Below are 72,089 nucleotides of genomic sequence, written 5' to 3'. Positions count from 1 at the left end.
TAAATCTCAGCTTGCACTTCAGTTCCGTCTCTGTGTCGGTGGTCAGGATGAGCAGAGCCAGCCTCAGATGAGGGCACAGTGATTACCTGTGTGGCCATTTTACAGGAAAGTGGTTAGGAGCCCAAACCCCGGAGTTGGACTGCTTGGGTTCAAATCCCACATCCCTTAACACTGAGAACCTCCCTTAACCTTTCCAAGCCTCGTTTTGTGGGAATGATCATAAGCTGATAACCGGGGATGTGCAGCAGGGTGGCTCTGAACTTCGATGTCGGCCACACTCCTCACCATCCATTTCACACCACTCCACCCCTCTACCTCCATTGCACAAGAGCCTGTTCCAAGGGGAAGAATTACGGATCTAAGCCAGTGGTTTTCAACTGGGAGCAACTTTGACATCCAAGGGACATTTAGTTGTCACACTGGGCAAAAGAGGGGGTTGCTAACTGATACCTCTCAGATGGAAATCAGTGAAGCTGTTAAACATCTAACAATGCACAGGACAGCCCCCCCCCCCCCCAGCAAAGACTTACCCAGGCCAGAATGTCAGTAGTGCCAGGCCTGAGAAACGGTGGTCTAAGTCAATCGTGGCAATCTTGTCTTTTTGCCAGTGATTCGATTGAGCACTGAGACCACCTTAGGTGAAGAACGCTCCGTGTGCAGGGGTGGAAAGTAAAGAGAGGGTGGAGCGCCATGTGAGAGCCAACGTGGGGAGACCCACTTCTCCAAAGTTAACTGACCTCACTGTTATCAGTTAGTCCACCCACACTCCTGCCTTTGAAATTCACAGAAAACCGAAGTCCTACGTCCATTTCATCTATGTCTTAGGGGTAAGGAAGCCTCTACTCCAGTGGTCCCCAACCTTTTTTGGGCCACGGACCGGTTTAATGTCAGAAAATATTTTCACGGACCGGCCTTTAGGGTGGGACAGATAAATGTATCACGTGACCGAGACAAGCGTTAAGAGTGAGTCTTAGATGGATGTAACAGAGGGAATCTGGTCATTTTTTAAAAATAAAACATCATTCAGACTTAAATATAAATAAAACGGAAATAATGTAAGTTATTTATTCTTTCTCTGTGGACCGGTACCAAATGGCCCACGGACCAGTACCGGTCCACTGCCCGGGGGGTTAGGGACCACTGCTCTAGCTGATATTTCAGTTACATCTCTAGACTTTTTAAAAGAATATTTTATTTCTGGAGAAAAACATTTATAGATAACTCTATTGATTAAAAAAAAATGAACACTCCCTTTTCCTGAAGCCTGTAGACAATCTAGGAATATGCTTGGTTTCATTCTCTGTCTCCTGACTGTCCCGCCACTCGTCCCTCATCCGCCCCCCTCACTCCGCTCTTCTAAGCACTGGGCTAAACCACCAGCTCCCTGAAGGGAGAGCATTCCTCTTTCCCCCCACCTTTGTATTCCCCACACCAAAAACGGGCCAGGTGTGTCACACACACTCAATAAAGATTCACCAAATGACTAAATAGACAAACATATCTTTATTATATGCGGCTTAAGTATCTGTTTGTCGCCGATAGCTTATTGGTTGCTTGCGTAACTATACTAGCCAATGGAGTGAAGTTGCCACGGCTGAACACAAATTGAGCGGATCAGGGGGAAGGTGAACATTTGTTTGCATTGGCAATCATCTGTTTTACATAAAAACTACGTCTTAACGTAATTTCTTTTAAGAATGCCTCCTAGAAAATACAGCACTGAAGAGGAGAGAAAAGGAGCTAAAGCTGCACAAAAACAGCTTTCTCGACAAAAAGAAACCACTGAGCAGAGAAAGACAAGGCTTGCTTCAGTCACAGAGCAAATGCATCTTTCTCGGCAAAATGAGACTGATGAGCATAGAGAAACAAGGCTTGCCTCAGATGCAAGACAAAAAAGCCCGTCTCGACAAAATGAGTCCCTTGAACAAAGGCAGGAGAGAAATGCAAAAAAAAACGACAGAGTAATGCTGACCGAAACGCAAAAAGGATTAAAACAGTTTCAAACAGAGAAACTTTAATTTTTGAGCATTCCTCTGGTGACATGAATATTAAATGTGAACACTGTCAGTCCTTAAACTTCAAGTTAGAAACTAATCAATTTGACCGTGGCAAGAAAGGATTTTCTCAATGTTGCAAGTACGGAAACATTGTAGTTCCACTAATTGAGAATTATCCACCACTCTTGAATAAATTATTGACTAATCAGTATCCAAATAGCAAACAGTACATGGATAGCATTCAATCCATTAATAGTTCGTTTGCTTTTGCATCCATGGGAAACAAACCAATTGACTTGCCTGGACCAGGACTTTATTGCTTTCGACTTCATGGTCAAGTTTACCATCAAACTGGAACTTTACATCCTTCTGACGGGAAAAGAAAGTTTGCTCAATTATATATACTTGATCCCTCAGAAGCCAGTTCAAGGGGAAAACCCCGTGGGACACTAAGCAAAGAGGCGTCCTCGCCGCCTGCCCTAGGTAATTCAGTTTGAATTAGCAGACACCTTTGCACAAATCATTTTAATTACAATTTATAATATCTAGAACAGCGGTCATTTCGTATGACCACAGGGCTTTCTAGTAAACAAATATAACCTGGAACTCTTTTCCGATTTATTTTGCTGCTTTCCTCGTAAGAATGACTAGGCATCTTCATCACTTTTATATGTCTACTCGTAGCTGATATCAAACATGAGTTCAAAGTGTCAATTTCATATTTTTTTCCGTAGAATGTTTTCACCTCTGTCCCCACATTTCTATTTAATGTATTACCTGTGAACCTCGTGTCCATCATCATGTCCCTGAGCCTCACAACATTCACAGACGCCCTCGCCAGCATTCTGCCACCTTTGTTCTGGAGCCTGTTTCTCCCCCAGTGTTGGGGCTGCCCTGCACCCCCCCAGGAACAGAAGCCTCTCCCAGAGCCTGCTCCAGCCCCAGCCGAGCCTCTGCCTATAAGGGGCGACCCCAAACATGCCTTTCTGTCCCCGTTGGCTGCACGCTGACTTGCCCACCGCAGTCATGACTGGGCTTGGTCCCCCCACCAATTCCAGGGATCTTTCTCTCTCTCGCTTTCTTCTTGGATGACTTTTTCCATCCTGTTTAGAAACCCTTCATCTTCTCTGACAAGAGGCAGAGGGAAAGGTGTTCTCTGCATCTGCCATTTTTACCCCTATTTCGGATTGTACAACAAACCTATAGAAGAGAATGATGCCTTATGTCCTCTCTGCTTTCTTCCTAATTAACACCCCCCTCCACCTCCTCAAGTATTCTGTGAATGATATTGCTTGGAACCAAATTTATTGGTTAGCCTAAAATTGAGAGCCACTTTTAAAACTACTTAATCAGACTGCATTAATAAATATGTATTTTTGCCTGACCAGGCGGTGGCGCAGTGGATAGAGCGTCAGACTGGGATGCCGAGGACCCAGGTTCGAGACCCCGAGGTTGCCAGCTCAAGCACGGGCTCATCTGGTTTGAGCAAAAAGCTTGGACCCAAGGTCGCTGGCTCCAGCAAGGGGTTACTCGGTCTGCTGAAGGCCCACGGTCAAGGCACATATGAGGAAGCAATCAATGAACAACTAAGGTGTCGCAATGAAAAACTGATGATTGATGCTTCTCATCTCTCTCTGTTCCTGTCTGTCTGTCCCTGTCTATCCCTCTCTCTGATTCTCTCTCTGTCCCTGTAAAAAAATAAATAAATATAAATAAATAAATATGTATTTTAACATTTCTTGAACACATGGAGTGCTCAAGAATTTAAGCAATCAATAAAACATGTAGGTAAATGTTAGAGAAAGTTTAATACAATACATGATGTGACCAATAAGTAGGGAAAATGAGCCCAATTTAAAGAAGTATTGATTTCCTGCACTCTGCACATTGGCTGTGAATGGAATTTCAAAGAGTTTGTCTTTGTAAAAACAGTGATTTATTCCTTATTCTGCCCTTGTCTAAGAAGTTGGGGGTTACTCTGATAGGAGCAGAAGACACACATATATAATAAAGAGCCTGAATGTTTTTCTGATGTTTGCTGACAATTTCTAAGCATCTTCCCATTGTGTCCAACATCTGGACAAGCGGATAAGAAACCCGGGTGTACTGTCCTTTGGCTGGGCTGAAAAATTAAACTCCACAAGCTCCTGACTGCATGAGAAAATGCTCACCTAAGCCCCACCCCCTAATTACTATAAAAACTCCAAGCTAGCCTCCCTTCTTTGCTCTTGCAAGCCCTGCTTTCTCCGGAGAGCTTCCTGATGTATGTAATAAACCTTTCCTATCCTCTGTGTGTGTGTGTGTGTGTGTGTGTGTGTGTGTGTGTGTGTGTGTGTGTGAGATAATCCATCTTGACATCAAAATGAAATTTTATATAAGTGTCTATTCTGTCTCTGCTGAGTAGTAACAACACATAGTATATTGGGATAAAAGAGAGAGATTGTGAAGGAGGGGGCCCCATTCTGCAGCAGTGGGGCAAAAGAAAATAGCAGAAATTCTCCCAAACTGTTCTAGTAAGACTAGGGAAGACGCACCTTGCTCAGTGTTGACTGTGCTCTCTGCCATGCACTGTTATTACGAAATTAACAAACTTGCACTCTGACCCTAAAGACCAGTCCTGAGTCTGGCCATTTTACTTGGAGGAAAATCTAAGAAGAGCACAGGGCATCCTCATCACTGCTACACCGAACAAGAGAAATCCAGCCAGAAGTGTATAGGTAGGACACACATGCTACAGGCAGAAATCAGTTCATCAAAGCAGAAACTTTCCTCGTGTTGCCTCTAGTCTAGGGTATTTTTCTTAAAGACTCACACAAAAGTATTCATCTCTAAACAGAAGTAGGACATTGCTTACCTGCAATATTCCCAACCTATAGACAGGTTTAACAAGATGAATGCTGCAGGCCCCGAAATCAAGCGTATCAGATTAACATCCAATTTGCCAACCGATAGAGAAGTGTTCATCAATTTGGTGGATATGCAAAATAGAGAAGTCAGCTTGTCATCCCAAAATATATAGGACACTACAGTGGATAAATAAGAAACAAATGTAGCAAGATCCTTCTCTGGGGGGGAAAAAACCCTAAAAAATACATTTCATTACACTCTGAAATGCTTTAGGAGCAATGCATTGGAAAGCATACTAAGAGCACTGAAGGACTGTTTCCCTTCTTTCTTTGTCAGGGTTTAGTATTCTTATTTCCTCTGCAGCTTAGAAACTAGATGGAAGAGCTCTGAATGACAGAACTTCAGGGAATTGTCTGTGCTTTATAATTTCACAAGCCGTTCCATATCTGTTATTCATTTCCTGCTAGTGACTAAATGGATGTCTTTAATATCTCCTTCCAGATGAGAGCCCAGGAGACAGGTGAGCAAAGAGTTTGTCACCGACCACCATCAGTCAGTGATTCCAGCATTAACCATAGTCATGACAAGAGACAGACAACAAAAAACACGGAGGGCTGGCCCTGGCTGGTTGGCTCAGTGGTAGAGCGTCGGCCTGGCGTGCAGAAGTCCCAGGTTCGATTCCCAGCCAGGGCACACAGGAGAAGCACCCATCTGCTTCTCCACCCCTCCCCCTCTCCTTCCTCTCTGTCTCTCTCTTCCCCTCCCGCAGCCAAGGCTCCATTGGAGCAAAGTTGGCCCGGGCGCTGAGGATGGCTCTGTGACCTCTGCCTCAGGCACTAGAATGGCTCTGGTTGCAACAGAGTGACGCCCCAGATGGGCAGAGCATCGCCCCCTGATGGGCATGCCAGGTGGATCCCGGTCGGGTGCATGCAGGAGTCTGTCTGACTGTCTCCCCGTTTCCAACTTCAGAAAAATACAAAAAAAAATAATAATAATAATACACGGAGGGCTAATCCAGATAAAGTTACCCCCTCTGCAAAGTTGGAACTTTCCTTCTGGGACAGAAATGTCTGTAAGAGCAGAAATAGGATGATTTGAGTAATTTTTTTAAACCTACATTAATTACCAGCAGCTAACTATGTCTTATTCACCCTAGCTCTAATAAACTCCATGCTCATAGTAGACACATAATAAATATAACAGAAAATAAATGAGAACATTAGAACCATTGGGGTATTTTTGCTGACCATCAAAGTTTATACTGATAATTAAATATTGAGATGGCTAAGTCATTCTAATTTAAAAGTAATGCTGTGTGTGGTCTATATTATGCTAACAAAGAAAGCACTGCTAACTGAAAATGACTGTAAAGAAATCGTGTGTACATTCTCAGCATTGGAGGAGCTGGGTCGGGGGTTTCTTATTTTAAACTTTACTAGATGTTGCCAATTTGCTTTCCAAAATGGCTACACCACTTCAAACATCCTCAAGCCAGATAAAAAAGGTGTTCATCAATCCATGTCTCTGCCAGCACTTGGCTCATCATTTCTTACTAATTTTTACAGTGTGATAGATGTAGTCACTGTGGTTTTTATTTCATTTTCTTGATTTGTAGCAAGATGAAGCATGTTTTCTGTTTACTTAGGCTTACTCTTCTGCTATTCTGCAAGTTACCTCACAACTTTACCCCATTTTTTCCTTATTTTTAATTAATTTTTTATTTTTAATTTATTGGGATGACTTGGTTCGCCAAACCATACAGGTTTCCAGTGTACAACTCAATACAATGCCATCTACACACTCATCCTGCACCCTCCGCCCCAAGCAGAGTCTCCTCTGCCCCACGGTTCCCGCTTTGCCCTCCTCCCCCGAGCTCTACCCTCCTCATTCTGCCTATCGGCACCCTCTTGTCTGTATCTACGTGTTAGATACCTCTGTTCTTGTTGGCTAAGCCCTGGACCTAGAGGCGGGTGAGAGGACTGGATAGAACTTGCTCCCATTGTTCAGTTGAGGTTTTGCTCTTCTTCCTGTTGCTCTTCAACCTGTAAAAATTGTTATGCTTCCTGAGTATCAACCTTCTGTCGATTACATGCACTGAAGATATATTCAATGCACTGTCATTTCCCCTTCCTTAAAATACTTTGGTGTATTGTTTTTTAATATAATTAAATCCATTGATCCCTTCTTTCATGACCACAGCTGCATTATTTGCAATAATGGAAATATCTTAATAATACATCACCAGGAAAATGGAAAAATTAACTTACCCAGGTATATTCAAACAATGCGATGCTATGCAACAGTGAAGGAATTGGAGCATGATGTGTCAGCACAGGCAGACCTCACAGATAAAACACTGAGTGAGAAACACAAGGTGAAGACAATAAGTAATATAAATATACACAAACTTCAAACATCTCTAAAATGATTTGACATAAAGCTTAAAGAAATAGATGAAAAGATAAATTCCAAAGTCAGGTTTATAATGTAGTTCTTTGTATGTTTTCATATTTTTATACTTTGAAATAAGCTTATCAAACGCAGTGGCAACTCTGAGGTAGATGTTATTCTCTAATGAGCCGCATCAATCCTCCCAAAAGCGATGTTGAAAACACATGCAGGCCCTAGCTGGTGGCTCAGTGGATAGAGCATTGGCCCCAATTATGGATGTCCTGGGTTCAATTCCCGGTCAGGGCACACAGGAAAAGGAACTATCTGCTTCTCTGCCCTCCTTTTCCCTGTTCTCTTTCTCCTCCCCTACACAGCCAGTGGCTAGATTGGTTTGACTGTAGCCTGGACCCTGAGGATAGCTCAGTTGATCCAAGTGTGTCAGCCTCAGGTGCTAAAAATAGCTCAGTACTGAGCATTGGCCCAAGATGGGGTTGCTGGGTGGATCCCAGTTGGGGTGCATGTGGGAATCTGCATCACTATCTTCCTTCCTCTTGTCTAAAAAAGAAAGAAAGAAACACACAATTGGTACTGATTCTACACCATAAATCCCTAAACCAGTGTCTTCCAGAATAAGAATACTGAGATCATCACCAGGGTTCTGGGAAAGAGGATCATCTGAGCTTTTACAGATCTCAGATGATTGATCACAGATAATACAAATAATCAAGTTACAACAAACCCCACAACACAATTTTTTTATGCCAAATATAGAATTGTACATAGATTTGATTATTTAAGGCTCCAGTAAAACAAACAGGCCAAATATCTAGGTAGAGTACAAGAAGATGAAAATATTCTATTTGAGGTTTGGTTTGGGTTCTAGCCAGCTAGTTCAGTGGATAGAGAGCAACAGCCTAGTTTGCACATGTCCTGGGTTCAATCCCTGGTCATGTGAGAAGCGACTATCTGCTTCTCTTCCCATCCCTTTACCTTTCTCTCTTCCTCTCTCACAGCCAGTGGCTCAATAGATTTGAGCATCAGCCCTGGGCGCTGAGGATAGTTTGGTTGATTTGAGCATCAGCCTCAGACAGTGGTGTTGCTGGGTGGATCCCAGTTGAGGAGCATGTGGGAGTTTGTCTATCTCCTCTCCTCCAAATAAATAAGTAAATAAATAAATAAATATTTGGTTCGAAGAAGAGAACAAAATGATAGAGACTTACTTTGGAAAGACATCACATCACTACAGTAGAATTGTAGTGACTCCCAGTGCCAGGGCACAAACACTTCTAGAAACATTACTAGTCTCAGTACTGTCAGTGAGCCAACTGACACTCGTTATGGCTTGGATAGGATCATTGCTGTCAAATGAAATGTGCTGATCTTTGACAGAAAAGGTAGCGTTTTGATGTATTAATCCTCCCTTTTGAAGATGGAATCCTTGATATCTAGTCTTAAACTTGAGACTAGAGACATCTGCTTGGATAGAGAAAATGTCCTTAACACAAAGATTAACTGTTTCAATGTCAAAGTCAAGGAAAATATAATATAAATAATAGTGAGAACAAGAAGGCTATCTGATGCTTCTCTGATGCGTGTAAACATTTTAAAAGACACTGGACCATTGGTGAAAGTACTTCATAAAGTCAATGAAGACAAATAGCAGGTCCATAACCGTCTGGTTGGTGGTTCTGACTATATCCTCCAGATTCAGAAGCTTCTTCAAGATTTCCTCAGTGGTAAGAATTTAAATTGGGCCATAAACACTGACGAGGCTATTGCTTATGGCAAGGATCGGGAAACTTTTTGGCTGACAGAGCCATGAACGCCACACATTTTAAAATGTAATTTCATGAGAGCCATACAATAACCCATGTACGTCACGCATTATCCAATAAAAATTTGGTGTTGTCCCGGAGGACAGCTGTGATTGGCTCCAGCCACCCGCAACCATGAACATGAGCGGTAGGAAATGAATGAATTGTAATACATGAGAATATTTTATATATATAATCTTTTTGTATTTTTCTGAAGCTGGGAGCAGGGAGAGACAGTCAGACAGACTCCCGCATGCGCCCGACCGGGATCCACCCGGCACGCCCACCAGGGGGCCACGCTCTGCCCACCAGGGGGCAATGCTCTGCCCTTCCGGGGCGTCGCTCTGTTGTGACCAGAGCCACTCTAGCGCCTGGGGCAGAGGCCAAGGAGCCATCCCCAGTGCCCGGACCATCTTTGCTCCAATGGAGCCTCGGCTGCGGGAGGGGAAGAGAGAGACAAAGAGGAAGGAGAGGGGGAGGGCTGGAGAAGCAGATGGGCGCTTCTCCTGTGTGCCCTGGCCGGGAATCGAACCCGGGACTTCTGCACGCCAGGCTGACACTCTACCACTGAACCAACCAGCCAGGGCCTTATATTTTTAAGGTTTTATTTTTTATTAAATATTTGTCTGCGAGCCAGATGCAGCCATCAAAAGAGCCACATCTGGCTCACGAGCCATAGATTCCCAACCCCTGGCTTATGGTATAGATGCCAGGCAACCATCTCAGTTGGAGAAAAATCAGACCATAGCTAAGATTTGCTGCTCATTGTGGCTCCTCTGGTCCCTTGTTATAACTACTAATACCATCATTCTGCAAATAGGCACAAACTGTCATTACCTACTTTAATGATCAGCCTGTACACTCATTCAGGTCTATGAAGTTGAGTGTGCAGTAACCAAGAATAACAATATACTAGTCAAGTTTGAGCTCACAGATGTCTCTCAGATTGAAGAAACATTTGATATAGATGTCTCCAGCATCCTCAATTACTTTTCTATACATAAAAATAGGATGAGATTATGATAAACACCATTTGAGCAAGGAAGATATTGAGCAGATAGTCCAGGAAGTAGAAAAATACAAAATTGGAAATTAGAAGCAAAGAGACAAGTTATTTCTCCAAGAACTTCTTCAAACCCTTGCATTCATCATGAAGACCAAAATGGAAGTTGAGGAACATCAAGGCAAGATTGATAAAAGACAATTCTTGACTAATGTAATGAAAACATCAATTAGCTATACAGAAATCAAGCAGTTGAGAAGAAAGAATATTTGCATTAAAAAAAGAGAAAGTCTGAAGCTTCATCATTCTTGGTTGTATCAGAATGTAGGCAGCTTAGCAGGAAGAATGTCCTGAAGTATCCTCAGGATGAAGCTTCTCATTATATGATGATTATAAATTTCAGTTTGCCCTGAACACATAACAGGTTTATACCTGTTATCCTGAGCTAAATATTAATAGTGTCACCCTCACTTCAAAGGAGTTACAGTTTAAAGAAGTATTTACATGGTCACTAGAGAGCGGAGAATGTATTCCAAATAATCACAAAATTTGTAGGACTCAAATTTGTAATGAGAAATCCTATGGCCATTTAAAAAAATAATACAGATACTTCAGTATAAATACATCAGTGGGCATTCTGAATGCTTAGAGGTGGGAGCACAGAAAAGGTGAATGCATTGTCCTTGGTGGCTCTGAAAATAAGTTTAAAAATTCACTTCGTGTCCTGAGGAATGATGCTTTTTAAAAAATAGGTAACATATGAAATATAAATGCTTTGTAACAAATATTTTATAAAGAAGAGAAAAACAACTAAATGAAGTTCAATGTAATGCTAATAGCAGTTGTCATGGTAGAGGATAGAAGTGCTTGCTTTATTCTCTCTTTATACTTTCTGCAGTTCCTAGATGTTTTACATATTACTTTTATAATCAGCAAAAGATTCTTTTAAATGTTTGGAGTGACTCAAAAACCAGCAGAATGTAACTGTATTATACAAAATATAATTATTTCAAAAGGCTAAACAGAAAGAGATGAACAAAGGCATACTAGGAGAGTACAAACCAAAACTCGAAATCTAGGTTCTCTAATAATGTAGAACTCAGGACAAAAAATATGAAACAAGACAAAGAAGGACAAGTTTTAATGCTAAAGGCTACAATTTATAAAAAGGTGTAATATATCTATGTACCCAAATAACAAAACAGCAACCTGAAAAGCTCAGAAACCATAAGAGGGCAAAGCAAGAATATAAAATCATAGATAATACCCCATTGTTTTCCATGTGAACAAGGAACACTCATAAATATTGACTATAGTTTAACTCACAAAGAAAACTTAATAAGTCTCAACAAGTAAAGATAATCAAAACATTATCTAGTCAAATGCAGTAAATCAGAAGTTTATAATGAAATTTTTAAAGATCCCTCTACCTTGAAATTTAAAAACTCAATATTAAAAACTCAATTTTTATGTTAAAATAGAGTACAAACTGAAACTGCAGAACTTTTAAAGAGTATTGAAAATACTACATATCAGAATCTATGGGTACCATTAAAATAGTGATCAAAGAGAAACTGGGAAACTTTAAATATCAATAAATGAAATAATAAAAATTAATAATTTAACCCCAAAATTAAAAAAAGAACAAGAAAGTAACCCCCACAAAAAATATGAAGGAATAAATTAATAACAGCATAAATGAATGTTAGTAAAAAGAACAATTTAAAATGAAAAAATAAGGTTATTTAAAAAGTAAACAAACCACTAACTAACCTTACCAAGGAAAAAAGAAGACTTTAAGGCCGTACATCCAAAATAATAAATTGCCAGGAGGAAGTTAGCATCAAAAGAGAGGAAATTGCCTGACCAGGCGGTGGTGCAGTGGATAGAGCGTCGGACTGCAATGCAGAGGACCCGGGTTCGAGACCCCGAGGTCACCAGCTTGAGTGTAGGCTCATCTGGTTTGAGCAAAAAGCCCACCAGCTTGAACCCAGGGTCGCTGGCTCCAGCAAGGGGTTACTCGGTCTGCTGAAGGCCCGCGGTCAAGGCACATATGAGAAAGCAATCAATGAACAACTAAGGTGTTGCAACGCGCAATGAAAAACTGATGATTGATGCTTCTCATCTCTCCGTTCCTGTCTGTCCCTGTCTATCCCTCTCTCTGACTCACTCTCTGTCTCTGTAAATAAATAAATAAATAAATAAATAAAAAAAAATAGAAAGAGAGGAAATTAAAAATCTTAAGTGATTACTTCACAATTGTGTGCCAAACAACAAACACATAGAAAACTTAGATGCAATTGATAACTTTCTAGAAAAACTTAATTTACCAAAACTAACTTCCACAGAGTTGCTTGAAAATACGTTTAACCATGTCACTTTGCTAGAAGAAATAGCAAAAAAAAATTAAAGAACTACCCGTGTCCCCGTGAAAGCACCAGATCCTTGTAAGATCATTTTAAATGCATGAAATCATAGATAAAGAAGAAAAGGAAAACTCCTAGTTTTTTATTGATACCAAAACCTGATGAAGATTGCACAAAGACATGCGCGCATGCGTGCATATGTGTGCATACACGTGCACGCGTGCGCGCACACTCCCACGCAAACCATGGCCCACTTCCACTTATGGCAATGCAAAAATCCTAAACAGGATGTTAGCAAACAACATCCAGGCAATTTAGACTATTTTCCACTCTTTTGAGAGGATAATTTTGGGCCCAGAAAATTAATACCGCGGAGTTATACACTGTGCGGGCTGGGAGTTGAAGATACCTGGCAAGTTATCTGATCCTTGTGGCATTTCCTTCATATCACTGACTGGAAAAGCTTTGCCAGCACCTAACAATCTTAGCCATGGAAAATTTAATGAAGTTTCTTTTACTTTAAATTATATTTATTGAGAAATGTTTTAATTACCGATGGATAAAATTTAACTAGCCTGACCAGGCGGTGGTGCAGTGGATAGAGCGTCGGACTGGGATGCGGAGGACCCAGTTTCGAGACCCCTGGGAGCGCTCAGCAGGCTCATCTGGTTTGAGCAAAGCTCACCAGCTTGGACCCAAGGTCGCTGGCTCGAGCAAGGGGTCACTCAGTCTGCTAATGGCCCATGGTCAAGGCACGTATGAGAAAGCAATCAATGAACAACTAAGGCAGAGGTCCCCAAACTACGGCCCGCGGGCCACACGCAGCCCCCTGAGGCCATTTATCTGGCCCCTGCTGCACTTCCGGAAGGGGCACCTCTTTCATTGGTGGTCAGTGAGAGGAGCATAGTTCCTACTGAATTACTGGTCAGTTTGTTGATTTAAATTTCCTTGTTCTTTATTTTAAATATTGTATTTGTTCCCATTTTGTTTTGTTTTTTACTTTAAAATAAGATATGTGCAGTGTGCATAGGGATTTGTTCATAGTTTTTCTTATAGTCCAGCCCTCCAACAGTCTGAGGGACAGTGAACTGGCCCCCTGTGTAAAAAGTTTGGGGACCTCTGAACTAAGGTGTTGCAACAAAAAACTGATGATTGATGCTTCTCATCTCTCTCCATTCCTGTCTGTCTATCCCTATCTATCCTTCTCTCTGACTCTCTCTCTGTCTCTGTTAAAAAAAAAAAAAAAGTTCAACTGGCAATGAGAATCATTCCCAGGTTGAAACGGACAAGTTTGACAATCAAGTGGTAACCATGGTTGGCGCTACTGCTTTCAGAGAACACATAATCTAATTTCATCTGGAAGCCAATACATTGTGTCCCCAGGACAGTATCTTAAAACAGGGATAATCCAAGTGAATTGTAGGCTATTTCCCAAGAGAAACGGCTCTAAAGGTACCCCTAGTTCTCTAACTTTGGAAACACATATATCTTGTTGCAATTTGACCATCATTTAAGAGTTAACTTCTTCAAATTGAAAATGGATCTTTTTCTAACCCTGTAACTTTCAATCTTGACTGCACATTGGAATCACATGAACAATTTTTTCTTTTTTAAAGAAACATACTGATATCTAGCTCCCACCCCGTCCCCTGTGTTAACTTAATTGTTCTGGAATGTGGTCTGAGGAGCATGATGTTGCCTAGGCGATTCCAACATGCAGACAGTTGAGAATGTCTGCTGTTTGCTTAATAATTCTTTGAAAGCTCAGATTTTTTTTTTCTTTTTTTAAAACAATTTCCTGAGGTTATAAAAACTTTACTAGAATATACCAATAGTGTCTAAGGAGGAAAAAAATACAGGAAGGACCAAAAAAGGAGTTCTATCTATGTGGTCGGAGAGCACTTTAGGGAGAAAATTGTTACTTGGTGAAATTATTTAAAGGCTTTTAGGTGGACAAAGCAGAACCAATGACTGCCTTGTGTGGGAAATGTTTAGTCTGAAAGAGTTTGAAATTATGCAGCATAATGTGGTAAAAAGATGTTTCCGTTAGGCAGAGAAGCTAGTCCCTATTGGTTTTGTTGTTTGATTGGTTGGCCAATAGGTTTGTTTGTTTGTTTTTTAACTGAACATTTTGCTGATCTTTCTGGCAGCTGAAAAAAAGAATAGTGGTTTGGTTGGGTGACTGGCTGGTTGGTTTTGAGAGGAAAGAAAAGATTGGCAGCTGGCCTTCCATGGCCTCCTTATACATGCCAATAGGCCAGATCCTGAGAGAAAATGACCTAGTGAGTTCTCTTAAAAGATTTGGTTGCTGGAGCTTTGAAAGAGCAACATCAGAAGTATCTTTCTTTCCATGTGTCCACCTAGGTCTTCTGTAATAATTAACACCACACATCTTTTTATCTTATGTCAGCGAGGTCTTGAAAATGAAGGGAGCTGTGTTCATGTTTACAGTGAAATGGGACAACCGGCAGTAGCAGAAATGAATCAGAAGTCAGGAATTAAGCTCTGAAACAATAGGCAAGAAACAGAAATCCTATAGGAACTTAATTGTATTTTTCTGCAGTTATACTGAAAGGACTCCTGAGATGGTTTATTTAGAAATAAAAGGAGTAAATAATTTCAGAAAATTTTAGAAATTGAGAAATATATGCCTTCATTTAAGGAAGACTAGTTCCAGATAATTCTAAATTTACTACAGTAGAGAAAGCTAGTTTTGCTCAATATCTACATTTTTCTCCTCTTCCTTAGACCACTTCAAACACTTCCTGCTCTTCTTACTATTGGGCTGGGCCATACAATTGGGTTCCTGCTAATAAAAAGTGAGCAAATCGACTTCTAGAACTTCTTATATGGTCTTCCATGTTCTCTTTTTACTCACTGGGCAGCTGAAGGCAGAGTTTCCAGTGTAGAAATTTGAGAACCTCTTGAAGGATGATGGAGCCACTAAATGAAGGAGTCTAGGTACCTGAATCATCACAGGGAAAGCTGCCATCAAACACTCTTTGGGCTACGGATAAAGATAAAAACACTTGTTCTGTTAAGCCACTGAAATCTGGCGTTTGTTTGTTTCAGTAACTAGCAGCTAATTTTACTTTACTTGGCAGTATACTACATGACTATCCAAATCCAAAGAGTCTCTTTCTAGAGTCAATCACCAAAAGAAAAAGAAAAAAACTCAATAAATTTAAAAGGATTCAAATCAAAGTATGCTTTCTGACCATAATGGAATTAAATTAGGAAATGGACAACAGAAAGAAATCTGAAAAATTCCCAAATGTTTGGAAATTAAATAACACACATCTAAGAACCCACGGGTCTACGCTGATTTATTAATGTTACCCCATTAAAATTAATTTTAAAAAAAGAAACCCATGGATCAAAGAGGAAATCAAAAGAGAAATGAGAAAGTATTTTGAACAGAATGAAAATAAGAACACAATATTTAAGAATTTGTGGGATGATATTAAAACTGTACTTCAGGAAATTTATAGTCCATTATATATTTTTTCTAAGTGATAATTTTTTTTAAGTGAGAGGAGGAGAGATAGAGAGACAGACCCCCACATGTGCCCCAACCAGGATCTACTTGGCAACCCCTGTCTGGGGCCTAGAGCTGCTGCTCAAATCAACGGAGCTATCTTCAGCACCTGGGGTCGATGCTCGGACCAACTGAGCCACTGGCTGTGAGCAGGAAAAAGAGAAGGGGTAGAGGGAGGGGAAGAGAAGTATATGGTTGCTTTTTCTGTGTGCCCTGACTGGGAATTGAACCCAAGATGTCCTCATACCGGGCCAACGCTCTATCCACTGAGCCAACTGGCCAGGGTCATATTATAATTATATTTTAGTAGATCTATATCACATTTCTTCAAGTCTATTCCTCTATCATTATTTTATTGCTGCCCATGTGAGAATGAAACCTATGGTTTTATCTTTGTCTTACTACTAATGATCATAATTTACTCACAAATAAACATGTATCAAGAGGCTACTGTTGGCCTACAACAGTGGCTCAGGGTAGAAGCTTGAAAAATAGCTTCTGAATAAATAATGAGAAAATGTTAGCTTAGAGAGAGAGGGAAACAAAGGAAATGAAGAGAGTGAGCGGCTCCAGGCCAGATAGCTCTGCTAAATCAAAACATTTCACATTCGGGTTCATCCTACTCATACGTTGATCCTAATTTCTCCTCTTTTAAAAGAGCAAGTCATAGATTTACAAATCTAACCTGATCACAGCTAATAAACACATCGCTGGCATTTCCAAGAGATCTTGTCCTGCCTCCTCTGATACTTACAGTAAGAGTTTGACTTGCAGCCCTTCCAGTTCAAGTGGTCTGCCTCGTAGCCAGGAGTGGCGTTCAGGGGTAGAGCTATCTTCACTCAGTTCCTTCGGTCTCAGCGGAGCGTGGGTGCATCCCCCAACACTTCCATTCTGTTCCCTTTGTAACTTCCTAGAAAACAACATGCATGTTTCTATCTTCTACAGTTTCCTAGTAGCCAGACTCCATGAATGTACACAACTGCAGGCAGTCCTCTGCACATGCTCACCTTAACCACTTTCAAAAGTACAGCAACGCCCAGTGACCATGAAAAAATCATTCTGATTACATTCCTGCTCCTCCTCTATTGCTTTGATGAACACCCACCTTTTGAGTCAACCCACACATGATTCCTACTCACTTCCCTTGACCATTTTAGTGGACTTTTCTCCGACTTCTACAGTTCCATTATATCTTCTGCATGACTTTAGAATTATATGTATTATTCAAGAGCTTCTAGAAGATGAGGATGGTGTTTGCAGTTTTGTTTCCATCGCCTTCTGAGGATCCCTTCCGTGTAGATGGCATTTTTGTCTGCATTCCAGAGTGTATCTTGCCAGTGTTTCTGCAGAACAATCAGACATTACTGTTACATCCAGTTCTGGAGCTAAAACTTGAGGGAAAATGTTTATCATGATTTAAGTATATATTGGAATCTAATTTTCTAAGATACATTACTTAGTTGGACCACTATAATCAAACCCTGCCCTCAAATTCTTTTGTTATTATTCAACATTTTGCATAATCAGATGAAGTATATTAACTTAATAAGCCTCTTGTGCTCCATGTCTAGTTACCTAATATTTTAAATGACATAATAGTAAGCATATAAATTCAGTTCTCTCTTCAAAGGCAGCGTGTGAACCTCACTAATTTTTGTTAAAACACAATACACCCTGCCGTTAACATACCACTTCAAAACTATTGGGTAAAACCAGCGCCTTGTATTTAGAATGACAAGTTAATAATCACTGCCATCTGCAGGCAATGACAGCAACAAAATCTTTGCTTTATACCAACTTGTTTGATCTAAGGCAATTTCAAATGAACCAAATAATTGTATTTCCAGGGAACAATGCACTCACAGATAAAAACAGACATGGTTATTTCCTGCCCTCCACATTTGCATTGGAACAAACAACGCCCAAAACAGACAGAAAGATGATATTGAGCAAAAAGCAGTTGCATCATGAGATCACGCTCTTTACTGGAGATTGTAGAATGAAAGGCAAGATGCCAGTGGGGAGACAAATGTGTCCCCCAACAGAATTATTCTGGATCATCACTACTGACAAATACAGCCACAATGATCAAAACCTTAAAATTTTGCAAGTTAACTGATCCATCAACCATACCTTTGGGAATTTAGACTAGAAATATACCTGTGGTTGTGAGCAAAAATTTGGCTACAATACTTCGATAAATCATTGTTTTTTATAGTAACAAAGTTGATAGAATGTATATTATTCAAGAGTAGGAAAATTGAATTAATAAACTATGGCATATCTAGAAAATAAACGATTACAAACTAAAAATAATGCCTTTGAAAATATTTAATGACTTTGAAAATATACTCAGAATATCATTAAGTGAAAAAAGCAGGATACAATATGTGTAATATAATAATGCCCTTTTTATAAAATATATGAGTGTGTGTGAGAGTGTGTGTGTGTGTGTGTGTGTGTGTGTGTGTGTGTGTAAGAAACAGAGACAGAGAGGGAGACTATCTCTTTTTTCTCTGCAAACTCAAAACCTGCACGGTGGCTGGAACATAGAGTGTGTAGCCGTAGTGTGCCAAGTCATAGAAAATGAATGATTAGTAAAGTACGACAAAAATATTCACTAAAATGTTTACTGGTTATTGGGACTGAGATTTGTTTGCTTTTTTTCTCTTTCTCTATCTTTATTTTCTGGTTGTTATTCAATGAATATGTATTACTTTTGCACTTTAAAGAATTAGAAGTCATAGAGAAAGCCTTAATTTAGTTAGAAAGAAATTTGCAGGTCTTAAAGGAAAGATTTTTACACATGCTGTAGCAATTTTGCCTCTAATTGTCATGATTAGCTGTTTCTTAGCCATAGTGTGAACTAATTTAAGTGCCCACTCACCTGCTCGGACGGGCGGGTGTCCGCCTTTTCCCAGTACCTCATACTGAAGAAGTAAGACAATAAGCCTGTGAATCCTCCCATTTTACATGGGAAGCAGGCACAGGAAAACCCGGGAGAAAAGCCGCAGGGAAAAAATAACAACTAGCACAAAGCAATACTGTAGACAAGACGTTAGCTTCTTTGATTTTTATGTTTGCTTTGGTTCACGTTTGAAGCGGGGTGTATCTTACGTCAACTAACGTCAATTTTATAGTTATAACTTGAGGGACAGTTTAGTTGCTTTTAAAAAGTTGTAACATTTCTGTCAGCATTACATTCAAATTCCCTTGTCTAGAAACGGCAATGGCCTACTACAACAAACAAGCAAGAGTGCCACCTCGTGGCAGCTCACGCAATATGCACGTGGTTCTCGGGTACTAAAGGAATTTAAGGGAAGTAAAGTAATACTGTCCTGCGAGATTGATAGTCTTTCTCATTCAACATACCTCACCAGCTCCGTGCACTGAATTTCAAAGGCTCGTTCCTACTTAGGATTTTAGATTTCAGAAATGTGAAGGCTCAGGTCAGCCCGAGAAAGATATCATGCTGAATTGCTATTGTCCCTACCATATATAAGGCTTTTCCAGAGATTGAACCATTGATCTCTCCAACCCAAATCACTTGGTTTCTGAACGCTGTGTTCCTCTCCCTATTCACTTATTCAATCATTTGATGAACATTTGTGGGCACCTCTAATTTCCATGAACTGCAGTGGGCACTGCGAACATAAAGATGAATGAGACAAATTCTCCAGCCCGGGAGGCGCTCCTCGCTCATCATGTGATGCTGTGCTGAATGATCTCTTGTCAGGTCGGCATCACCACCGTCCTCCTTAAGGCCTCCTTCCCAATCCCCTTCCCTGGCGCGTGGAGCTGCCCGTAAGAGGAATCGCCGGAGATGTGAAGGATGAAGAGAAAGAGAAGCTACCTTCTCTATCGCTGACTGCAGCCAGGCTCAGGAGCGGATGAGAGATTCACAGTGGCCGCCTGGTGAGCTCGTGGGGACCACGTGTCACTGCTGCACCCTGAGACTCTGAGAGCGCTTCGGGGAGAGCCTGAAGAACCACAGCAGCGCCCTGGGGAGAACCGCCTGCTGTTCTGTGTACTTCACACCAGGTCCTCCTCAGTGGCAGTGCCCTCCCCTCCACAGCGGTTTTCTGCCTTCATTACTGAGATGTTTATGTCATCACCAAGGGTTTGTGGTTTTAAATTATGTCCACAAAGGAGTGCTAGACTACAAACGCGTGCACAGGCACGTGCGTGTGCACATACACAGTTCAGATACGACAGACCACCCACCCCCCCACCCCCCACACACACACCGCCAAAAAACCCTACTGGAATATATGATATTGACTGAGTATCATCGTGCCCCACCTTGTGGTCATTTGAGAACCATACAGACTGTTTCTATATCAAATACAGCAGAATATGGCTTGGTCAAGGGATAATGTAAGAGCATTAAGATAATGTGTTTAAAGCATTTTAAGTTCATAAAATTTGTTCCGATCAAAATTTGTGCCCAGCCCCCAGAACCCTGCCACTTTACCCAATAATGAACCATTCTTTTCAACTTTTCCTTCTCCCTGAAACAGAAAACCCCGATCCCAGGCTCTTCCCTGCCTCTTCACTGGCCCTCTCCAGAAACTTCAACAACATTCCCACAAAGGTCTGGACTGGTGAGCTTAACCAAATCAAGTGTAAAGTTCATGGACAGAAGGCACCACTTCGGTAAGAGCTAAGAAAGGTATTTCATGTACAAGGTAAGGGTTATTGTAACAGGCTCACCAATGAGCCTGTTGCCTGCAAATAAAAATTGCCTTGCTAATACAAACTCTTTCCTATGGTATCCATTATCATCAACAGGTATTTCCACTGGTCATGAGTTGACCCTCTTCCCTTTCAATACCTAGGTTTTTTTGTTTGTTTGTTTGTTTTGTTTTTTGGGGTTTTTTTTGTATTTTTCTGAAGCTGGAAACGGGGAGAGACAGTCAGACTCCCGCATGCACCCGACCGGGATCCACCCGGCAAGCCCACCAGGGGCGACGCTCTGCCCACCAGGGGGCGATGCTCTGCCCCTCCGGGGCATCGCTCTGCTGCGACCAGAGACACTCTAGCGCCTGGGGCAGAGGCCAAGGAGCCATCCCCAGCGCCCGGGCCATCTTTGCTCCAATGGAGCCTTGGCTGCGGGAGGGGAAGAGAGAGACAGAAAGGAAGGAGGGGGGGGGTGGAGAAGCAAATGGGCGCTTCTCCTATGTGCCCTGGCCGGGAATCGAACCCGGGTCCCCCGCACGCCAGGCCGACGCTCTACCGCTGAGCCAACCGGCCAGGGCCAATACCTAGGTTTTTTATACGTTCTGTGTCTTCATCCATAAAATTGGGATGGCAACAATAGTGGGCACCTTTCAGAATTGTTGTCGAGACCTAGCATGGTCTTGGACCAGTATTGGATTCACTGCAAATCGCCACAGTCCGTGTTAGCTTGTTTTATGTGTAAACAAAGTGTTCAGTACAAGGTTTTGTCAGGTAGGTGAATTAGAATAAGCTGAGATGAGTCGGGGCTACCTAGAGTGGGTGGTTATAAAAATGACACTTTATATATAGATTTTATTACATATATAAAATATTTATACAAGGCAAATAAAAACAGACTTAGGGTGTCCACATACCTTCTTACCTATCAGAGTTATAAGTGATCTTACCTTTTATGGACACACTTTGTGCACATGTTTAGGATGGTGGATCAAAGAGGAGAGAGATAAGAGATTCTGAAAAAAATATGTATAAATTCATACTGGACTATACAGTAGGTATATGCTGTTAGCAAGTAAAAACTACTTGCTAATTACCTATAGCCAATTACAGAGCTTCCATGCTAAGATTATTTTATGAAATGAACAAACCATCTCTCCAACTTGGCATAAAATAGTTTGTCAACACTGTTATGTTTGAGAAATGCATAAAATTCCATGAAGACAAAATCATGTCATGACTGCCACCTTGTGGTTTTATGTATAAATATTATATTAGCCCTCAGAAATCAAGTATTTTGTATTGCAATAATCAATTTCTAGAATACACCAACAGTCTGAGTATGACTTTTCCCCCTAGCTTTATTGAAAATTCTCCAAGTTGCAAAGAGGGTTATGAATTAATTTCTTGGCATCCGTTTACTCACTAGCTATGGCTTGAAATCAGGTAAGAATTCACATAAGATCTCAATCACATAAGCTCTATCTAAGTCATGTAGGGTCTAAATTGTACAAGTGATGTGTGCATATGTCTGTCACAAATTTTAAAAACTGAAAAAAATTATCTAATGCCAAATTAGATGTGCTAAATAACTTATGAACTACCCATAAAATGGAATATATATTCCAATTGAAAATACAGAATTAGATATTATGGAATTATATTTTTCCATGTACATAATTATATCCTATACTCGAATCCTTTGATGGGTAACTGAGTAAGGGTTAAGTAGGAAGTCTCTAAACCCCTGTAAGCTGAGGTCAAATATCCTACTCTGATTACTTATTAAATAAACCTGGGCATGCAACATAATACTCACATGCCACTTTCCTCATTCGTAAAATGTGGATAAGCTCAATAGTACATACCTCGCAGGGATGTTGTGGAAATCAGTTCTCATTTTTAGAGCAGTCTTTGGCACTCCAGAAAGGTGACTGATAAAGGGTAACTCATATTCTGAGTAACCAAAATTATGATGGCATGAGTCCAATTAGCGTTACCGTTAGAAATCAGACATCCCCTTTCCAAGTGCTCGCCGTTCCTCCCCGAGCTTACTCCTGCCTCCTTCTGCCTAAACGCTGATGTCCCAGCTGTGGGTGACCCCTAAAAGGCAGGTTTCTGCTGGAGGCCCAAGGTGAGGGCCCTCAGGACTGGTGAGCAAGGTGTCAGAATTGCTACGAGCGAGGACTTGCTGTCTCCCAGTCCATCCCTTTCGAAGAGGAGGAGATACATGATTTTGTTGCAATTATCCTATTCCTGCCCTACTACACTGCTCACAAAAATGAGGGGGTCGGGGCCCATGCAGATACTCCAGTACTTTCAGCCTTTTGTACAGTGCATTTTCACCAATGAAATAAAAGTTGGTTTTGCATCTTGTTTGCATAATCAAACAACTTTCTTTGACTTGTTTGATTTTCTGAAGTTCTTATTTAATAAAAAAAATCAAATGCTTTTTTTTATCGTTTCTATTTTTTTTAACAGAGACAGAGTCAGAAAGAGGGACAGATAGGGACAGACAGACAGGAAGAGAGAGAGACTGAGAAGCATCAGTTCTTTGTTGCAACTCCTTAGTTGTTCAGTGATTGCTTTCTCATATGTGCCTTGACGGGAGGGGACAGAGCTACTGCAGAGCAAGTGACCCTTTGCTCAAGCCAGCGACCTTGGGCTCAAGCCAGGGTCATGTCTATGATCCCACCCTCAAGTCAGCAACCTCACTCAAGCTGTTGAGCCCATGTTCAAGCCAGATGAACCCGCACTCAAGCTGGTGACCTCGGGGTTTCAAACCTAGGTCCTTCACATCCCAGTCCGATGCTCTATTTATCCATTGTGCCACCGCCTGGTCAGGCTCGCTTCATATTCTTTTTGAAATATCCCCTAATTTTTGTGAGTTTATTATACTATATATTGAGCAGGTGGGGAAAAGAGAACTTGCCCTCTTGTTCATATAGGTGTAACCACCAACCCAGTACATCTTGTAGTGACTTCAGTACATCACCCAAAATCCTGAGCTCTGGGTTCATGGCTACGACAAAATGGAATTCTCGGGTTGTCACTTTTTTGGGAAAGGTTGTCACTCTTGAAAAGGGGATAAGTATAATTTGTGTGTAAGATATTGACTATTTGGTGATGGAAGGGTGTTATTTGGGGAATTATTAGCACTGGGTTTTTTTTCTTTTTTTAAAGATTTTATTCATTTTAGAGAAAGAAGGTTGGGAGGAGCAGGAAGCATCAACTCCCATATATACCTTGACCAGGCAAGCCCAGGGTTTCGAATTGGTGACCCCAGTTCTCCAAGTTGACGCTTTATCCACTGCGCCACCACAAGTCAAGCCGGTACTCTTTTCTAAATATTTCAATTGCCTTTCTGGTACATGCACCCTTAAAATCAGGAATGGTCATGTGACTTGCTTTGGCCCCTAAAATGTGAGAAAAGTGATGTGTCAGCCCAGGGCGGAGGCTCCCAGTTTCAGTGCAGGGTTCCCCCTTGTCTCCATCTCCCCGGCTTGCTGGTCATGAAAGTATGTGTCAAGACTGTGTCTCAGCCTGGGTCCTGGAGTAACTATAAACCCCTCGACAACAAGCAGGGCCCCTTAGAAAACCAGATCACCTTATAATTTGAGCAAGAAATAACATGGGTTGTGCTAATGTTCTGAAAATTTGAAACTGTTTCCTCCTCGTCATCTAGCCTATCCTATTACAGAAAATGATGAACGTCACCGCAATCCCCTGGGAGGCAGCCCTGCTGCCCCGCCCCTATCCCAAACTCCAGCCCAGAGGGCCTCTCCCTGGGTCTCCCAGCTCACAGCATAGACCCGGCTGCAGTTCCATGCTGACAATGGGAAGAAAGTCAGGAAACATCAGAAAGGTTCTAGAGACAGTCTTTCCGGCTAACTTGGGGCCCCACCACTTCGTAACTAGATAAAGACTGGTTTACACAAGTGACTTGTATAAAATAACAGTGCTTACCTGTTCCAGTCACTATACTTATGTAAGGAACCGCCCCAAAAGGTAACTGTCAAACAACATTCACTACCCTCATGGATTTACACATCAGGAATTTGGACGAAGCACAGCAGGGATGGCTTAGCTCTGCTCCGCAGGACTGAGGCTCGGCTGGAAGACTAGGAGCTCGAATCATCTGGAGGGTCACTCACTCGCATGCCTGCTGGTTGACGGCTGTTGACCGAGACCTCGGCTGGCCATCAGCCCTCTCACACATCCTCTCCATGTGGTCTGGTTTTCTTCACAATATGCCTCCAGAAAGAGCCAAATCTCCTCTCGTGACCAGGCCCCTTAGAAGTCAGTGTTGCTTCCTCTGGGCTTATAGTCAAGGCAGTCATAAAGCCCAGCCCAGGTTCCGGGACAGGAGGCCTAGCACGGCCTCTTCAGAGGGGTAGCGGGCTCCGGAAAAGTCTGTGGGGCCAGAAATACTGCTGTAGCCACTTCTAGAAAATAAAATCTGCCACACTTCCACAAGTGGGAGTTACCTGAGTGCGTGAACACAATAAAGTACTCAGAAGAGTCGGTAGATATGTGCTTGGCATGATCTATCCAGTGCACAGGTTTAGAATCATGGATCAGCCTCCCTGGGGACCCATTCCAAAGATCTGTCTGTCATCTCAGACTCCAGACCAAACCAAGGTGACCCGAAGATAGATTATAAGAAGCCATTTCTGACTGTGCAGCCTCAAAAAGGTATTTGTGAAACAGTGTGACACCAGTAGGCTCGAGGGTAGTTCTTTTATATACTTTCCTTGTGAAGGTTTCTGAAGCCTTGAGGACTTACTTAACCAAGATCGCGTCTTTGCAGATGTACAACTGTGCCTTTATACATGTAAGAGACCTGCAAGAGAATGTTAACTGTTTAAAGCAGTGGTAAGATTTAGTATTTTTTAAATTTTTTAAATTTTTTTTAGGGGGGTGACAGAGAAGGATAGGGACAGACAGGCAGGGAGGGAGAGAGATGAGAAGCATCAACTCTTTGTTGTGGCACCTTAGTTTGTTCATTGATTGCTTTCTCATATGTACCGTGACCAGGGGGCTACAGCAGACCAAGTAACCCCTTGCTCGAGCCAGCAACCCTGGGTCCAAGCTGGTGAGCCTTGCTCAAACCAGATGAGCCCGTGCTCAAGCTGGAGACCTCGGGGTCTCGAACCTGGGTCCTCCACATCCCAGTCCGACGCTCTATCCACTGCGCCACCACCTGGTCAGGCTTTAAATTTTTTTTTAAACAAACTCCCTGAGCATTCTAAAATTCCCCATTCCCCCATCCTCGTCCCCTCTGGCAACCATCAGCTTGTTCTCTCTCTGTAGGTCTATTTTCTGTTTTGGGTTTGTTTGTTTTTAAGATTCCACATGTGAGCAAAATCATACAGTATTTGTCTTTCTGACTTACTTCACTTAGCATACCCTCTAGGTCCACCTGTGTCGTCACAAACGGCAAGATTCCCTCCCTTTTTTACTGCTGAATAATATTCCATAATATAAGGTCTACCGGAAAGTTCTGTCCGTTTCTATCACAAGTTTCAACACGTAAGCACATGTTTACTTGGCGCATGTGTGCCTCTCTATTTTTATCACTAAATGTATACATACTGACGTAGCAAATTAACTAAAACAAAGTTGATTCACGTTAGTCTTATGTGTGAAGCGATAGTGTACCCATGGCTACTGACAAAGTTCATTTACACCACTGTAATTTTTATGAATTTCAACAAGGAAGAAATGCTACAGAAGCATGTCTGTCTCATCCACCATATTCACTGGACTTAGCACCCTCCGACTATCACTTGTTTTTGCCCTTAGAAAAGTTTTTGAAGGGCAAAAAATTCAAAAATGAAGAAGATATCAAACAAGCACTGGCTCAATTTTTCACATCAAAAGATAAAACATTTTTCAAAAATGGGATATACAAATTGCCCTCACGCTGGCAAGAAATCACTAATAATGGCAATTATATTATTTAATAAAGGTTATTCTTTTTTCTTTTTTTTTTTTTTTTTTTTCATTTTTTACTTTCTTTAATTGTTTGTTTTTGTTTTTGTTTTTTTTTTTAAATAAATTTTTATTAATGGTAATGGGATGACATTAATAAATCAGGGTACATATATTCAAAGCAAACATGTCTAGGTTACCTTGTCATTAAATTATGTTGCATACCCCTCGCCCAAAGTCAGATTGTCCTTCGCCACCCTCTATCTAGTTCTCTGTGCCCCTCCCCCTCCCCCTAACTCTCCCCCTGTCCTCCCTCCCCCCACCCCTGGTAACCACCACACACTTGTCCATGTCTCTTAGTCTCATTTTTATGTTCCACCAATGTATGGAATCATGTAGTTCTTGTTTTTTTCTGATTTACTAATAATAAAGGTTATTGACAATAAGAAAAATTTGTATTTTGTTTTATTCCATAACGGACAGAACTTTCCGGTAGACCTTATATATACGCCACCTCTCCTTTATGCATTCATCTCAATGACTGTCTCAGTTGCTTCCATATCTTGGCTATTAATAATAATGACTACTACAGTGAACACAGCAGCACACATAACTTTTCAAATTAGTGCTTTTGTTTTTCACGAATACCCAGAAGTAGAATTGCTAGATATGCCAGCTGTTTGTGTTTTTGTTTTGAGCGACCTCCATACTATTGGAAGTTTATCATTCTATCAAAAACTACAAAGTGTCCTTTTTAGAGTCAGTGTTAGGGCAAAGTGAAGTAAACCCCTGAAGGGGCACATCTTCCACCAGGGTGCCCAGCTGAGGCTGAAGGGGCGGGACCCGACCAGCTAGTGACCTTTACATCATGCTGAGAGGGCCCGGTTGCCTGCTGCTCACTATGCTCGTGTGGACTAGACCCCACGTCCCTCTTTAGCCCCGAGTCACCGTATCAGAACAGTCCAGGACAGGCTCGGCCAGTGCGAAGCTGTTGAGTCATCTGTGCATGCCCCAGCGGCAAGAGTCTTCAAATTATCTACTTTAGTTGCAGAAGGCCAACTTTATATCCCATTCCAAAAACTTTCTGTAGATCTCAGGTGCAATTTGAAGTCCGGTGAGCTGCTGCAGTTACAGCTGACCTGCGGGCTGGGTCCATGGCCAGGACAGTGGCTGAGCTGAGAGTATCTCTGCTGTCAGACTTCTGGGTGTATCTAAATAGGCCAGATTCCAGTCACTGAAGTTGAGAACTGGAACCAAATTCACACCCTCAAAAACTGGCTGTGGTTTATGGCATACCTTCATCTTGCAAGGTACAGTTGACCTTTGAACATGGCTTTCAACTGTGCAGGTCCACTTATACATAGACTTTTCCTCAATAAATACTGTAAATGTATTTTCTCTTCCTCGGGATGTTAATGTTTTCTTTTCTCTAGCTTACTCTACTATAAGAATACAGTATATAATACACATTACATAATATATTGATCAACTGTTTATGTTATCAGTAATACTTCCAGTCAACAGTAAGGCTGTTAGAAATTAAGCTTTGGGGGAGTCAAAAGTTACATACAGATTATTGTAGGGGTCGGGAATCTTTCTGGCTGAGAAAGCCATGAACACCACATATTTTAAAATGTAATTTCGTGAGAGCCATACAATGACCCGTGTACGTTACGCATTATCCAATAAAAATTTGGTTTTGTCCCAGAAGATAGCTGTGATTGGCTCCAGCCACCCACAACCATGAACATGAGCGGTAGGAAATGAATGGATTGTAATACATGAGAATGTTTTATATTCTTAACGTTATTATTTTTTTATTAAAGATTTGTCTGCGAGCCAGATGCAGCCATCAAAAGAGCCACATCTGGCTCACGAGCCATAGGTTCCCGACCCCTGGATTATTGCCTGTGCAGGATGTTGGCATTCCTTAACCCCAGTGTGGCTCAAGGGTCAACTCTATACCACTAATTTGCTGCTGGGCGGCAGCTGGGAAGGCCAAGGGCGGCCTCAACCCGATCCAGGCTCATCACGGAACAAGAGGGATCTAAGAACGTGACAGGAGGACGTGGCAACGCCAGTAAATTTATTGAGGTGACAGTATGCACTCGAGGGTGAGAGTAGGCAACCTCAGAGAACCCGGTGCCCCAGTGGGGTCTGGGTGGAAGGTTTTATTAACTGTGGGCAAGGTGGGGGCTAGGGCTGTCCTCTGCTTCTGACACTGGGGGGGTGACGACTGACATTACTTGTCCTTATTCCTCCTCTCCAGATAACATTTTCTTTTTTGGTCCTCTCACTCACAGAAAATTGAGGAGGAAGCAGGTAAACAGGTGGTCAGTGAAGGCCAGGTCTGTGAGGCTCCAGCTAACACAGAGAAGGGGGGATACAGTTTGTCTTTTCTTCCCTATTCGCACCTCCCGCCACATAATCACTATCAGCTAAGTTTCCCAAACATCCTTGGGGTCACTCAACCTGGCTGGGTGGGGTGTACCACGAATGCCTGGAACCCAATCATGTTAGATTTAAGCTCCTGCCAAGAAAAGGTTAAGAGTCATCCAATATTAATTATTGACATTTCTACAGCTTTCTAGAGACATTTAGTATTACAGAGAGCCCCGAACAGCCCCCAGCCTTCAGCCTCACAGCGAAAGCTGGCTGCTCACCCTCCCGTCCAGCACTCGTCCTTCCCGATGCACCAGCAGTTCCCTCTGCAAGTTTCTAGTAACTCAATTCATCTTGACATTTTCAAAGTTTTGTCCCTAAACAACCAGTATAACAGGCAGACAGACATGAGCAGAGCAGGAATAGGCCAGGTACAAAAGGCCACCAGGGCGGAAAGCACAAGGTGCCTAAGCAACAAGCAAAACTGGGAAAGAGTTGTAGGCTATGACCTTGCCCCCAGAGTGAGCTTTCCTCCCTCAGCTAGTCATGCGGTTTAGACCCCTCAACCTTTCATATCGCTGGTCATGCAGCTCAGACCCCAACCCTTCCTCCCCTGGCATGTCACCCGTCATGTCGTTTACACCCCCTTAGCAGACAAACAAGGGAGCCATAGAATAATAGCCCCACATAACCCATAAAGCTCTTGTACAATTTACCCCTTAGGCATTAAGCCCTCAGGACAATGAGGTTCTCGTCAGCATCAAATAATCTGAGGAACAAAGCCTCAGGTCTGTTGACCACAGAGATGGAGTTTTGGTCAAACAAAAGAACACATCTAGGCCTCAGTTGTTTCAGCTCCAGGCCCAGAAAAGCATCAAAACCAGAAGAAGCGACCCCAGTGTTGACATCAGGACCAAATGCAGTGACCAGTGGCTCCCTTCCCTAGAGCAGACGATTAGTAGAGATCATGACCCTAAAAGGACACACCTGGAAAGCCGATGAACATTCGCAGGTGTCCCCAAACTACGGCCCGCAGGCCACATGTGGACCCCTGAGGCCATTTATCTGCCCCCCCCCCCGCCACATTTCCGGAAGGAGCACCTCTTTCATTGGTGGTGAGAGGAGCACTGTATGTGGTGGCCCTCCAACGGTCTGAGGGACAGTGAACTGGCCCCTTGTGTAAAAAGTTTGGGGACCCCTGTTTGAGATCCTCTCAAGATCTTCCCCCAAATCCCTGCCTTTAGGACGCAGCAGCTCTCTCCCTCTCTCTCTGGAACACGCCCACACCTCCCCCTTCTCCTTCCCACAAGCGTATTTTCTTTGCCTTTCTTTCTAGTAAGCTCCAAGGGCCCTCCTTTTGTCTCTGTAACTTATTTTCTGAGTCTATGTCGCCCAGCTTGCTCACTTCTTCAATCTTTATGACATTCTACATAAATTTTCTCTTGCCTGACCAGGCAGTGGTGCAGTGGATAGAGTGGAGGACTGGGAAGCAGAGGACCCAGGTTTAAAACCCCAAGGTCACTGGCTTGAGCACAAGCTCACCAGCTTGAGTGCAGGGTCTCTGACTTGAGCATGGGATCAGACATGAACCATGGTTGCTGGCTTGAGCAAGGGGTCACTCACTCTGTGACAGCCTCCCCCCCCACCCCCGTCAAGGCACATATGAGAAAGCAATCGCTGAACAATTAAGGAGCTGCAACAAAGAATTGATGCTTCTCAGCCTGGCGTGCAGGAGTCCAGGGTTCGATTCCCAGCCAGGGCACACAGGAGAAGCACCCATCTACTTCTCCACCCCTCCCCTTCTCCTTCCTCTCTGTCTCTCTCTTCCCCTCTCGCAGCCAAGGCTCCATTGGAGCAAAGTTGGCCAGGGCGCTGGGGATGGCTCTGTGGCCTCTGCCTCAGGAGCTAGAATGGCTCTGGTCGCAACAGAGCGACGCCCCGGATGGGCAGAGCATCGCCCCCTGGTGGGCATGCCGGGTGGATCCCGGTCAGGCGCATGCAGGAGTCTGTCTGACTGCCTCCCCATTTCCAACTTCAGAAAAATACAAAAAATAAAAAAGTTCTTTAAAAAAAAAAAAAAAAAAGATTTGATGCTTCCCATCTCTCTCCCTTCCTGTCTGTCTGTCCCAATCTGTCATTCTCTGTCTCTGTCAAATAAATAAATAAATAAATAAATAAATTTTCTTTTAACAGTCTTGACTTTGAATTCTTTCCTGCCAAAGTCAAGGGCGGAGATTAACATTCTGGTGTCATTTGCCATTTACACAACCAATGAGCATTCAAATGAAAATATTCTACCTGTTAATTAAATGTGAAGGGGAGAATGTGCCACCCCAAAATATGCCTCTTAGAAAATATTGATTATTATAGGCTAATTTCAATCAAAAGCCAGATGTGGGGAGCAGCTCTAAAAAATAAGTAGAAGCAACCCTTTGTCAAAGGACATTCACATCAGTAAGGGGATCTCCATTGGTAAGGCATCTCCCTGCACCAGGCCTGACTGCACAAGCAGTGGAGAAGCCTTGGACTGAACCTGCGTAACAATCTTAGCCTTGTTTGAGGTGCTCTTCCAGGTAAGGGCTGTACTCTCCACCCCCAACATCTCTTCAGGTCTTCAGCTGAGGTTGGTATTTAAAGTGATGGCTCCCAAGATGGCAAAATCCTCATTTGTTGAAGGCCTCTCTGGTATACAGGAAGTAAACCTCATAAAACTTTGTTTTTCTCCTGCTAATCTGTCATGTTAATTTGATTTATTAAAATAGTAGAGGAGCCCGGCTGGTTAGCTCAGTGGTAGAGCATCAGCCCAGCATGTGGAAGTCTCGGGTTCAATTCCCAGTCAGGGCACACAGGAGAAGCGCCCATCTGCTTCTCCACCCTTCCCCCTCTCTTTTCTCCCTCTCTCCCTCTCCTCCCCTCCCTCAGCCACAGCTCCATTAAAGCAGAGTTGGCCGGGGCGCAGAGGATGGCTCCACGGCCTCCACCTCAGGCACTAGAATGGCTCCAGCCGAAATGGAGCAGAGCACCAGATGGGCAGAGCATCGTCCCCTGGTGGGCATGCCTGGTGGATCCCAGTTGGGCACACGCAGGAGTCTGTCTGACTGCCTCTCCCCTTTTAACTTTGGAAAAAAATAACCGAAAACGGTAGAGGATACATTTTTCTCCCCAAAATGTTTCCCCTTTAGTTTCTTTCCTCAACAGGGTTCAGAATGCTTTTGCCTTTTATCAAAAATGCTTGGCTTGAAAAAAAAAAATGCTTGGCTTGGAGGTGAAGGGATTAGTGAAATTATATATACATAACAGAGATACAGATAACAGGACAGCAAATCCCAGAGAGACGGGGGAGGGGGCCAGAGCAGCGGTTCTCAACCTGTGGGTCGCGACCCCGGCAGGGTTGCCTAAAGCCATCGGAAAATACATAATGCATATCAGGTATTTACATTCCGAATCATAACTGTAGCAAAATTACAGTTATGAAGTAGCCACCAAAATTATTTTTTGGTTTGGGGTCACCGCAACATGAGGAACTGTATTGCGGGGTCACGGCATTAGAAAGGTTGAGAACCACTGGGCTAGAGGGAGGGGGCAAATGGGGTATAAACAGGAACATGGGGTGGGAGGTGAGGTTGTTATATTCAGTGGGACACTTGAATCCATGTTAACACAATAAATTAAAATTTTTTTAAAAAAAGAAAAAAAAATGTCTGTCTTGGGCTGTTTCTCTAGAACGGAGCTCAGCAAACGGCCCACAGAACACATCCAGCCTACTTTTATCAAGTGTTACTAGAACACAACCCTGCCCACTGGTTTGCACACCGTCTACGGATGCTTTTGCACTACAACGGCATATTAATCAGTTCCAACAGAGGTTTGCAAAGCCTAAAACACTTACTGTCTGGCCCTTCACAAAAAAAGTTTGCTGACCCCTGACCAAGAACAGTATTTCCAGAAGACAAATTGCATTGGCTCAACAATAAATCCAAATCTTACAAAATAGGGCTATCGTGAACTCTTGCAAAGGACTGACTTCTCCAGAGCCCGCCTGGACAGCTGTTAGGGATGCAGAAAGGACTGCGAGAGGCATGGCTGAGAGACCACGCTCTGATGATGAGAGTCTGAGATTCACGCAGCAAACGCCAGGCTGCGTCCCCCACTCAGTTTCTAGTTACCTCTAAGGAAAGAACAGTAGGAATATAAATGACTATAGCAATGCTTTAGATTTAAGACTTTTATTATTATTTCACCCGCTGGGCGGATGATGCTCATTGCTTCCTTTCTAGCCCCCCCAGTCCTCTACCCTTCACAATGAGGAGAAACATTTACTTTCCCTCTACAGCTTAGAAAGTGCCTAAGCTTTGGTGGCCGACTTGTAGTGGGTCAGAGTGCGTGCAGACGGGTCAGAAGCATTAATCCACCTGGGCATCCAGTAGTGGGTCAACCAGTCAGCCCGGCCTGGGTAGTGCCGTTCAAAGATTTGCCGGTAGTAATAGCCTTCTTTCGTTTTGGGAGTATTGAAGGGAAACTTCTGGACTGCGGCGGCCATCATTGCATCATCAACCTGCAAGAACAGGAATATGAAAGCAAAATGGTGTTGTAAACAGCATGGAAATACTTGTATTTAACCTGGCTTTGTAAAGCCAAAAGGAAAAAGAAAGATATGAAAAGGCTTGACTATAAATAGTCCTAGTTTCTAGGTGACGGGTGATTCAAACCATAAAAAGCATTAGCTGTGGAACTCTGAAAGAACATTCAGATGCATGTTTGCCATATGCATATATGAGTGTTTCATTCATTCAGGCCTAATGTCTGGGCCCCAACAGTGCCCAAAAATATGTTAAATGAAGGTCAGTGATGATTGGTTCCGTTTCTCCTCTCTCTCTTTTTAATATGAGGTTCTACTTTATAATTCTGCATGCTACTTCTTATAAGAGGAAATCTCTCCTACAGACACAAAACATTTAAACTAAGTACAAAATAAACTCTGCATCCAAACTGTCTTATTCCAGAAAATATTTTCAGAGACGTCATACCTGATGTTCAATATAGTCCTGTAATATCCTAAACCAGGAATTCTTAACTGAAGTTATACCATCGCTGAAGGCTTCTTTCGGTCGCCAGAGAATCTCCTTGGGTAGCAGATTGGAGTCCTCAAACGTCTCTCGCAGGAGATGTTTCTCTATCCCGTTCTGACACAACAACAACAGGAGCATCAGTAACAATTCCAACCGCAGCCAACACCGACGGACAGTTTTCATCCTGAGGCGATTCACCTACCTTGGGAACCCTCATATCCGGAGGCAGGGACAAGTAGTAGGAACAGAATCGATGATCCAGGAACGGGACTCTCAACTCAAGGCTTCCAGGGGGAGAGAAGAAATCTAAGTCAAAATCAATACTCAGTGCCTGCCTGTTTAGATGCTGATTTAGAGTTCCTACAAGTCAGCCAGCCTCCACGTTAAGATTGTAACATCATTATTACAATCCCCCTGACTGCCCTATGGGAATGTGTGAATACAAAAAACTTCTATAGTATCCCATCTAGAGAGTGATTGTAACATCATTATTACAATCCCCCTGACTGCCCTATGGGAATGTGTGAATACAAAAAGCTTCGTTCAGTATAATATACATTATCCCATCTGGACAGTGAAACAAACTGTTCGAGAATAATTACCTTTACTTTCCCTGAACAAGTACTTCTGTGAACAAGTAAACACCTATCTCAAAGTAAAAAAAAAAACAATCAAGAGTAACTTGATCATTAAGAATGTTTTTTGGGCCCTAGCCAGGTGGCTCAGTGGCTAAAGCATCAATCCAGTACATCAGAGATCGCGGGTTCAACCCCCGCATCAATCCAGTACATCAGAGATCGCGGGTTCAACCCCCGCATCGATCCAGAACGTCAGAGATCGCGGGTTCAACCCCCGCATCGATCCAGTACGTCAGAGATCGCGGGTTCAACCCCCGCATCGATCCAGTACGTCAGAGATCGCGGGTTCAACCCCCGCATCAATCCAGTACATCAGAGATCGCGGGTTCAACCCCCGCATCAATCCAGTACATCAGAGATCGCGGGTTCAACCCCCGCATCAATCCAGTACATCAGAGATCGCGGGTTCAACCCCCACATCGATCCAGTACGTCAGAGATCATGGGTTCAACCCCCAGTCAGGGCACATACAAGAGGCAAGCAATGAGTGCACAACTAAGTGGAACAACTAAGTGAAACCAGGAGTTGATGCTTCTTTCTTTCCCTCTCTCTCTCCTGTGGTAGACTGCAAGTGGCAAAAAGCCTTTGTAAATTCAAGGCTTAGCAAAAGGCTAAGTTCTACCCCCCATATTGGCTATGAAGCTGAGTATTTGCACTCATCTCATAGCCCCACTTCACTTAACTTGCTGGAAGCAATTTACATGCCCTTCTTCTCACCCTTTGTTCAGATGTTGGTTGATTTCACTTATGCATGGTGGGGGGACTCCTGTTTATGCCTTAAGAGAGTTCCTGTTTTTGCCTCAGATGTGTGACTTTGTATCAAAGATTTCCTTATTTGCATATGGCTATATAATAAAGCAAACTGGGGGCTACTGGGCTCTCTGATGTTGCCAAGAGCATTGAAGAGGCCTCCCAATCCCATCCTCTTTTCTGAATGATTCTATTTTCTTAATTCCACACCGTTCTCCCTCAAGACCCAGAATTTCTAGCTGCGCTGGTCCACAGCACTCTCCCGCCCGCCCCCCACCAAAACCAATGAAAAAATAAATAAAAAAGAATGATTTTGCCTTGACCTTTCTGACTCAATGTTTCTTCTGGGTGAGACCATTTCTCATCCGATTAAAAGCTCATGGTAATTCAATATTTTTTACTCAGCTGATTAATAATTTACACACAAGACTCGGTATAAGCCCGTGTTCTCAGTGTTTCCCCAAAGGCCACATCACCCGCTGCCTGAACCCTGGCGACTGATTGGCCCAGATAGGACTATAACCGCAGATTCAGTTCATGCCCTACCCCTTACTTTATTATTTTCTCCTCTAAGTGTGGTGGGCAAAAGCAACTAGAACATTTGACGTTAGTTATTTAGCATGTACAGCAAGAGTCTCCAACTCTCCAACACCATCAGCTAAAAAAGTGAAAACTTCAGCCAACCAGAAATGACCCCGAAAAAGCTTGGTTTTATATCATTTTTTTTTTTATTCATTTTTTTTTTTAGAGAGGAGAGAGAGACAGAAAGAGAGAAGGGGGAAGGAGCTGGAAGCATCAACTCCCATATGTGCCTTGACCAGGCAAGCCAGGGTTTCGAACCGGCGACCTCAGCATTCCAGGTCGACGCTTTATCCACTGTGCCACCACAGGTCAGGCCTAAGCTTGGTTTTTATAATCTCATCAAACCCCTCGTGTCGTCACTGCCCTGTCCCCACACAGGGCCACCACGGCATGACAGGGGCTCAACACTTGTCACAAGGAGGTGTGTGATCTTGACTTCCCTTCCAGACTCAGTGAGCTGCGCCTGCCTCCCCCTCGGCGGCTGTCCGGCTGCGGGCAGAGTGTTGTCATGCTCTGAAGGTGGGAACTCAGACCTGCCCAAGTCCTCCCGCCATTCCCACAACAGCAAGTGCGTGTCGCCCGACTCCTCTGGGGCGAAGAGACAAGCTTCATTTCTCTATACGAGTCACACTCTGCGATATAATAACCAACTGGAAAGGAAATAAAAATCAGCCATGGAGCTTTGTTTCCGAGGTGGCTCTGAGGACCACCTCCCGCTTACCCGTGGGCAGCCGTCGTGCGGTCCGCGCGGAGGACGTCGAACAGGTAGAGCTCCTTCAGGAGCCGCTCGCTCTCCTCCTCTGCTTCTTCGGGGGAAGGGGCCTGTTGTGCAAACAAAGTGCTCCAAGTTACAAATACACACACAGATTTGCTTTCTGCAAATACAACAGCTTTTTATTTTTTTAACAGAGAGAGAGGGACAGATAGGGACAGACAGGAAGGGAGAGAGATGAGAAGCATCAATTCTTTGTTGCGGAACCTTAGTTGTTCATTGATTGCTCTCCTATGTGCCTTGACTGGAGGACTACAGCAGAGCGAGTGAACCCTTGCTCAAGCCAGCAACGTTGGGCTCAAGTCAGTGATCTTGGGGTCACGTCTATGATCTCACGCTCCAGCCAGTGACTCCGCGCTCAAGCCGGTGAGCCCGCACTCAAGCTGGTGAGCCCGCACTCAAGCCAGCAACCTTGAGGTTTTGAACCTGGGTCCTCCACGTCCCAGTCTGATGCTCTATCTACTGCGCCACTGCCTGGTCAGACCAGGCAGGGTTCTTTTTGTTTGTTTTTTAAGATTTTATTTAGAGAGAAGAGAGAGACGGGGAGGAGCAGGAAGCATCAAATCCCATATATGCCTTGACCAGGCAAGCCCAGGGTTCCAAACCGGCAACCTCAGTGTTCCAGGTTGATGCTTTACCCACTGCACCACCACAGGTCAGGCTACAACAGCTTTTATTTCTTACTCTTACATCTACCCCAACTCTAGAGGCGTGTAAGACAAAAAGCTAAACCGAGTTTCGGGAATGGAGGAAATGCCATAAATAGGTCTTCCCTCACACCAGAGAACAAATCAAATGGACACACGGTGCAATTAAATATCTCAGAGGATTAAGAAATATAAGTATGATTTTCATGCTTAACTAGTTTTAAAGAATAGAGATTATCTGACACCATTGACTTCTTTCTCCCCAAAGGAAACGCGAAGCAGACATGATTAGATTTCCTCGTATACCTCCCAAGATACTCAAAAGTGTTACTGCTATACTGAAAAGGCAGATGATAGAAAAGACAAATAATTCATACCTTTCTTACTCTACCACTGATAACCTTCCATTTCCAATTGCTCACCTTGTGAAAATATATGTAACCCTGCGTGAGCTCATCTGAACCTTCTCCAGAGAAGATCACCACGCTATCTGTGTTCTTCCGGATGTACTTGGAAATTAAGTACATACCTTCAAAAAGAGACAGAAATTATTAACATTGACATATTGCTTCACCACAAATGTCTTACTTGGCTTCTGAAAACAACTGCAAGTTTTGTTCTTTTATTATTATGAATAATATTTGTTCTCTTATTATTTTTATACAGTGATACTGGTATGAAAAGTATGACTTTTAAGATATTTGCATCATCGTTCAGTTTAGCAAATTTTTAAGGTGGACATGCTTGGTCTAAAAACATTAAAATTGTAATAGCTCTATATAAAAAATTGTGAAATGGTTTTGGCCTACTTCGTTGCGAAAGCACAACGTTTAGATTATACAAAAATAAGAGCTGAGGTTTTGACAGTTTATAAATTATTTTCCAATTACGTCCACCAAAATTTCACATACAAAGTTATTAAAAGATGCTCACTGGCTCCTGCTTTACATCCCTGTAAACCAGTAATTGTTCCTATTTTTTCATTATTATCTCCTTAGGGAGACTTTGTAGATCTTTTTCCTAATTGCTCCCCCACAATGAAATATTAATACCAGATATACTGTATGTCTGTTCATGTATTTTTGCTCCGTTGCAGGAGAGATTTCCCTGCAATGGAGTCCTATCAGATTCTGAGTCTCTTAAAAGAGGGGCATATCTAAGCCAGCAGCATATTAGAAGCTCAACGACATTGGACCCGTCTGATTTGAAGTACATTTCTGATCTCGGTGTATATCCACGGGATAGAACTATATTGCTTACTGGGCAATAATCGCTAGTGATTGATACAGCACATGATGAAATATTACCAAGATATATCTTCAATGAGTATTCCTTACAAAAAATTAGTGACAGCATAAACCTATTTCCCTATATAGCCCAAGAAAATGTATACAGTACAGAGTAACTGGGGGAAGAGGTTGCAAAAATATTTATCTAGTATTTGGAGAAATATATCTAGTGATACTATAAATGTAAAGTTTAATTATGTATTTTACTGTTCCTCTCACTCCAAGAATCAGAGAATTCTTAAATGATCTTGTCTAAGACAATTGCTGACATAGGAATTTTATTAGCATTCATTCCCGAGTATTGTTTTTTTAAACTGTTGCTTGAAATAGTTATGTTTTAAACCTTATACTTTTTCAGACTGAAAGGTCTTTTTGATATCATAAAATACCTTACCCACTGAAGCACGAACTGTTGTAATGTCGTAAGTTTCCAAGGAAAATATAACTTCATCCAGGACCTGAATACCTTCCTCCGAGTTAAAGAGGACTTCATGGTGTTCACTCCCAATATGATTTGCCACCTGGTTATACAAACAAATACCCACAGATTAGTTTCTTAAAGAACTGCCTTTGAAAATGAAACATGACAGTAGCTCACAATGCATTATGAACTATCGAGGCAAAATAAAGGGAAATGGATCTGCAGGCCGCCACGTAGAAGACCCGCCCAGTCAAGTTCCCCTGCCATTCCCAGTCCCTCCCCTCCATTCGCAACTGAGAGGGAAACCTCGCATCAGCCTCTGCATTTTAAGACTTCAACCTGACAGTTAAGAAACTTCTAATTAGCATACCACCCCCACTCTCCAAACACGCACTTACTTTACCTAACCCACCTCACCTCTCTCTGGCCCAACATGGTCCTGCTCTAACCCTGGCCATTTTTCAGCCCTCCTGCAATGCTGAATTTTATACCCAGGATGTTATGCGTAATGAAATGGCCCTTCCCCTTCTTCTATTTTCTTTGGCTATTTTGGAATCTTTTTTTTTTAAAAAAAAAGATGAGATAAGGGGAGATAGTGCGGCAGAGTCTTCCATGCGCCCCAACCAGTATCCACCCGTCTAGGGCCAATGTTCAAGTGCCGAACTATTTTTAGTGCCTGAGACCAATGCACTTGGACTGACCAAGCCTTCCTCAGTACCTGGGGCCACAGTCGAACCAACTAAGCCCCTGGCTGAGGAGGGGAAGAGGGAGAGGAGGAGGGCAGGGCGAGAAGCAGATGAACACTTCTCCTGTGTGCCCTGAATAGGAATCGAACCTGGGATGTCCATATGCTGACCGATGCTCTATTCACTGAGCCACCAGCCAGGACCAGCTATTAATCAATTTGCTTTGGGACTGCTCTCTAGCTCTTTCTCATCTATGCTATATTAAATTTTTCCAGAGTAGGAATGAAGTGTCCTGAATACTGAATGGGTACCACGTCTCCTTTACCCAGTCCTAAACATACTGCCTTATAAAAAGAGTAACAGCTAACATTCACCAAGTACTTACCATATGCCAGGGTCTATCCTATGCACTGTATATTAAGTAATAATTTTCACCTCAAAACTATCCCACAGTAGATACCATTACTCCCATTACATCCATGAGGAGCTGCATGGAGGAGCTAGCATTTCAAACCAGCAGTCAGGCTCCAAGCCGTCAGCCCTAAGCACTGGGCCAGGCCCTCACTTTCCAAAGGAGAATTATCATCATAGGGTTTTTGTATGAATGGCACTGACCACGATAGATAAAGAGTACCCAGAATACAGTGTGCAACATAGTTGATATTAAACAGGCATTTTGTTACATTTTTATTTAATTTAAAATACAACAGAACTGAGTCAATACAACAGAAGAACAGAATCATCGATTATTGACTATTTTCATTCTAGCAACAGGCAGAGACAGTGTCTTACCTTTCTGGCTGCTAGTAAATCTGGACTGTCTTCCATGCCAATTGCAAATGTCTGGAAAGGGTACTGGACGTGGGCCTCTTTTAGCTGCTTCATCAGGGTGGCAGCAACCAAACTGGAATCCAAGCCCCCTACGAGCAAGACAGTGAGTGCACTGGTCACCCGCCTTGCGGAGGCTGGGACAGAGGACTTCCATTGCTGTTAAGCACCATGATTAGGGTTTTACCATTTAAAACCTCCAAGGTTTATAAACTGAAAATAAACTTTAGTAAGAGGAAAATCTAACATATAACCTGTGATAACAGTAACAGTATTTGAATTGGTTAAAAATCACTACACACAACTCTAAAGAATGTTTAAACACCCATAGCAATAACAGAATTACAGTATAACTTAAAGTTGCTAAATTACCATCAATACTACACGAAGCTTACAGAAACTGTTTCCTCCTATCATGGGGGAGAGGGGATTAAGTCACAAAGTAAATGTTTCCTAGGCAAAACTTCAAGGAGAGTACAAACCATTTCATGTAAGCAAATGTACACTAAATAAATACTACCAAGTTTTTTAATGGTCTTCACCTGATAATAGACAGCCAATCCTTCTGTCTGTCATCAAACGTTTCTTGATGGCATTGTTGAAGAGGGTCCTGAGGTTGCTCTTCACGGTTTCTATCTCAAAACCTATGAACACACAAGGTAAGTGAAACAGCTCCCGAAAAGCCCAGGCTGAAGCATGGTATATAATCATCTACAGCTATCATGATGGCATTTACTCAACAGTGGAGTTTGCCAGACCCCAGTGTGCCATTTGCAAGTTAAATAGCAAACAGATCTTCAAACTGAAATCATGCCGGTGATACAAGAGTATAATTTGCCTCTGAGAGAGAGAGGTGGGGAATAGGTGGGTGGGTGTCTGCTTTACTACCTGGGAAGAGTTTCTCCACGCTGTCATAGAGGGCGTGCAGGGGCTCGTCTCTGCAGTGATGATATTTAACCATTTCTACTGACGCAACTTTGCCATTTGGCTTTAAATCCAAAACTTCGTAGTGTCCTGGGAGAAAGGGCTCCACTTTTAGAGAAGGAGCTGTGGAGTGCTTCAAGTTAACCAGACCTGCAAATCCAAAATGCAGCTTGCTTCAAATCAGGGTAACACTTCACAGAACTTACAGGCTTAGGCTCAGTTAGTTAATACCCTTTAAACTCTTATTTATTTTCCTTTTCTTAAATACAAATGCATGTCCATTATAAACGTGAAATAGGAAAATAAAGTTAAATCACTTAAACCCTACCATCTACTTAATAGAGATCACAGTGGTACAGAGGGGCACAGAAACATTACGCTGAGTTCGAGGAATTCAAAGTAATAGGAAAATCTTCAGGGTTTGTTTTCTTCAGCCTAGCTAGAATTTCTGATCAAGAAAACCTATTTTTTATAATAAAGCAAGCAAATATAAAAACAAAAATAAGATACATTTGCCCTGGCCGGTTGGCTCAGTGGTACAGCATCGGCCTGGCGTGCAGAAGTCCCGGGTTCAATTCCCGGCCAGGGAACACAGGAGAAGCGCCCATCTGCTTCTCCACCCCCCCCCTCCTTCCTCTCTGTCTCTCTCTTCCCCTCCCGCAGCCGAGGCTCCATTGGAGCAAAGGTGGCCCGGGTGCTGGGGATGGCTCCTTGGCCTCTGCCCCAGGTGCTAGAGTGGCTCTGGTCTCTGCAGAGCGACCCCCCGGAGGGGCAGAGCATCGCCCCCTGGTGGGCAGAGCATCACCCCTGGTGGGCGTGCCGGGTGGATCCCAGTCGGGCGCATGCGGGAGTCTGTCTGACTGTCTCTCCCCGTTTCCAGCTTCAGAAAAAAAATAAATAAATAAAATAAATAAATAAGATACATTTATCCAGCAAAGAGAGAGACTTGAAATGTTAATTTTATAATCCCCTTGCAGTCATTTCTTTGTTGTCACCATTTTAAGAAAACAACACCATGCCTGCTGGACCAGGCGGTGGTGCAGTGGATAGAGCGTCAGACTGGGACACAGAGGACCCAGGTTCGAGACCCTGAGATCCCAAGCTTGAGCACGGGGTTGCTGGCTTGAGTGTGGAATCATAGACATGACCCCACAGTCACTGGCTTGAAGTTCAAGGTCTCTGGCTAGAGCAAGGGGTCACTCGCTCTGTTGTTGTTGCCCCCCCCTCCCAATCAGGGCAATTGAGAAAGTAATTAATGAACAACTAGGGAGATGCAACGAGGAACTGATACTATATTTTTTGTTTTTTGTATTTTTCTGGTTAGAAGCAGCGAGGCAGTTGGACAGACTCCCGCATGCACCGGACTGGGATCCACCTGGCATGCTCACCAGGGGGCGATGCTCTGCCCATCTGGGGCATTGCTCTGTTTGGGGGGGGGCATTCTAGTGCTTGAGGCAGAGGCCATGAAGCCATCCTCAGCGCCTGGGGCCAACTTTGCTCCAATGAAGCCTTTGCTGCAGTAGGGGGAGAGATAGATAGGAAGGAGAGGGGGAAGAATGGAGAAGCCGATGGGCGCTTCTCCTGTGTGCCCTGGCCAGGAATTGAACCCGAGACTTCCACATGCCGGGCTGATGCTCTATTGTTGAGCCAGCTGGCTAGAACAGGAATTGATACTTTTCATCTCTCTCCCTGCCTGTCTGTCCCTATCTGTCCCTCTCTCTGTATCTGTCACCCTCCCCACCAAAAAAGAAAACACCATGCCCTGGTCAGGTGGCTCAGTGGACAAAGCATCAGCCCAGCATGTCACAGATGGTGGATATGACCCCCAGTCAGGGCACATATGAGAAACAATCAATGAATACACAACTAAATGGAACTTAAACTAAGTGAAACAGAGTTCAAGCTTCTCCCCTCTCCCACCCTAGTCCTTTAACAAGCAAAACAATCCACATCATTAGGCACTTTTAAAGTCAGGTATTAAGAAGTCAAGAATTTATCCTGTAACTAGTTATTATAAACAGTATAAATTTCTTCAGTAAGTTCTCACAAGGAGTAGCCAACCTGACATCACTATAATCTTTTGATACAAAATCAACATGTTATTGTAAACAGAAAACAGCCAGGCCTCTCTCTCTGCAAAATGCTCCTCATGACTTCCAACTGGAGTTTGTTAAGCCAGTCATACAGGGTAGCACTGAATTCAAAGACGAGGGAAGGCTCAGGTCCCGTCCCCAGCTAGCAGACCTTCAGAGCCACGCAACCCTGGCAGAGGGTGACCGGTACTGCAAAGGTTTTAAGCAGGGAGTCGTACCTGATCAGATGAGTTTCTGTAAGTCATTCTAAAGTAAATGAGAAATAAAGACTTTTACAGGACTCTGGCTGCAATCATTCAGTCTGGAAAAGGACAGTTTTATGAAGGATATAAAAAAAGCAAGTCGAGGAAAATATCAAAGGATAAAATGAATGTAAGATTATAATTCTGTATCAAGTTATTAGACCCAAGAGACACAGTGGAGGTCTACTTTACTTTTCCCTTGTGTCCTTTACTGGGCTTCCCTAATAGCACTTTAATGTACATATTTGTTCTCGACCATTTAAAATGCCTGAAAATAGACCAATTCAGCCAACTATTAGTACCCACACTGTGACTAGTATCCTAAGGACCCTTTTATTATTCTCGTTATCTTTGCCTCAGCCAATATTAAACCTGGAAACTAAGTGAGAAATGACTTAAGGAATAAAGCAAAAAGAGGCAGGCAGGTAGACCAAATCTTATATTACTGCTCTCTAGGTGAGAGATGAAAGATGAGTATCTTCTTCAAGTTGACTCAAAAAATGCTAAATATGATTTGCAAGTATTTTCTTCCATTCTTTGGGTTGTTTTCATTTTCTTGATGTTCTTTTTAGTACAACAAAAGTTTATTTTTTTATTATTTTTATTTATTGATCTTATAGAAGGAGGAGAGGTAAACAAGAAGTATCAATTCATAGTTGCTTCACTTTATTCATTGATCGATTGCCATATGTGCCTTGACCAGGCAAGCCCAGGGTTTCAAACCAGTGACTTCAGCATTCCAGGTCGACGCTTTATCCACTGCGCCACCACAGACCAGGCAAAAAACATTTAATTTTAATGACATCCTATTTGTCTACTTTTCTTTTGTTGTTTATGCTTTTGGTGTCGTATCTAAGAAATCTTTGTGCTAGCCAATGTCATAAACATTTACCTTTATGTTTTCTAAAAACTTTATAGTTTTTGCTCTTACATTTGGGTCTTTGATTCATTTTCATTTTTGCATGTGATGTGAGACAAAGGTCCAACTTCATTTATTGTGTATGTCCAGCTGTCCCGACACCAGCTGTAGAATATTCTTCTTTCCCGCTGAAGGGTCCTGGCATCCTTGTTGACAATCAGTTGACTACAGATGTCCGGGATCATTTCCTGGACTCTCAGTTCTATACTAGACATCTCGTCTATCCTTGTGCCAGTGCCATTCTGCCCTGCTTACCCTTGTTTTATGGTAAGTCTTCAAGTCAGGGAGTATGAGTCCTCCTACTTTGCTCTTTTTTAAGATTCTTGGCCTGACCTGTGGTGGCGCAGTGGGATAAAGTGTCGACCTGGAACACTGAGGTTGCCGGTTCGAAACCTTGGGCTTGCCTGGTCAAGGCACATATGGGAGTTGATGCTTCCTGCTCCTCCTCCTTCTCTCTCTCTCTCTCTCACTCCTCTCTCTCTAAAAAATCAATAGATAAAAATAAAAAAAAAAGATTCTTCTGGCTGACCAGGCAGTGGCGCAGTGGACAGAGCGTTGGACTGGGATGCAAAGATTCTTCTGGCTCTCCTGGGGCTGTACTCCCATAGGAATTTTAGAGTCCGTTGGTCAATTTCTCAAAGAAATCCTTTGGGATTCTGACAGGGATCACATTAACGTGAAGATCACTAGGGGAAATACTGTCATCCATCTTAACAATCCTAAGCCTTTGATTCATGCTCATGGGATGATTTTCCATTTATTTAAATCTTTCATTTCTCTCAATAATGTTTTATAGTTTTCGGAGTACAAGTTTTGCTGTTCTTTTGTTAAACTCAATACTAAGTATTTTGTAATTTTTGATGCTATTATAATGAAACTTTTCTGAATTTTATTTTTAGATTGCTCATTACAAGTTCATAGCATTCATTGCAAGTGTATCAAATACAATTGATTTCTGCACATTGACCATGTATTCGGCAACCCTGCTGAATATAATGGGAGGAATCTAAAGGGTGGAACTAAAGTAGGTTTGCAGTTGTTCATATGGAAAATAATATACTAATAAATAATAAGAATAGACTCTGTTCTGTGTACTCACAACTGAAAACCTACTTTTGCCTCACCCTAGATCAGGGGTCTCAAACTCGCGGCCCATGGGCCGCATGCGGCCCGCCGAACAATTTTGTGCGGCCCGCAGACTAATCCACGAAGTTCAAAATATTTTGGATAAAATTAAGTAAGCCTAGGGGCCTACTTGTATTTTTCATTTCTCTAGCATCCTAGCTAGATATTAGCTTAGTTAACAGCAGTTGTGATGCGAACTACAGTTTCTGGTCGTTTTGTGACACTGAGTAAACTACATGTACGATTGTGCTTGTTGTACTGATTTTTTTTTGTTTTCAACTGCAGTGAGAAAAGTGTTGCGTAACAGTTGCCTTTTGTAGACCTAGTGCGGCCGAACGGCTGTGATCTTGCTCTGCGGCCCACATGCTGAGTTGAGTTTGAGACCCCTGCCCTAGATGGAAATTGTACTTTCTGTTCAATTTTTACACAACCTAAAACTTCTCTAAAAATGTAGTCTGTTAATTTTTTTTTAATATTTTCAAAATTAAATGATCCTCAGTAGGAAAAAAGGACAAAGGAACTAAATACACATTTCTCCAGGGAAGATATAGGAATGGCACACAGACAAGATGCTTGATATCACTGTCAACAGGGAAAGGCAAATCAAAACTACAATGAAATAGTGTCGGCAGGTCCTCAAACAACTAAGCACGGAGCTGCCACATGACCCAGCAAGTCCACCCCTAGGTCTACATCCAAGAGAAATGAAAACATCTCTCTTCACAAACACTTATACATAAAAATGTTTATAGCAGCATTATTCATAATAACCAAAAGGGAGAAACAACCCAAATGTCTGCCCACTGACAAATGGATAAACCAAATGCAGTATATTTATATCCATATAATGGAGTATCTTTTGGCCATAAAGAATAAGTAAAAATAAAAAAGTAAGTAACAAATACATGCTATAAAATACACAAATCTTGAAAGCTTTATCCAAGTGGAAGAAGCTAGTCACAAAAGAACACATATGACATGATCCCATTCATATGAAATGTCTTAAATAAGAAAATCCACAGAGGTGATAACAAAATTTCTAAAATTTGACAGGAGTTTTGGTTGCAGATATCTGTGAATATACTAAAAACCAATGAATTTATACTTTAAATGGGTGAATTGTGTGGTATGTAAACTATGTTATCAATAAAGCTGTTTTCAAAATGCTAAGTAAATACTTGCTATAGCCTCCTGACCAGGCAGTGGCGCAGTGCACAGAGTATCAAACTAACATGCGGAGGACCCATGTTCAAAACCCTGAGGTTGCCGGCTTGAGCACGGGCTCATCTGGCTTGAGCGGAGGCTCATCAGCTTGAGTGAGGGGTCACTGGCTTGAGCGTGGGATAGATATGACACCATGGTCGCTGGCTTAAGCCCAAAGGTTGCTGGTTTGAGTCTATGGTCACTGGCTTGAGCAAAGGGTCACTCGTTCTGCTGGATCCCCTCGGTCAAGGCACATATGAGAAAGCAACCAATGAACAACTAAGAAGCTGCAATGAAGAATTAATGCTTCTCATCTCTCTCCCTTCCTCCTGTCTGTCCCTATCTCTCCCTCTCTATCTCTGTTAAAAAACAAACAAAAAAATTTGCTATAGCTATGACCTAGTACCACAGTTCAATAATTGCAAGGCCAATCCTAATATTATAATACTTCCCAATACATATGGGATCAAACTAGATGCAAAGCATATCAGCACAACAAAAATTAAATGGCTTTATAGACAGATTTAAACTTCAAGGATTACAGAATCTAAGTGCTAAAAAGGAAACTCCAACTTGGTTTAAAAAACACAAAGCTCAGAGGTCCCATGACTTACTCAACTGTAAAATGTTGTATTGCCCCGTATGGGATTTGAAAACATGACCTAGAAAAAACCCACAAAATCCAGAATGAAAATCCGTTAAAAAAAAAAAAAATTCTATTATTACCTTTAGCTTCTGAACACACAGCCAAAAATCCATCTTCTGTCATCGCTCTAAACAAAGGTCGGACTCCATAGGTATCTCTGCCAAGGAACAATTTCTTATTGGCTGTATCCAGTAAAATAAACGCAAATACCCCATCCAGCATACTAATTGTTTGCTCAATTCCTCCTTTGTCATAAAGATGAAGGATGATCTCACCATCCACTTTGGTCTGATATTCAAATTCAAAATGGCGCTGCAGCTTAAAGAAGCAATACCAAAATAACAATGTTAGAATCCTATGCATTCATTACTAATTTTTTGTTGCCAAGTTTCAATATTTTTGTACTCAATCATTTCATGCACTTTAGTGATTTAGAAGAATTGTGGCATTAAAAAATAGCTTGTCTGAACTCATCATCCTATACATTCTTTGTGAAAATTTTAGCTGCATTCTGATAAACAAAGCAGAGACAATGTACCAGTAAGTAATGCGTGGAGGGATGGAAATGCATATTATATTCATAACTTGTGTGAATGTAATACCAGTATACAGTGTGTCCGTAAAATCATGGTGCATTTTTGACCGGTCACAGGAAAGCAACAAAAGACGATAGAAATGTGAAATCTGCACCAAATAAAAGGAAAACTCTCCCAGTTTCATACCTATTCAGTGCAGTTCAATGTGGGCTCACGCACAGATTTTTTAGGGCTCCTTAGGTAGCTATCCCGTATAGCCTCTACAGACTCGTCACTGACTGATGGCCTACCAGAACGGGGTTTCTCCACCAAACTGCCGGTTTCCTTCAACTGTTTATCCCACCGAGTAATGTTATTCCTATGTGGTGGTGCTTCGTTATAAACACGCCGATATTCACGTTGCACTTTGGTCACAAATTCGAATTTAGCGAGCCACAGAACACACTGAACTTTCCTCTGTACCGTCTACATCTCGACTGGCATGGCCGTGGGCTGCTCCACTGTATACACTGTGTTACGTCATCATCTGCGCATGCGCACATGCTGCCACATCATCCTACAGAAACTGGGAGGGTTTTCCTTTTATTTGGTGCAGATTTCACATTTCTATCGTCTTTTGTTGCTTTCCTGTGACCGGTCAAAAGTGCACCATGACTTTACAGACACACTGTATTTACATAGTATATATGTAAGTTAAGCAAACAGGTTGCCCAATTGCCATGACACTAAAAATGTACTTTCTGCTACTGCAAAATTTTAGTCTGAGAGTACTGGCTGAGTTTCTAATTTAGCCTCAAAGATGAAAATAGAAAGCAAAAGGACAAATCTGTCACTATTCCCTGACAAATAAATGATTCCATCACAACAATAGAGACACATGACCCAAACCAAGCTGCTGGTTCCTGGCCTTGGGGAGGGCTACAACATCCAGTCCTTCCACCAGTGAAATTACAGCTACTTCTCCCTGATGGACAAAGTGACAGTGAAGCTTATTACTGCGCATGCCCCAAAGGAACAACAGAGACACTGTCAGTATCACTGCATACAGAGTAAGAGGGTTTAAGTTACGCCGCCAAACTCCGTAACTCTCTACCACCATTGCCAAGCTGAAGGGTGAAGAACTTTGGTATGTTTCTCTTTGTTTGTACTTAATTCATGATTTTGGGGTGACAATGGAGAGAAAAGGGTTCATATGAAATCAGGTGGAAATTCTAGGTAAGTTTAAACATTTAAAACATGTTTTAAATTTCAAAAAGTGTTTGCATAATGTGACCTAGAAAATACGCTTCACAATCTTGCTCACTTTATAAGTTTGTGAAACTTTTGTCTTTAAGCCCTGTCCAAAATGGTCTTTGGTCACCTTCAGTGTCTACAAAGCCACCTCCTGGTCACCTCTCCCAGCTCGGAGAGACTATCAGGGATAATCTCTGTCACTGGCAGGTGGGTCTGGAAATGGTCTTCTGCTGGCCCTTCTGGACTTAAGCACCTGAAGCATAAGTGACCCTAAGTATCCAACGATTCTAGAAAGCAACAGCTCCCCAAACCCATGCCGTCCCCCAACCCCCCTGGCCCCCACCACCATAACATCATAGTGGCTCTTGGGCCTAAACTTCGCAGGTAATCCATAGGTTTACCTATGGATTCAGAAGTACCACTTCCAACTCTCCTGAGACAAGAGCCCCCCTTACCTTGGGGCCATCCAGAAATCACACTGCCACTGGACCTGGCGGCGGCCCCACCTCTCCCTGCAGGGAGAGGCCCTCCTCCGTGCTCCAGCCTTGACTCAGAGTCCTCCTCTCCCTGACTTACTCTCCCTCCACTCCCAGCACACCTCAGGCTGGATTTTAGTAGGAAAGTTCATTTCCATCACAACAGGAGGGCCTTGGAGCTTACATTGCAGAATACTCTTAAACCCTAAAAATGCCCACTCCACTCTTCAGCCAAACTTCTAGCTGCTCAAACTGCAATACTGCGGATGACTGACAGAAGCAATGGAAACTCTGCTTTGGGAAATACAACACACACATTTGGCTAATTTATATAAGAATTATTTTCAAAATATTTCACTTTTTATAACTATGAACAAAATACACAAAAGCAGCAATGCTATTCAAGTAAACAAAGAATGTCCTAATTTCCTGTCTCATTGAAGGTGGAAGTCAGATTAATATCGCCATCATACAATCGAGCCTTCTCATGTGCTTGGTGCTAATTTAGCTTCGTCAGGAAGTTTTAACTGCTCTTCCCCAATACTCCTGCTAACATGAAACTCCATTCTTACCTTCCCTGTTCACCCTTTAGCCTCCAAACAACTATAAAAATGATGCCTGACGTAGAGTAGGACCTTAACAAACGTGAAAGGAATTTGATCACCACAAAAACTCTTCAAATGAGAAGTCTGTAGTTGAGTGTTCCTATAAGCAGACAACAAACAATGGCAGAAGCTACTGTTTAGAGATAAAAATGTTCAGCCCTGGCCGGTTGGCTCAGCGGTAGAGCGTCGGCCTAGCGTGCGGAGGACCCGGGTTCGATTCCCGGCCAGGGCACACAGGAGAAGCGCCCATTTGCTTCTCCACCCCTCCGCCGCACTTTCCTCTCTGTCTCTCTCTTCCCCTCCCGCAGCCAAGGCTCCATTGGAGCAAAGATGGCCCGGGCGCTGGGGATGGCTCTGTGGCCTCTGCCCCAGGCACTAGAGTGGCTCTGGTCGCAATATGGCGACGCCCAGGATGGGCAGAGCATCGCCCCATGGTGGGCGTGCCGGGTGGATCCCGGTCGGGCGCATGCGGGAGTCTGTCTGACTGTCTCTCCCCGTTTCCAGCTTCAGAAAAATGAAAAAAAAAAAAAAAAAAATGTTCAAAGGGTGTGAAGAATATAAAACCCTACCCATGACTGACAGTCATATATAAAGAAGGCTCAAAATATACCCAGTGGCATCACCACTAAAGGTATAAAGCTTGAATGAAATTTGGCTCAAAATAACCAACCAACCAAAAACAAATAAGTAAATAAACAGCTATAAATACAGTGTGTCTGTCAAGTCATGGTGCACTTTTGACCGGTCACAGGAAAGCAACAAAAGGCAACAGAAATGTGAAATCTGCACCAAATAAAAGGAAAACCCTCCCAGTTTCTGTAGGATGATGTGGCAGCATATGCACATGCACAGATGATGATGTAACACCGTGTATACAGCGGAGCAGCCCATGGCCATGCCAGTCGAGATGTGGACGGTACAGAGGAAAGTTCAGTGTGTTCTGTGGCTCGCTAAATTCGAATCCGTGACCAAAGTGCAACGTGAATATCGGCGCGTTTATAACAAAGCGCCACCACGTAGGAATAACATTACTCGGTGGGATAAGCAGTTGAAGGAAACCGGCAGTTTGGTGGAGAAACCCCGTTCTGGTAGGCCATCAGTCAGTGACGAGTCTGTAGAGGCTATACGGGATAGCTACCTAAGGAGCCCTAAAAAATCTGTGCGTGAGCCCACATTGAACTGCACTGAATAGGTATGAAACTGGGAGAGTTTTCCTTTTATTTGGTGCAGATTTCACATTTCTATCCTCTTTTGTTGCTTTCCTGTGACTGGTCAAAAGTGCACCATGACTTTACGGACACACTGTATATTCTTGGGGAAATATGAACTAAATATTAGATGGTATTGTGGATTCTTGGGTTAATAGTAATAATAGTATTGGTGTTAGGTTGAAGACTGTCTTTATTCTTAAGACATAAATGCTTACATATTTAGGAAAGTTATAATATACTCTAAATACAACCAAAAATAAACATGTGTGAATATAAATATGTAGAAACAGAGAAATAAAGCAAATATGGCAAAAACATTTATAACTAAACTATTCAATACAGGTTTTCATTGTTCTGTTCCTTTTGTAAGTTGGAACTTTTCAAAATTAAAGTTGGAAAGAAGGGTGACAAACAAACAGAAAAATTAGCTTAAAAAATTTCTTATGAAACCGTAGCTAAGTAATTCCGGATTGGAAGGTTCTTAGCAAATTGAGCTTCCTCAGGTTAGAATTTCCGTTCACTCGCCTACTCTCGTCTTAAGAGTACACGTTCACCAGATTAGAAAGCTGTTCCCATTTTAATGCTGCTAAAAGTCCTACCTCTTACACTCCATTGCATTTGGCCCCCTTTCTGTCCTTTGGCTCTAAGTGAATTATGCAATAGCAATAAATCTTAATGGCAGGATGTATAAAAGCTGCAAACATGATCACCCCCAAACTATTAAATTCTACCCCTATTTTAATTATTTTTATTTATTTATTCATTTTTTTAGAGGGGGGGGAGAGAGAGAGAGAGAGAGAGAGAGAGAGAGAGAGAGAGAATGGGGGGAGGAACAGGAAGCTTCAACTCCCATATGTGCCTTGACCAGGCAAACCCAGGGTTTTGAACCGGCAACCTCAGCATTCCAGGTCGACGCTTTATCCACTGCGCCACCACAGGTCAAGTTACCCCTACTTTAAACTTCTCAAATCTCCCTGCTCTTAGAATGATATTCAATTACTTACTATACCAAGTCCTGTTTGATCGGGTCCCGCCTACCTTCCCAACCCGATCTTGTTTTCTTAGGACAATGCCGAGGCTGCTTCCTGACTCGGGGCTTCTACACATGCTGTTCCCTCTACATGTAATGCCCTTCTCAGCCATGCTGGCTGATCTTTGTCCACTGGCTCCCTGTTCAAGTGTCAATTTTTCAAGAGGCCTTCTCTGACCACCCTCCTTAAAACGGGATCTTCTGTAGCTATCAGGTCCACATTTACGTTTTCAGAATACCTGTTACATGTATGATTTTTTGCTTGCTTGCTTCCTAATAGAATAAGCTCCATTGCAATGCAGATCTACCTCTCATGTTTGTTCCTACATCCTCAGCACTTAACACAGAGCCCAGCACAGGCTCCACTTAATGGGGCGGAGGGTAAGATTCTAAGAATTAAGGAACCTGAGTTGTAACCCTCATTTTATCCTTTTGTATGTAACCAAGTCACTTCAGTGCCCTATCCACATAATTGGAACAAATACGATCATAAACATGGAAGTCCTTTGAAAAGTAAAAACCATTATACAAAATATATAAAATGATTATAATCAATAAGCTCTGAGGTTTAATCACATCCAGGTATCATCTGGTTTCATTCTGTTTACCTTCTGGTGGTTGTAGATTTCTCCATTGTAACAGAGCCACAAGTAAGGGTATTTCTTCACTCGAATTGGCTGCATCCCAAACAACGGGTCAACCACCGCCAACCGGTGAAATCCAAAGCAGCAGTTGGTATATCCATTGACATTCTCAAAGCGGAACGCATCTGGACCCCTGTGTGCAATCTTCATAGCACTCAGACACTGAACAGAAAGGCAGTCGTCGCTGCCGAAGAGGGCCCAAATGCCACACATGGTGCAATGGAGCTAGGGCTCTCTATGGAGAGAAAAGCAGACCGATTAAATACTTAAGTTTCCAATCCAAGGTTGTATTAAATCTCGATTCCCAAAACCCTGCATAAACCACTTCAAAGACAGAAATACAAACTACAGCAATTTTTCATTCGCTTGGCAGGCGCGCAGGAGTAAAGAACAACTTAATTTACTTACAAGTGTTTAGAAAAGATGGATGAACTTTATGTCCACGTGGCACCCAAAGCCTGCATCTCTCTCACCTTAAGATTTGATCAGCTAGAGCTGGGGTGTTCAGGCCCCCTCCTGTACTGTATCCTAGGTTTACTCCCAAGATACAAAGGCACAGGTAGGCTGGCTCCAATCTACCCAGCTATCCCAGCTCCACTCTCTCCAGTCCTGAATCTCAAAAGCCCTCAAAAATCTACCAGACTCTCTAGATTACTGCAGTCTCCTCAAAGGTCTCCTTGACAATTAAATGTACTCTCTTTACCTCCACTAACTGCACATAGAATACAGTGGGTCAAATGGAAGATGATACATACTGCTAAAATATAATATTAAGTGATACAACTCCTATAAGTATTTCACAATTTCTAGCTTAGCTTTAACCCAGGGGTCAGGAACATTTTTGGCTGAGAGAGCCATGAATGTCACATATTTTAAAATATAATTCCCTGAGAGCCATACAATATGCTTAACACTAAATAAAAGTAAATGTGTGCATTTTATGTAAGGCCAACACTCTTAAAAGTATCATACAATAAGTCTCTGAATTCTTTTTTTTTTTTTTTTTCTGAAGCTGGAAACGGGGAGAGACAGTCACACAGACTCCCGCATGCGCCCGACCGGGATCCACCTGGCACGCCCACCAGGGGCGACGCTCTGCCCACCAGGGGGCGATGCTCTGCCCCTCTGGGGCGTCGCTCTGCCGCGACCAGAGCCACTCTAGCACCTGGGGCAGAGGCCAAGGAGCCATCCCCAGCGCCCGGGCCATCTTTCCTCCAATGGAGCCTCGGCTGCAGGAGGGGAAGAGAGAGACAGAGAGGAAGGCGCGGCGGAGGGGTGGAGAAGCAAATGGGCGCTTCTCCTGTGTGCCCTGGCCGGGAATCGAACCCGGGTCCCCCGCACGCCAGGCCGACGCTCTACCGCTGAGCCAACCGGCCAGGGCCTCTCTGAATTCTTTTTAATAACATTGTTGTGCTGTTGCTAACCAATGATTAATAAAGTACTTCTTACCATTAATGCAACTTCTGGTGCTGCATGGTTTTGCTGATGGCTTTGTAGTCTGGTTGATACGTGGTGAGGTTAAGCTTCATGCAGGCGTTGAGACTTCCATCTGTTAAACGTGACCGTAGGTTGGTCTTAACGTTCTTTAGATGTGAGAAAGACTGCTCACATGCATACGTAGAGCCAAACATTGTCAGTACAGCAATACTCACATGCTGCAGTGTATGGTATGTGACGGGAAGCGCGTTTGAAGTTTTGACAATCAGCTGGCCCACTGGTTGAAGTTTTTTCATTTCTCCCCACTTGTGTTTGCTCGCCAACTCTGCTTGCTGTCGTGCAAGTCTTTCCAAATCTTCATTCAGTGACTTGAACTTATTCACCCACATGTCTGAGGCCTTCAGGTCAGCAGCTTGTAGCTCAAAATCTCTGATGGAAACACCAGGGATGTAACTCAGGTCTGCGCTGTCCACTGCACACTCGTGTGGATGGTGATGAACTTAAAAAGACGAGTGCGCTCACGAAATTCTCCAAAGCGCGTTTTGAATGACTGCAGATTAGATGTGAAGCCCACTAGCTGCTGGAGATCAAGATGTTAAGCAGGGTCACTTGCTGTGCAGGCACCTTTAAACTCTCCCAGTTTTTCAAAGTGTAGTAAACGACCTGTTTCAATGTCTGCCATGAAGAGTTTCAGCTTGTTTTCAAATGCAAACACTGCTTGTTGAAGGGATAAGACTGTATTTCCAACGCCTTGCATTTTCACATTGAGCTGGTTCAGATGTTCAGTCATGTCCACGAGATAGTAGAACTTCAGGAGCCACTCGGTGTTAGCTAACTCAGGATGCTTGACATTTTTCATTTCAAGAAAAGTCCGGATTTTGCTCAGACAAGCTGCAAAACCGCTGAGCACCTTCCCTCTTGACAGCCAACGCACATTGCTGTGCAGAAGCAAACCAGGATAACTATTCCCAACTTCATCCAGCAGTGTTTTAAACTAGCAATCATTTAAAGCTCAGGCAACGATAAAGTTGACCACCCGAATGACCAGCGACATCACCTCACCAAACTGCTTGCTACACATCTGAGCACAAAGCACCTCCTGATGTAGGATGCAGTGAAAACTTAGGATGGCTCCCTTTTCATGTTCACGAAGCACTACAAATCCTATTTTTCCCCACCATGCATGGAGCACCATCAGTACACACAGAAATAAGTTTATCCATTGGTAGATATTTTTCTTTAGCAAACTCAGTGAATGACTTGAATAAATCTTCCCCTCTTGTGGTCTCTTTCATAGGCAAAACAGCAAGACTTTCCTCATGTTGTGTGTCACCTACAGCATACCTTGCAATCACGCTGAACTGGGATAAATGGCTTACGTCTGTCTGTTGACTCATCCAAAGCGAGAAAAAAGAATAGTGCTGCATTTATGTCCTTTACTTGTGTTGCCTCAATTTGATTTGCCATCATGATGGTACGATCGTGAACAGTTCTTGCCCACAGAGGCATGTCTTTTATTCATTTGATTATCTTGTCTTTATCTGAAAAGTCATCAAAAAGTTCACTGGCAACATCAAACATGAATGTTTTGGCATACACCCCATCTGTGAATGGCTTTCCGTTTCTCACAATTGCTAAAGAACCAGCAAAGCTAGCCGAATTCCAGTCACCTTCTTGGGTCCAAACACGGAGTTGCTGCTGACTAGCTTGCACTCTGCACAGTAGCTCTTGACATGCTTTCTTCCTGCTGTTCCCTGCTGGATATTTCGATGCAAATGTAGGATAGCATGTGTTGAAGTGCCGCTTTATATTTGACCGTTTCATCTTTCACCGATGCAATTTTATCACTGCATATTAGACACGCTGCAGAACTTGCTCTCTCCACAAAGGCAAATTCCTCTGTCCATTCCTGCTGAAAAGTATGATACTCATCTTTTTTTCTTTTAGCCATCTTCTTCATCAAAAGGGTTTATGCAATTAGCTAGCTGACTACTTGATTAAAAGGTGGGACATTTATTTCCTGACCGCACAACGCCCCATGTACGTTAGGCATTATCCAATAAAAATTTGGTGTTGTCCGGGAAGAAAACTATGATTGGCTCCAGCCACCCGCAACAATGAACATGAGTGGCAGGAAATGAATGAATTGTAATACATGAGAATGTTTTATATTTTTAACATTTTTTTTTTATTGAATATTTGTCTGCAAGCCAGATGCAGCCATCAAAAGAGCCAAATCTGGCTCACAAGCCATAGGTTCCCAACCTCTGCTTTAAGTGATTTATTTAAATGTGATAAAGTAAATTATAAAGAGAAAGAGAAACCAATACTATCTGACACAGATATCCTGGCTTTATAACAAAAAAAGAAATTACATTGACAGAGATACAAAATGTTCACCATCAAAACATCCTAAAGGACATAATGTTGTCAAGTATTTTTCTCTCAAAGCTGTCTTGGTCAATAAGTAAGCAAAATAGGTAAGACAGGGACAGTGATAACATCTTTGAAATACAGCTGGGTTCATCCCTGTAGGCCAAGAAGCAAATAGATAATTGTTACAAATTTTAATTACTTTGAGTTTCTAATTTTCAACTGTGAAATGAAGGGCTGTTTTATTTGGATGTTGCTCAAAATATTTATTTTACAAAAAATATCTATTAATTTGGAAATGATTTTGGTATTTTTTTAAAATGCAACTTTGCAACAGATTCCTAGATAATTTGGGACAAAGATCATAAAGAAAACATATATATTCAAGTTATATCAATCACTCTGAGCAATCCTCTGAGGGCCTGTCATTCGTATCTAAATAAACCAAAGCTTTATCTGGCCTTTTAAAGAGACTAGATAAAATTAATGGAACATGGTATTAACTCAAGAAACTTGGAAATAAAATATCACACATCTTACTCAGTCCCTTCCACACACTGGTCCAAATAGCCAATACTGAGATATTTACTTTAAGATTTAGTGGGAAAATTCATTAAGATTGAAGTGAGATGACTATTGATTGATAAATCATCTACCTTTGACTTTACACCATATGTATACAATGGAATACCACTCAGGCATAAAAAAATAAGGAAAACTTGCCATTTGCAACAACATGTATAATGTTAAGTGAAAGAAGTCACATGAAGGTAAATACTATGTCATTTCATTTATATGTGGAATCTAAAAAACAAAACAAAAACAAACTCATAGATACAGAGAACAGCAGATGAGTGGCTACCAGAGGAGAAAGGAGGATGGAGGGTGGGCTAAGGTGGGAAGGGGGTCAACTGCATGGTGACAGATAACAATTAGACTTTTGGGGGTGATCACTGTAGTGTATACAGATATCAAATTACAACGTGGTCAACTGAAACTTATATGAAAAAAAAAAGTGGACTGGGAAAGTGCTTTGATAATTACCTGAGGTCATTAGTGAATCACTTATTCACCCAGGTCCCCCCCAATGCTGCTTAGAGAATCCCATTATTAAGTCTGCCAAAGATAAATACTAACCACTACCTCGGAGGGGAAAAAGGGAGAACAAGTTTGTGAAGAACACTTATTTCTCTAGCAGAAAAAAGCAAGTAAAACCATCACCTATGCTTTTTATTGGAGTCAGTCTCATTAAAGGGCAAAGGTCCAGCTACTGTCACGGTTCCCAGTAATTTTTCGTATTTCCTCATAAACTTCTAGAGCAGTGCTGTCCAACATAACTGAGAGCCACATATGGAATTTTAAATATACTAGTAGCTCCATCAAAAAAAGAGAGAAAATATAAAATTAATTTTATTTAACACAATTCACCAAAAATAGTATAGTATCATTTCAACATGTAAGCAGTATAAGCAATTATCAAGAAAACATTTTACACTGCTTTTCTCTATTAAATCATGAACAGCTGGTATATTTTACATTTATAACACACCTATCTCAATTCAGACTAGCCGGCATTTCAAGTTTTCAGTGGAGTCACATATGGCCAGCCGCTATTGAGCAGGATAATGTTGTCTCAGGGCATTCTATACTAATTACCACTTATACTGCTCACAAAAATTGGGGGATATTTCAAAATAAACATAAAGCAATTAAAAAAAAGCATTTGATTTTTTTATTAAACAAGAACATAAGAAAAGCAACCTACAAAGAAAGTTGTTCAATTATGCAAATGAGATGCAAAACCAACTTTTATTACTTTGGTGAAAATGCACTATACAAAAGGCTGCAAATACTGGAGTATATGCACGTTCCCTAGTCCCCTAATTTTTGTGAGCAGTGTACTTAAGCGTTTTATCACTTTATTTTTACATTAAGATTTCAACAATCGACCTGTGGTGGCGCAGTGGATAAAGCGTCAACCTGGAAACGCTGAGGTTGCCAGTTCAAAACCCTGGGCTTGCCTGGTCAAGGCACATATGGGAGTTGATGCTTCCTGTTCCTCCCCCCCCCTCCCCTCTCTATAATGAATAAATAAAACCTTAAAAAAAATAAAACATACACAAGATTTCAACAATCAACTCCTAGTCAGGTTCAAGATTAAGTTGCTTATAAGTAATCTTACAGCAATGTGAGAGCAATCAATGAAAAAAAGAGTTCTCGGTTAAACACACGGGGCAATAGCCAGTGAATAATGTGGGTCAAGGGACGAGAGGAAAATTGGCTCTGTATTCAAAATATTAACCATCTGAAGGCAGTTCTGTGTAAGAGATATCCACTGAAAATGGGTATGCCAGTTCTTGTGCCTTTTTTGTACCACGTCGCCTGCCCTCCTCAACGGATCTCTTTTGGCTGGGTTTGCTCAGCAAGTCACTTGAGTAGAGGGTAGGGGGTGTCTAGATAAAAGGAAGGCAGCCGGAGGTGACGGAGTAAGTACAGACCCCCAGGTTCAGACCCACAACCCCGGAATCCCTCCCTCTTAAACCAGGTCCACGCTACCGAGCCACCGCCAGCACCACCCCCGGTACCCCTATCGCACGCCGGCCACGTGCACCCTCCGGCTGTTGCATGGGAAGGCCGCCCGACTGCGACAGTTTCCAAAGGTTTCGACGCAATACGACAAAAAATAATATTTACAGAGAGCAACTTAGGCCGCCAGCTCCTTCCGAAGCAGCCGGCCCCCCCTCTTCGGTTCACTGATCCCTCCTTCCGGGGACCACGACAGAGGTCCTTCCTCTCGCGCTCGCCCCCAGGTGAGCAATAATAGGTCCCGCCCTCTTTACCCGACAGGAGCCGCAGCATCTGCGGGAGCTGGGAGCCGGGAGCCGCGTCCGCCCTCCCGTTTCCTGGCCAGGCTGCAGCGCACCCTCCACCCGCTCCCGGGGCAGCGCCGCCGCACGCGGGAGCCCGTTTACCTGGGCGAGAGCAGGTCGAGTGAGCAGGTGGCGCGGAGGCGGAGGCGGAGATGCGACCTGCGGTCAGCACGCGGGCGGGGCGGCGCGGCGGCTCTCCGCGCACTTTATAGCCGCCTCGCTCCTGTAATGCGTGCGGGAAGTTTCATCATGCCCGCAAGGACCAACCAGTGCGTGCCGGGCGTGGGCGTGGCCGTGGGCGTGGCCGGGCGGGATGGGGCGGGGAGCGAAGGGGGCGGAGGAGCAGAGAGGCACTGCTCGGTTACCGGCTCCTTCAAGAGTTAATGGAGACAGGGACCCCAAGGTAACTAGGGTTACCTTGGCTGCTGTTCTGAAAATCAGGGGGTCTTCTGCACTTTGTTCTTAGGGAAATCCTCACCAAATTGGTTGCAGTATCTGCTCAGGATTAGATCTCCTTCTTACCCTTAATTGCAAGGTCATTAGAAGTACTGGAGTTCCTCCTTACTCCTGAGAAAGTGTCTGATATGTAGATGTGAGTACACAAATATTTACTAAATTAATAAACAGTGAGGCAGGAGTAGCTGGAACGATTTCTTCTTTTAATTAAATACAAATTAGATTTCACTGTGTTCTACCGTAGGCAGAGTTAAATTGCTCCTTTGGATGTTCAGCTCAGTGTATTTGTATTTTGTGACAGAGCACCAAAAAACCTGTGATGTGGTTGCACTGTACTGTGTTCCACCAGATGGTCACCTTCTTGGTTGCATTGACATCTTCACCTTTTGAGTCCCGGGATCAGCTCAGCAGATACCACTGATAGATTCTCAAACGTGTATTTAGTTTGATTCCTTACTACATTTGGTCACTGACAAATTTCATTTTCAGGAAAAGGCTGAGCTCCAGTCTGAATTTTACCACTAAGGCTTATACGACCATAGGTATGTCCTATAAGCTCTTTATGCTTTTACCTTTAAAATAAGGAAATTAGAGACCACTGGGGTCCCACCAGTCCTGAAATTCTAAGTACTAAAGTGATGAGAACTCTGTATAGCCATAATACCCAAGGAGGGAAATTAATTTTTATTTTTATTTTTTTTTTGTATTTTTCTGAAGCTGGAAACGGGGAGAGACAGTCAGACAGACTCCCGCATGCGCCCGACCGGGATCCACCCGGCACGCCCACCAGGGGGCGATGCTCTGCCCCTCCGGGGCGTCGCTCTGCCACGGCCAGAGCCACTCTAGCGCCTGGGGCAGAGGCCAAGGAGCCATCCCCAGCGCCCGGGCCATCTTTGCTCCAATGGAGCCTCGGCTGCGGGAGGGGAAGAGAGAGACAGAGAGGAAGGAGGGGGGGTGGAGAAGCAAATGGGCGCCTCTCCTATGTGCCCTGGCCGGGAATCGAACCCAGGTCCCCCGCACGCCAGGCCGACGCTCTACCGCTGAGCCAACTGGCCAGGGCCATTAATTTTTTTTCATCCTCACAAAATAACCTTGCAACCTTGATATTTTCACACTAGGCCCAGTTAGAATGAATGATGCAAATTCACACTCCTGGTACTTGTAGACACAGGATGTGAAGTCAGGGCTGTCTGGATTGACAGGCCATTCTATTTTCATCCCGGTCTGCTGGTGGAGTAAAAGGGCAGGGACAGCTGGGTTGTGCTGGAGACACTGACAGAGGGCGAGGGGCGGACAGAGCCTCTCTCACTTTAACTGAACATGAATGCTTTCCATTCAGGATTAAATACATTTTCATTTCCAGATTTCATCCCGTCCCAAATGGGACATGATGCTCCAATTAAGATATTTTTCCTAGGCCCTGGCCGGTTGGCTCAGTGGTAGAGCGTCGGCCTGGAGTGCAGGAGTCCCGGGTTTGATTCCCGACCAGGGCACACAGGAGAAGCGCCCATCTGCTTCTCCACCCCTCCCCCTCTCCTTCCTCTGTGTCTCTCTCTTCCCCTCCCGCAGCCGAGGCTCCATTGGAGCAAAGATGGCCCGGGCGCTGAGGATGGCTCTGTGGCCTCTGCCTCAGGCGCTAGAATAGCTCTGGTTGCAACAGAGCGACGCCCCAGAGGGGCAGAGCATCACCTCCTGGTGGGCATGCCAGGTGGATTCCGGTCGGGCGCATGTGGGAGTCTGTCTGTCTGCCTCCCCATTTCCAGCTTCGGAAAAATGAAAAAAAAAAAAAAAGATATTTTTCCTATTTATTTCCTGCACTGAGAATTTGAAAGGGGAGACTCTTCATTTCAAAGGTACTGTGGAGCTGGTACCAGCACTACCCTTAAGTTCATTGTGCAGTGCAGGGAAAGACTTGTCCTCAGAAACTGATGTTTAAGGCCTGAAATGTCTTTATGAAAAAGCCCGGCCTGGCCAGGCGGTGGCGCAGTGGATGGAGCATCGAACTGGGCCGCGGGCTCATCTGGTTTGAGCAGGGCTCACCAGCTTGAGCCCAAGGTCGCTTCCCTTGAGCGAGGTGTCACTCGCTCTGCTGTAGCCCCCCCGGGTCAAGGCACATAAGAGAAAGCAATCAGTGAACAGCAAGGTTGCTGCAACAAAGAATTGATGCTTCTCCTCTCCCTTCCTGTCTGTCTGTCCCTATCTGTCCCTCTCTCTGTCTCTGTCACCAAAAAAAAAAAATCGAAGTCCAGTTGATAGCCAAAATAGATCAGTGGTCCCTGAACATTTTAAGTACAAGGATTCCTTTTAGAATCACACACAGAAAAAGAATTTCTTGACCTGACCCCACAAGTGTGTTTTTGTATGCCTTTGATACAGAAAATGTACCACCTTGATAAAACAACCAAGTTATCATGACTTCATAACTCAAGTAAATTTATATTTTATTATATCAGCACCAAAATAAATTGAGAAATAGTAAGACATACTAAGGTCAGACTACGGTCAATGCTGGTAGAGTGTACAAGTTTAGGTTTGATATCCCTGCACAATAAATTCTGGCTACTCCAAAAATTGCCAAGAATATAAATAACCCAAGCACAGAGCATGCAGTGGACATAGTAGTTCACAGGCAAGAACAAAGATGAAAGATGACTAAGTTCTAAGGGTTTTGTTTTGCCCTATAGTTTTCATCATCAAACAAATTTTCCTATAGCCTCATCTACACAGTATCCCTTAAACCTGACAGCAACCTGGGAAAGTAGGTCTTCAATCCACATTTTACAAATATAAAAATGAGGGATTTAGCCAGACACACACAGGGTGAATTAAATCATAAAGAAGTGACTCATGATTTGTATAAATCCAGAGCTCGTTTCCCATACCACCCTATGCAGTGGAAGACAGACACTTGATAGATAAATATATACTATCTACTGTGGTTGGTTGCACTGAATGGATAGCTTCCACTTGTCCCTCCAGAGCCACTCCCGTCCTTCCCCACCTCACTTTGTGCCCTGGCTCAAATGTCCAAAGAGAGGCACTTCAAGGAGATACAGAGGGTAGAAAGGAGAAATTTTGGGTATTCCTTCCCCTGACTCCCTTATCACAAAACTCCACTCCTGAAGTCCACAGCACCTATCAGCTGTCTCTCTCCATAGCCTCTTCAGGTTCCAGCAACTCTCCTCTTTCCCATTCAGTCCTAGCCCTTGGGTACTGAGCTCTCCTGCTTTTCCTAAACCCTGCCCGTACTTCTGTAATTAGTCCCTACTGCATTGTACCATCTGCTTCCTATCAGAACCCTACCCGATACATTGATATAATGTATCTAAGATATAACTGAGGATGCGGTGGATTTAACTACAATGGAAGATTACTCATATCCTCTCTTATTAGACACAAATGAAAACTCAATTACGTTGGCCTATTTTTCCACATTCTATCCTACCCTCACATTAAAACATCACTCTAAAAGCAGCCTTGGAGCATTTAAAATTCTCTGACCTGAGTCACTGAGGAATCCAAATAAAATTCTCCTCAGCCAAACAAAACCTTAAGGCTATCTTGTAATAGACAACACAAGATGGCACTTGTTCAGCCCTGAGAGCATTAATTAAAATGAAGTTATATTAAATAACTTTAAAGTTCTTTTAAATGTCAACTAAATTGGCTTTTCTCAATTGTTTTTTGTCAGTAGATCCATTTTCTAGAATTAAAAATATATATATTATAATTAGCCCATCACATGATAGTAATAGCTATTCTTTAGTATTCATTGACTAAAAACATGTACATAATAAAAAGCTTCATGAGTTAGTAACAACATAAAGAAAATTGCATTTTCTTCAACACAATTACCTTTGTAAAATTAATATTTTTAATGAGTAAGACATAATTATTAAGTCTATAGAAAATGCTATAAAACCATTCAGATTTGTCAACCCCTGTCAATAAATTCAAAACTACTAGGATCCTATGACCCACATGTTAAATAACACTGAATCAGAATTTCATTGGTTTATAAGCCCACCTCATCTCATCCCCTACCAAAACAGAAAATGCTTCTAGAATACGCCACATGTTAGCACTCTCCTAAACATTAGATGGGTTTTCAGCAATGGAGCCGCTTTTGGATCACAATAACCAGAGCCCTTGACCTAGCACCCACCCTTGAGCTTTCTATTGGCCATGACCTTGCCCATTCAGGGCAGAATTCAGGATGCCACCTGTGTGGGTGAGCTCTCATGATTCAGGACGGATTCAGAGTTGGATAAAAATAGAGCTGCAGCCTCCAAATTCTTGCCTTGTCTCACAAATGTTTAAGACCTTCTGTTGGTCAAATAAGTTCATAAAATGTGATTTTTATGTTTGCTCACTTATGGTTTGAGTTGGGGGCTGGGCAGCGCCAGGTATCTGTGGTCAGTGAAATTGCAGATTACCTTCCTGCTTGGAAAGGGCCACTGTTTTGCTAATGTTTGCTGGAGGAGTGGTTTTCTTGCCAGAAAGTTTTGAAAAGAAGAGAAGAAGAGGCGGAGAGAAACCATGTTTGCAGAGCAAACAGGAGTGAGAGTGAGAGCAGAGGGAATGAGGGAATGCGGAGTGCTGAAGAAGAAGCCATGTTGGCTGGGAAAGAGGAGGTGTGCAGGTGGGGAACCAGCGCTGAGCGGCTTTTGCAAGCTCTGCTGAGACTGGCGGGGCCTTTGATTCTAGGAGAAACCAGAGAAGATTCTCCTGGTTGTGGAACCAGAGAGTATGTCAGGGCTTTGAGAGCTCTGAATGAGTGAAAGGGAAGTGCTTTCCCTGTGTGTTGCTCGTCAGCCGGTGCGAGACTTTAATAAAGGAATGGCCCACCATTTTTTGGCTCCGCTGTTTCTCTTCTGTCTGTCCGAATTCATTGAGAACCTGCATGTGAATGGCCACGACAACAACTACTGGCCACACACCTTCTCACCAGCCCTATGCTTGTTTCTCTGCTGTTTGATCAAATTTTTAATGATGCTTTCTATCAGGTGTTGAAATACAACTTGAAATAGGACTTCGGATCTTTAGTTCTCTGTCCCCTATGTGGATGAAAAAAAAATTTTTTTTAATTTTTTTAATTTTATTTATTCTTTTTTTTTTTTTTAGAGAGGAGAGAGAGACAGAGAGGGAGAGAGAAGAGAGAGAGAGAGAGAGAGAGAGAGAGAAGGGGGAAGAGCAGGAAGCATCAACTCCCATATGTGCCTTGACCAGGCAAGCCCAGGGTTTCGAACCGGCGACCTCAGCATTTCCAGGTCGACGCTTTATCCATTGCACCACCACAGGTCAGGCCAAAAATTCTTTTACAGTAAATAGAGATGTGTAAACTGAACCTGACAAGCTCAGGGAAAGCCTACACAATGGCCTTGCGAACTCAGGGAACTAAGTTACACACAGGATGGTCCAAATCAAACCTTTCTCACTGAAAGCAGTTTATGGTGGATAGTCATATCCTAGGGAAGAACTTTTCCTAAACAAAGGTCAATGCTTGCTTTTACTCAAACCTGTCTGCTCTCTTTTGCATCTATGATCATGCACCTGATAACATGCCTTTGGGATGTAAGGATCATCTTCCTTCTCCATCAGGCTAGACATCCCACCAGAGCAGAAGCCAAAAGACCCCTCGTTGTTACTGATATATGAACCATTAACTGTTGACTGCCGTGTTCCTGGCTATGTAAACGTTTCACAACATATACATTTTCACTTTTATCCAATCCCAGAGATTTCCCCACTTTTCCTTCTCCTGCCTCCCTAATCTACCATCAGTCAACTTCATGTAATCCCTTTAAGTCTTCCCTTTTGATTCTAATGTATAAAATAAGTGGTGAAACTGCCATTTTCTGGAGCACTTTCTCAATTCATTGAGACTTTGCTTTCTAGCAATTGTCAACAGTTTGGCTCAAATAAACTCATGAAAAATTCTTACAGGTTTGAAAGTTGTTTCACGTTGACACCTACTTCTCTTTTAACTTCATAGAAATTCCCTGTGATATCTCCATTTAAGTCCGCAGGCTAAAAAAATAATGTGAAAAAATCCAGAAGAATTAGTCTATCATGACACGATTTGATTTGTCACTCCCAGATCTGTTACTTAGTCTCAGTAAAACAAAAAGTAGAATGTTAACAATGGTTGTGTACATATGCTTTTTGTAGAACCACAGATTTTCTAAAACTGAGAACCATCTATTCTTCCAACAAAAGGCTTATGTAGTCCCAAATACCAGAAGACTAGCGGATAAAAAGGGAGAAAGAAAACACTGGAAAAGGGGGAGTGGAAGACAGGAAGGGACAAAATGGGAGGAAAGTATTAAAGCTACATATGTGAGCCAGATGGTTAGAAATTACTCTGAACGATGAGTTTGAGCACTCTTTCTGGGGTGAAGAAGGAACCTTATCCCCAGCTATTTGGAGCCTGCCCAGTTTGCCTTTACGTAAAAGAAAGTGCTTCAGTATTTATTTGCATTTCACTTAGGGATATAATCACTATGTTTAAAAAAAAATTTTTTTTTCAAGATTAAAATTTTTCCAAAGAAAGGGCTTATTGAACCATCTGCTAGCCAGAAAAGGACCAGGTCCTGGGACATGCAGTCTGGCCCACCAGTAGCAGCGCTAGATGGAGAAGACAGCACGACCCCCTCCTGGAGTTGACGATTCTTGTATATATTGTGTTTTGGGGAAGAAAGATTAGAGGTTGTTTTGAAAGAATTTATACAGGCTACAGAGAAAGGGAGAGGGAGAAGGTGAAGTGAGGGCAGTTCCATGTTAGGTGCAGTCTGTAAGGATGAAATAGTTTCTACTTTTGATTGGTTACAGGCGACAGTCCGGAAAGTTATGCAAAAGCAGGATGTGGTGAATTTAGTCTGCTGATAGACACCTGAAGGCTGATTCACAGCTCCAACATATATTCTGGAATGCGGTCAGTCTTCTTTTAGTTAGCCCACACCTATGAACTGGTTAACTCTACTGCTCACAAAACTTAGGGGATATTTCAAAATGAATATGAAGCTATAAAATATCCCCTAATTTTTGTGAGCAGTTTATTTCTGTCCCTTTCTCTCATCCTCAGGCCATTGTAATTTAATTTATAACATTTCTTCTTACCCATCCCCACTGTCACATTTTTCCAAAGTTTATTATATAAAATTAATATGCCCTAACTGTAGGGTCCAGATTAATGAAAACAAGAGCTTTTACAGGAAAATAATCTAGTTGGTATGTAGTTATGAATAACAATGTCTTTTTTAACGTCAAAATGAGCAGTCTCACATGAAAACAATTGTACATTTAGTTTCCCATTGATTGAGAAAAATAACTAATCAGCCACTTCAACAGTAGTAAAGATTTTGGAACATTTTAATTTCTTCAGCATAACAGCATCCACATATATCTTGAAATATAATTTTTCACATGTGTTCATGATGTCTTGATAGGCAAGTGGGCAAGGCCAATTATAGAGTGATATTATAAGGAGAATGGAAATGACAATGGAGGTGACAGGAGCCACAGTGAAGTGGCATGATCAGGTTGACTTTCAAAAGCTAAGCTGGAAGGCTGTGCTGGGAACCAACTGGAGTGGGAGCCCCTCAGCAGGAGTCAATTAGAAAGAGGTGCCAGCAGGAGAAGGTGCAGAGGCATATCAGAAGAGATCATGAAGAAGGGACATTTGTGGGTCGGTAGGGCTGGAATGAGGGACAAGCAGTATTGAGTTCAGTTTAATATCTACTGAGATAGAAGTGCCCTCAGGCAGCTGGATGGGTGTACCAATTTAAACCTAAGGAGATCTGAGTTAGAGTTGTAAAAGATAAAACACAGTAGTTGTAATTGCATTAGAGTCAAGGAGGCAATGGGTTAAATCAGTGGTCCCCAACTTTTTTTGGCCACGGACCTGTTTAATGTCAGAAAATATTTTCACGGACCAGCCTTTAGGGTGGGATGAATAAATGTATCACGTGACCAAGACAAGCGTCAAGAGTGAGTCTTAGACGGATGTAACAAAGGGAATCTGGTCATTTTTTAAAAATAAAACATCATTCAGACTTAAATATAAATAATGTAAGTTATTTATTCTTTCTCTGCGGACCAGTACCAAATGGCCCACGGACTGGTACTGGTCTACGGCCCGGGGGTTGGAGACCACTGGGTTAAATGAAAGCTCTGCCATTTACTAACTCTGTGGGGTTGGACAAAATTTGGAGCCTTACTGAGCATAAACTTCCTTATCTGAAAATGATCACAGTACAATTCAGATGAGTATTTGGTGTGAACTGAATGAGACAAGGCAGATATATCAGCCAGCAAAGTGCCTGGCACGTCACAGTAACTGCCCGGTAAGTGTTATATGCCACTATTATTACAACAGATCATTGAACCACGAATACAGGTAGAAACTGAAGCCAGAGGATTGGTGCTGATAACCGGAAGCAAGTAAGAGCGGATAATTAAAGGCAGGGCTGTGGGGAGCCAGCCCTGTGCCTGGAGGGGCGGGCACAGCAGGGACAGGCAGCACAGACGAGCAGGAGCAGAGGGTACCGGAGAGTCTGGGAGGGGCGGCCTGGATGCCAGTGAAAACGTTGGCAACAAGTAGGAGGATGGATCAGAGTAAACCTACTAAGCAGTTAAGGAGCAGAAAATTAACCATTAGATCTGCTAATGAGGATGTCTCTGTTGACCTGAACAAAGAATACTTTGAGGGAAGGGTAGAAGCAGTACACAGAGACAGCTTAATTATTAAAAGTGGGTATACAGCCTGACCAGGCGGTGGCGCAGTGGATAGAGCATCGGACTGGGATGCAGAGGACCCAGGTTTGAGACCCCAAGGTCGCCAGCTTGAGCGTGGGCTCATCTGGTTTGAGCAAAAATCCCAACAGCTTGAACCCAAGGTCGCTGGCTCCAGCAAGGGGTTACTCGGTCTGCTGAAGGCCCGTGGTCAAGGCACATATGAGAAAGCAATCAATGAACAACTAAGGTGTTGCAACGCGCAATGAAAAACTAATGATTGATGCTTCTCATCTCTCTCCGTTCCTATCTGTCCCTGTCTATCCCTCTCTGTCTACTCACTCTCTGTCTCTGTTAAAAAAAAAAAAAAAGTAGGTATACAATTCTAAGAGAGAGAATGTAATCTAGCTTAAAAACAGGAAGGGGCTAATTACCGTATTTCCTCATGTATAAGACGCTCGCATGTGTAAGACTCACCTTAATTTTGGGGCCTGAAATTTGGGAAAAAAAATGTATTACATAAAGTTATTGAAATCAAGTTTTATTCATCATACAATTCATACAACTCCTCATCCACGCAAAAAAGTGGGAAATGCAAGTAAAAAAAAAATCTACAACCACTGTATAAGATGTAACCAGTTTTTAGACCCCAAATTTTTCAGGAAAAGGTGCGTCTTATACATGGGGAAATACGGTAATACATTGACACAGCTGAAGTGGATCTCTCCAGGAACTTTCCCTGCCCTCTTAACAATACAAACAACAAGTAATTCACTCTATGACTCTACTTCTCCCTTCATCTACCTCATTTCAACAGTAAACCTCTTCCAACGGTTGATCTGAACTTTCCACTTCCAATTTTCTTTTATTCTCTCCTAAACCCACTCCAAAACGATTTTGCTCCCACATTCCACAAAAATTACCGATAGCCCTCTCATTGCAAAATCCAAAGGGCATTCCTCAGTCCTCACCTGAGCTGTCCTCTGAGCAACATTTTGTGCAGCTAATCGCTGTCCTCCCTTTAAACCCTTGGCTTTCGGGACACATACTCTCTTGATTTTTTTTTTTTTTATCAACAGCCACTCCATCTCCTTGGCTGGTTCCTTATTATCATTTGATCTCTTAATATTGGTCAGTCCTTGGACCTCTATTATTTTTTTTAAATACACTCATCACTTGCTTGGCAATTTAATCCAGTATCATGACTTTTTAAAAACTTACATGCTGATGATTCTCAACATAAGCCTGAATCTTTCCAGAAATTTCAAAATACTCTATCTGAAAGAGCACACAGATCACAGTGATTGGCTTAAAACTGGTTCTGCTCCCTCGTAGCAGACTGGTGGTTAATGCGATCCTTGAGTTATTTTACAGAGACGGCCCTGTGGATGTGTTACCCCACCCTCAGGATGACCCTGGAACCAAGACTCTTCAATATATAGAACTCAGGTAACAGAAGTGTGGCCACTGGAGCCCTTTACAAAGTGAGAGCTCCTTCAATGAGGAAGATCCAGTGCCTAGGCCAAATAGAGACGAATGCAGAACTGACCAAACTCTGTCAGACTGGAATTCCTTTGAGCTTTCTCTTGCCCTTTGACCTGAGAGCATAAGAGGCCAAATTCCACACCCCTCACCCCCAATCAAAACTTGCCTGCTGGCCTGACCTGTGGTGGAGCAGTGGATAAAAGCGTCGACCTGGAAATGCTGAGGTCGCCGGTTCGAAACCCTGGGCTTGCCTGGTCAAGGCACATATGGGGAGTTGATGCTTCCTGCTCCTCCCCCCTTCTCTTTCTCTCCCTCTCTCTCTCCTTTCTAAAATGAATAAAAAAAAAAAAATAAAAAAAAAAAACAAAACTTGCCTGCTAGCACTACCACATACCAACCTGTTCTCCCTGACACTTAAAACTTGTCCAGACCCAAATCTATAAGGACATAAGTGTGGCTCGTGGTCAACAAAGGGGGAAAATTGATGAAGAGAAAAAGCAGCTTCCATACTAAGCAGAACGTCTTGTCATGTTTCCTGAAAGATAAAATCTCGTGGTTTCCTTAGTTCACTGCTCTCCGGAATAAACACAGTGACTCCTTCATGGAGTGTTTATGTTTTACTCCCCTGGACCAGTATTGTGAATTATTTTTAAATCTTAAATATCCTATTGGATAAATAGCATAACTTCTTTCAACTGTAGACAGTTCCCTTTAAGTAGCCTTCCTCAAGTTTGTCCACTTGGGACCTCAAGCCCTGCCCTTCACCAATCTTCCCTCTACCCGCCCCTCGCACATCACAAAATCCAGTTGTAGCACAAGGACCAGGATTCCCACTTACAGTTGTACATGTTGCAATAGACCATGGTCTTAAGTCAGAAAGGAAAGGAAAGGAAATGCAAGCAGCTGAGGATGGGAAGAATATGAAAGGGTGGAAGCTAAAGTTGTCTCAATCAGGTGGGTGAGTGGAGGTAGTACGTTAGAGGGCTCTTGTCACTTCATAAGCTTCATAGATTTGCAGGGATTTATACAAAGTTATATGGATTTATGTATGTAAAACTAAACTTTCTGGCATATGGCAATTCACGAGGTTACTCTGAAGTCCAGAGGGAAGGGAGAACCGGGTGGGGGGCTCCCTCTGCCCTCAGCTACTCCATCTGCCCTCAGCTGCTCTCAGCCTTCCCTCTGCTCCTCCCACTGCTGCTTGTCGCAGTATTTCA

The 72,089-nt window shown here is 42.8% G+C and overlaps 1 protein-coding gene across 1 annotated transcript; it reads right to left on the bottom strand.

Annotated features, from left to right (window-relative positions):
- Positions 1 to 33,159: 33,159 nt before the first annotated feature.
- Positions 33,160 to 60,446, bottom strand: ASNS (asparagine synthetase (glutamine-hydrolyzing)). Its single transcript, XM_066354165.1, has 12 exons — positions 60,301 to 60,446; positions 53,483 to 53,753; positions 47,864 to 48,101; positions 41,520 to 41,705; positions 41,174 to 41,275; positions 40,596 to 40,723; positions 39,091 to 39,217; positions 37,830 to 37,936; positions 36,710 to 36,810; positions 34,221 to 34,302; positions 33,977 to 34,132; positions 33,160 to 33,504 (listed from the first exon to the last, which is right to left on the bottom strand). Exons 2-12 carry the CDS (start codon positions 53,729 to 53,731, stop codon positions 33,295 to 33,297), a joined length of 1,686 nt encoding a protein of 561 aa, XP_066210262.1. The 5' UTR covers positions 53,732 to 53,753; positions 60,301 to 60,446; the 3' UTR covers positions 33,160 to 33,294.
- Positions 60,447 to 72,089: the final 11,643 nt, after the last annotated feature.

This window comes from Saccopteryx leptura, chromosome 12, assembly GCF_036850995.1.
Source record: "Saccopteryx leptura isolate mSacLep1 chromosome 12, mSacLep1_pri_phased_curated, whole genome shotgun sequence".
In the NCBI taxonomy this organism is placed as follows: domain Eukaryota; kingdom Metazoa; phylum Chordata; class Mammalia; order Chiroptera; family Emballonuridae; genus Saccopteryx; species Saccopteryx leptura.
The sequence above is the reverse complement of the archived record's forward strand: the minus strand, read 5'-3'. Positions and strand labels throughout refer to the sequence as shown.

Coding starts and splice junctions, on each gene's coding strand:
- ASNS (XM_066354165.1), bottom strand. CDS start 53,731: ATGTGTGGCATTTGGGCCCTCTTCGGCAGCGACGACTGCCTTTCTGTT. Junction 41,276..41,519: donor CGTGGAGAAACTCTTCCCAG/GTAGTAAAGCAG, acceptor GTGTGTTCATAG/GTTTTGAGATAGAAACCGTG. Junction 34,133..34,220: donor CGGATATGAGGGTTCCCAAG/GTAGGTGAATCG, acceptor TTGTTGTGTCAG/AACGGGATAGAGAAACATCT.